The following is a 60,948-nucleotide window of genomic DNA, read 5'->3' on the forward strand; positions in this document are numbered from 1 at the left end:
TGGTGGAAATAATGGGAGGGTTATTTCCTGGTTTCAGAAAAAGACCGCAGAGCTACCAATTACAAAGCCAACCGCCGTTCCAGCAACCTCAAAAGCAAGTAAATGCTTGGCCTGTGCAAGAAAGCTTTGTGATCCCAGAAGAAGATGAGCCCCCTTCTATTGACCCGAGAACCCCAACACCCCGGAAAACATATGCTTTCATGTCCAAGGATGCCGAAAAAATGCAACAACTATTGCAAAGTAGAGCATTCTATAGCGGATGGGAAGGAGATCTTCAGCAACAACAGCAACTAAAGCATCAGCACCAGCAACAGCAACAACAACAACTTAAGCATCATAATCGTCATCAATATCATTCATCAATCCCTCACACTTACCTTGAGCAAAGCCACGAGGAAACCAATGAGATACTATTTGGAGCAGTTCAAGAGCAGGATGGGAAGCAGGAAACTGTGGTTATCAAGCCTGTGGAATATGGTCAATCTCTCTATGATCATCACTGCATTCGACCTCGAATCAGTTCTATGGGTTATACCAACAGGCACTAAGTATATAAAACCACAAAGATTAGGAGTAAAGTACTGAATCCCCAATCCAGCTTTAATTAGAGAGGGGAGAGTGATATCAAGTACAGGATGTATAATTAATGATTTCTTTTAAACAGTGTGATCCTTGTAAGGAGAAGCTGGTGGTCATCAGAATATTAAATGTTTAATCAGTTTTGCCAATTTGAGGGTAAGATCAAGAAATTTTGGCATGCTATTTCTTGATTTTCTTCCCTGATGATGATGTTCTCTGCCATAAAATATAAGATATATTATATACTATACATATACTTCTCCCCTTTTGTCTTTGTTCCACGGAAAAGTTCTGACACCTTCAGGAGTTTTTCTTCTGTACTTTGTACGTATTATGTGGGTGTCATGCAAACATCTCATGCTTCTGATGATTGTAAACAAGGAAAAACCTTTTCCTAGTGGAGCATGTCAGAACTTGCGTTTGATGAGTGTTTCAATTACCATTTTTGCAGTTCTTTCCAACACAGACAATTCAACTCGTTCATATTCCATCCTGAACATGTGAATGCAAGTTAAGATTATTCTGAAGGTGATAGAAGATGTTAATAGTAGTGACAAAGGAATGCCAGAGAATTGAAGGTTGTAATAATGGAGAGTAATAATAGTGGAAGGAAGAACATGATAATTCGAGTGACCACCGGAGTGTGTCGACTCTAACTAGATTTCATTACAAGTGGATGACATGACATGTTGGGCCCCCCACTAGCCACTGCATGTGAGTGACATTATGACATTTTACATTATTAAATTATTAAGGATTTTAGTAAAAGGAATGTTAAATAAAAAAATAATAATACTCCAGGATTCTATTGGATCTAAAGTCAAAAAACATACTTCCCATATAGAATTGTTTTGGTATTTGTCTTTTCCTTTATATTTAAAATGAGTTGTCAAATGTTAATTATATATTAAATTATTTTTATATTTATACTTAGAGTATGTGCTAAGTAATAAATTAATTTAGGATTTACAGTTTAAGGTTTATTTGGAAAGAGATTTAGCATTTTAGGAGTTTCTAAGTTGAATTTTAGTTTATAAGTTAAAAGTCACAAGTTGATTTTAGCATTCTTTTACCTTATTTTCTTTATTTCTTTTATTTTTAATAATTTTAATAGATAAAAATTGAAATTTTAAAACAACTTTATTAATATTCAATAGATGAATTAGTTTAAATAAAACGACTTACTTCAAAAAATATATATGAAATTTTAAAAAATAAATAGAAACAATATACAGTTTAATAAAAAATTAGTTACTTTTAAAATTATGAAATTATAATTACGTAATAATATATTTTTATCTAAATAATACAATTTTTATTTCATACAATAAAATTTATACATTTATGAGTTAGCTTTATCAAATCCTTAGCTATTTTAAGAAACAAATTTTTAATATATTTTAAGTATTTATTATAGAATCACTAGTAGGTGGTAGTACCTCACACTTGGTTATAGCAGGTTTAGGTATGATTGCAATGTGGTTGCGTTGGACATTGAATATTAATATTTATAGTTTACTTTTCTGGTTTTTTTATATCTATAAATTAGTATATGAAGTAAATGTGTCTTTTATTTTTCCATTTCGATGTGGTAGGATTATTTCTATTTTATCTTTTTATATGTGTTCTTGAATCGAGTTGGAATTAAGAGAACGATTCAAACATTTTTTAGTCGATCAGTCAATTCTTTCTCTCTTTCTTTTGAAACAAATTCCTCACTCTCCTTTTGCTTTCTACACATTGTCTCCATGAACTCCAGGTTCGGATGGTACCTACAAAAGACACTCTGATGCTCAAGTGAGAATTCGGTATTCGGCACTCGGTGCTATTAATATTCTATGATGACGTACCTGTTTCTTGGAATCTATGCCTATTTATATGATTAACATGGGCCCTTTATTATTGGTCTAGATTAGGGAGTTGGGTCATGCTTAGGAGTGCATTACCTAGTGCTTGATCGTTGATTAGTCTTGTTAACCATGTTTAAGTGTAATGGTTTTGGTTGTGTCGGTCGGCTTGGGTCGGATGTCGAGTCAAAGTGTCGATCGCGCGGACCTTATCGGTACACTTGCCACACAGGCTCGAGGATGGTTAATCCAAAAAGTCTTTATCCGAGGTCGTAGTGATGGTTAGGCTTCCCGAGGTTGGACGTGATGTTGGCGACACCGAACGTGTGATGTGACGCACATCAATGACATGATTTTTTGGGAGCCATTTGATGAGAACCGTTGGATTGAGGGAGATCCAACGGTTGAGATGGGAGTGACGCTCAATCTTCCTCTCTCCTCGAGGGGTATAAATAATGGTCCCCACATTGTTCCAAGTCACTACTTCCCTGCTCTGACACCCGAAACCTACTTGTCCTGGCACACTGCTTTCCTTACTTGGAAGGTTAGTCATGTCTTCCTTGCCTTTTTCTTCGTCCTCCTCTTCTCCTTCGTACTCGTCTTCTTCTTCTTCTGGCTCCTCCACAATCGAGCCCCTGTTGGTCAGGGCAATTAAGACATTGTCGTCTGTGAAGGATGTTGTAAGGGCAGATGACCCAAAAGGTGTTGCCGACAGGTCAGATCCCTTTGAACAATCATCCCACCTCTTGGGGCTTGACTGGTATACCCTAAGGTAACTGTGTTTACCCCTGTCTTCCTGGATGGGCCCTCCATCTCTTCTTTTATAGGAAAACACACCATTTTGAAGCCAAATGCCAACAATGGTATTTTGGCTACTGATTATTGTCGACTGACCGATATCACATGTTGGGTCAGTCTCCCTAGAGGGTCCCTTCTTCTTCGTCTATTCTTGTCTTTTTTCCAACCTACACGTCGCCCTCCCTTTTTATGATTTCACTATGGGTGTCCTTCAGACGCTCAATGTGGCCCCCTTTCAACTCCACCCAAACACTCGGGCTTCGCTCAAAACCTTCTACCTCATATGCAACATGTTTCGCCTCTCCTCGACTCCTTCCACCTTCTTGAGCTATTATACCTCTCATCCGATCGATCTCGTTAGCTAGTTGACCCTTATCAATCGGGCGGGTAACATTTTGTTCAGCCCCTACAATACCTCATACAAAAATTTCAAAGGGAAGTTCTTCAAATTTTTTGTTGAGCTCTAGTATGGGGCTTTACTTTGATGAAGCCGCTAACTCCAAGTTTCCCTTGTATTAGACTAGGAACCCTACCCGATTTAAGGAGTGGCCTCGTTCGGCTCCGAGTGCCGAGGAGCAAGAGATTTGTTCTCCTTTTGATGATCTCCCTTGAAGGCTCCCTACACGAAAATGGTTAACATAGTACAAGTCGTCTCAACGGTGGACGAACTTTCATGATATGTTTACATTGTTCTCTGTATCTGTCGGTCAAAGGTTCTTAACTTATGTATGTTTTCTTGATGCAAATATTATAACTAAAGAGTCTCTCTGGTCGGACAGTACAATGGTTGCCTTTCATGCCAAAGCCCTCGAGAGAGGCAAAGGCAAAGGTAGTCTTGGAATGGTTGCGGCCAGCAATCCCTCTGCTTTCGGGGCTGGTCCTTCAACTGCTGTCGATGGAGGTAGGAAAAGAAAAAGTGTTGAATTGCTGCAACTTTTGTTTGATCTACATGCACCCCTTTATGACTTACCACAAACCCTAGGAAGTCTATAAGATCTAATGCAAAGAAACATTTAGCATGATTAGCATATAACTTCTCCCTCCTAAGAGTTTCTAAGACTTGTCTAACATGTGACTCATGATCTTCTAAAGACAAGCTATATATAAGAATATCATTAAAGTAAACCACAACAAACTTGCCAAGGAATGCTCTTAATACATGATGCATAAGTCGCATGAAGGTACTAGGAGCATTAGTCAAGCCAAAAGGCATGATTAACCACTCATATAAACCAAATTTGGTCTTAAAAGCGGTTTTCCATTCATCACCATGTTTAATTCGAATTTGATTGTAACCACTCTTAAGATCAATTTTGGAAAATATTTTAGACCCATGTAATTCATCTAACAAGTCATCTAACCTAGGAATGAGATGCCTATATTTGATGGTAATGTTATTTATAGCGCGATAATCCGTACACATCCTCCATGTCCCATCTTTTTTTAGGACAAGTATGACAGGCATAACACATGGGCTCATGCTATCTTGTACTCACCCCTTAGCTAATAAATCCTCAACTTGTTGTTGAATCTCTTTGGCCTCTTGGGGATTGGTCCTATATGCAGGGCGATTTGGTAAAGAAACCTCGGGCATGAAGTCTATTTGGTGTTCAATCCCTCTTAGAGGTGGTAAGCCTTTAGGAGGATCTTGAAACACATCTTCATATTCCCTTACCAAATTGTCCAAACATGTGGGACTATCCTTAGCCAACTCACATTCAATAGTTCTAGGAATAGCTAAAAAAATAGGCTTTTGAGTAACTATTACCTTTTTAACTTGTTGTGTGGATATGAGAAGGCTTCTCTTGGAACTCTTTTTATCATTTTCTTTCTCTCTCTTTTCTCTCATTTTGACTTGGTCCTCATGTACTTCCTTTGGAGAGAGAGACTTAAGAATGACTTTGTGCCCATGGAAGTTAAAAGAAATTTTGTTGGTAAAGCCATCATGAAATTTTTTTCTATCAAATTGCCATGGCCTACCTAAAAGAATATGAGTGGCTTCCATTGGGACAACATCACACAAGACCTCATCTTTATATTTACCAATAGAAAATGTAATGAGGACTTACTTGTTAACAACTATCTCACCTACCTCACTTAACCATTGTAACTTGTAGGGCTTGGCATGAGAGATGGTAGGTAATCCAAGTTTGTCTACCACTCTTGTGCTTGCCACATTAGCACAACTCCCCCCATCCACAATCAAAGAGCATACCCTATCATTAATAAGACACCTTGAATGAAAAATATTTTCTCTTTGAGTTTCATCGAAAGGTTTTAAAACTTGTCCAAGCATGCGTCTTATTACTAATAGGTCACCTTCATGTGGGCTTTCACTCTCACTCTCACTTGGGGATCTAGAAGGTGAGGAATGTCTAGAAGACTCGGACTCATGCTCACTACCCTCTACCCCATCATGCATATACATATTTCGCTTAGAAGGGCAATTAGAAGCAATATGTCCATAGCTTAAGCATTTAAAACACTTCTTACTAGACGATTTAGTTGGTGATTTAGGCCTAGAAGTGGAAGTGGAAGGCTTAGAATCTCTAGGTTTGAAAATAGAGTCCTTAGAAGGGATATTTGAAAAAGAGCTATTTTTATTTTTCCAAGAAGAGTGGTAGTAGCTATCCTTAGAAGAATTTTTGAAAGCATTTTTCCTTGCAAGTTGATTTTCAATTTTACTAGCAAGGTGAACCACATTTTCCAAAGAAGAATATTCTTGTAACTCTACCACGTCTTGAATGTCCCTTCGAAGGCCACTCACAAACCTAGCTATCTTAGCTTCCTCACTCTCATCCATATGAATTCAAATTAAAAGCGTGTCTAGTTGTTTAAAGTAATCATCCACACTTAGCGTGCCTTGATGAAACCGTTGGAGTTTCAACAATAGGTCTTTCCTAAAGTGTGGAGGTACGAATCTAGCGCGTAAACAAGCTTTTAAATCGTCCCACGGGCGGTCTCTTGTGTAGGTCAATGTCCATGAGATATTGATGCCACCATTGCATGGCATAGTCTAAGAATTCTAAGGATGCTAATCTAACCCTATGCTCATCAATAACCCCATTTACATCAAATATTTGTTCAACCTTAGCCTCCCACCCTAAGTACACATTAGGATCACTTTCACCACTAAAGCTAGGAAGTTTTACATTAGGTGAATAAGGGCCAGCCACATGTTGGCGCCTCTCTTCATGGTGATGGTGCCTTGGTCGTGCATTGTCTTCATAATATCCATGAGAAGAATGAGAATTCCTTGAAGAATGCCGAAGAGGAGGATGATGTCTTCTCTCCCGGTTTTGATGGATTTCTTCACGGCTTAACTCCAAGCTTTGGAGCCTTGCCTCCATTTGTCTTATCACATCAAGATATTGAGCATTTGATTGTCTAGCATTCTTTAAATCTTCAAAGAGAGCTGCCTTTTGAGGTGAGCAAGGTTTGGAGGATTCTCCACTAGAAAAATTAGCCATGCTCAAAAAGTACAAAAACAGAAACAAACAATTAAAGAAACTTGTTAGCAAAATAAAGTAAGATGTAGGTTGCTGGAAAAGGCCAAAAGAATGTGCTCAAACCACTCCAAGAAAAGTGTTCTTTCCTTAACCAAGCCTCTCTTGTGGATTGGATGAGCTTCAAATGAAAAATGTCAAAGCAAACCACACTCACTTAAGAACAAGTCACCACAAAAGTTAAAGGAAACAAGAAGACAAACAAGAAAAGGTATAAACAAGAAAAGGCTACACAAAAGGAATACAAGAATTATGACAAACACAAAGAATAGTGAAGAAAGACAAGCAAAAAAAATAAGGTACTCAATGAAAAGAGAGCATACAAAGGAGTCCTAAAGAATAGTACTAGAATAGATGAAGAAAACAAAAACAATGCTACTGGAATATTTTTGTTAAAACTGTGCGTGACTTTAAAGATTTAACTGTAACTGTAGGAAGCGAACTGGAATGTGAAATTTTAACCACTTGGAATTCAAGATGTTCTCTAAAAATTGGCACTGGAATCACTCAAAAACAGTAAGCCAATTAATTGTGATAAATTTCCGAAAATTACTGCCGAATCACCGTTTTCCAGCGTCAGAATTTTACACATTGTACGTATTTCATTTATCATCTTTTTTGTATATTGAATTTTGATGTACTTCTTTTTTTACTCTTTTGTAACACTTCAAACTACTTAAATCCAGAAATTCAGAATTTTCCAGTAATCACAAAAATTTTGATAAACCAAACAGTCAGCACGTTTTTATGAAAAACAGAGGAACCTATACTAGAATGAAAAACAGAATTAAAGAAACTACAAAGACACAATAGAAATGATGAATAAGAACTTGTATAGATCCAATACACAAGCATGAACTCAAAACTAAAAAGAAAATGCACCAAAGGATCAAGAAAAAACAGAAACCAAAATTTGTACTCAAATAAAAGCAATCAACCAAAGATAGCAAGAAAAGTACTACTAGGAATTGATGACATTATAGGAAAAAAAACATGACTAGACAAAACAAGTATGGATTCAAAAATTAAAATGACTCAAGCACAATGAATTGTACCAATTAAAACAGCAAGAAATACTCAAAAAACACAAAAAGAAGAATCACTAACACAAAACAGAATCAAAGTGTCCAGCAACTCAAATTTTTTTTTGCACATAACCATAGCTCTAGATACCACATGATATGAGTTGAATTGAACATAGACACTTTAAAAACTTTTGAATACAACATTATATGAGAAAATTAACAACAGTTAAGGATCAAGGAGTGCTTTAAACAAAGGAAACGAAATTAAAACCACAAGACAACAAGCTGAAAACAGAAATGGAAACAAGGAAGCTTAAGGAGTCATCAATGGAGTCATAGCCTTCCAAAATGATGATCCAAACTCAATAAGAGTGCTATTTCCTTGTACACTTCCATGGAATAAGATAAAAACGCAATTGAAAATAGAAACACAAGAATCGAACAGAAATTGAAGAACAAGCTAAGAAATACAAAACCAAATGGTGAAAAGGATGATGGATCTCTAAAACAAACCAAACTACCGATTGAAATTGCAAAAGATGAAAGAATGAACACTTATTGGATGAAGCTTGCTGGATTTGAGAATTTGGAACTGCATCACGCCACTTGGAGTCTTGTTCCAAGATAAGTGAAAGGTTGCCACCATTTGAAGCTCTCCATTGGCACACAAGATAAGGCAAAGGAAGAAGGAGACAACAAAACTCACAATTTCTCTCTAAACTTGAGTATAGTTTCTCTACATCTAATTTCCAAATCTGAAATTTACAAAGGCAAGCACCTTATTTATAGTCTAAGAGGTGCTGAAATGAGAAGCTAAATCAAATGCAAATTCCCTCATAAATGACACTAAAATGGCGCCAACTAGAGCATGAGGAAGGTGTGACTTCCTTCCTAGTTTTGGCACCTCCTATAAGACACCTACATCCCCTACTAAGTCACATGGACAAAGTGACTCTCTCTAATACATTCACACCTATTTATTTAATATCTGCACCCCTACTCTATACAATAGAAATAAGAAGAGTCATCTTGTGATACTCGTGTCCCAAAGCTCTTGCCATGCTCCTAGTGATTCTTTGGGCTTGGGCGTCATGGGTTTGGGCGTCCTCTACTTGGTTACCATCAGAAGGAGACCTCTAACACTACTAGGATCACTTGATCTCCGGGTGGCACCTCAAGACATCCTCCACCTCCTTCCACTATTCGCTTGGGGTCCACCTCACCGGTCGATGTTGTCGGTCTTGCTGTTGTTGTCGCCCCTACCATCGAAGCTCCCATGGACCCCTTGGCTCTTCTTGGGGGTTATCTTCAATTCACAAGCGGTGTCTAGGTCAGTCTGTCGCCGACCGCTGAAAACTTTCTCTTTATTGTCCCCGAGGAGGACTTGCTCTTGGTTGGAATTGAGATGCAATGACAGGGTCTCGTCATGACCCGACAGACCGACCGTAGGGTCGAAGAGATCTTGCGGTTGTAACATGAGTTGTCTAAGACCTCCAGTTCGCTGAAGTCATCCTTGGAGGCAGTCTCAGCCTTCGAGTCCAGGATGACCAAAGCTGGAACCGACCTCGAATTGGGCGAGAGGAGGTGCGCCGAGCTGGAGAGAAAGTGTGAGAAAGGAAAGTTATTCTCTCGTTCATGGTTGCGGGAAGAAGAATGAGAGAAGGTAGAAGAAGAAGGAGGGTACAAAACACGTAAGAGAATAAAACTTATTTCATTATTGATTCTAAAATTAAATTCCTCTACAAAGATGGGAAATATATATATATATATATATGTGTGTGTGTGTGTGTGTGTGTGTGTGCAAATATTTTGCCTAAAATAGAAAACAGAAAACTGATGAAGATCAATTATCTTAACATCCTCCCCTCATGTTGGATGATGTATAATCATCATTCCCAACTTGCTAACAAAGGATTGAGAATTAATCTGATTTAGGGTTTTCGTGAAAACATCGACCAACTAATTGGAAGATCATATGGGTAATAAACGAAGGAAATTACTCTGAATTTTCTCACAAAACCACGTGGCAGTCTATGTCGATGTACTTTGTTTGTTCATGGAAAGTCGATTTGGGAGAAATATGGTGTGTTGATGCATTATCACAATAGAGGATAGTAGGGGAAAAAATTTGTATATGTTGGTCACGAAGAATATAGTTAATCACTGTAACTCACAAGTTGTAGTCGTTAGGGCTTTGTACTCAACTGCAGAGGATGATCGAGAAACAATGTTATGTTTCTTTAACTTCCATGATATTAGAGAGGAGCCTAGGAAAATGCAAAAGCTTGTTGTGTTGAAGATGGATGCTGCCCCTTCAAGACAAAGTGTTTGATGAAGTTAAATGTGTAATTTTCCTTAGTGTTTGTATTTTTCTTTAAGGATATCTTAGGTATAGATTAGAGGTTGGTTAAGGTAGGCTTTTAGCTGGGTAACACACCTCTTAACCCCTGACCATGTGATAAGAGCAAGCACAAGTTTTATGAAAATGTTTTTTCACATGTTTTGCAAAAATATCCTCTACTGCATAGAAAATGAATATGTTCTTCTCTAAATGAATAGATTCTTTTCTTAACTGATGCTTTGATTAAGTGTTTTTGAAAATCATGTTTTATGCATCAAGTATCTTAACTAAGTTTTCATTTCATCAAAACGACTGTGTTTCACTTGATAAAAAGTTCTTGTTATCGTTTTGAAAATGAATATGTTCTTCTGTAAATGAATAGATTCTTTTTAGTCTGGTGCCATGTTTCTCTTAAACGGTTTTTCACAGTTTTATCCTTGCACCAGAGTGTTTGACTAAGTCTCCTACATATAACAAAATCTTTCACTGCCTTTGAAAATAAATTTGTTCATTTTATTTTCAATCTGTTCTTTTTGTAACACCTTTAACTATTTTTTGAAAGTTTGTTATAAAACGTTTCCTATAGAAAGAGAGTTTGTTCTGGCTTTAAAAATTTGTTCATATAATTGAGAAAACTAGTTTTACAACTGAGACATAGATTTCAGAGGATTAGCACGGGTTCTTGAAAGATTTTTCAAATCAAAGTGTGTTTGTTCTTGTTTGGCTCTATGGCTTTGTTAGAGGTGTTGTCACTATGTGAGCAATTTGTTCTACTGGTCTAAGGCAGATTTCTGCATTCTCTATCAGGTGTATTCGTTTCATATTTCAATTTCCTGTAAAGTGTGGTTGTAAACTTTTCTTGATAGGGTTTCTTGAAGAGTTGTGTGTGTTGGAATAGTGTTTTTCAGCAAGGTGTGCCATGTTCTTGTAGGGTTCAAGAATAGTGGTTTTTGTAATTATTTTGAATTGTGGTTTAGTGTATTTCATCTTGGATTAGGTGAAGACTGAATGTAGCTCATTTGAGTGAACCAGTATAATTGTTTTGTGTTCATTCTCTCTTAATCCCTGCACTCAATAATCGTTGATCAAACTAATCTGTCAAGAAATAAATCTATTCAATTGTGTTTGAATCTGTTCTTTCTGGGTACGTGTATACTGTTCTTGATTTTCTAGAAAACCTTATGAAGAACTTCTGTGTAAATCTATATGTGTTGTGAAACATAATTGGAATTCATATTCTGTGAAAGTTAATTCAATCTGTTAATTGGTTTAAAAACAAGAATTGATTTTGTATTCAAGGGTTGTGATTAACTGTTGTAGCTCTCTGATTTTATCCTGGAAAATCAATTTGAACTTTGACTGCAGATCATCTAATTCAACCTTAAAATAAAAAATCATTCAACTGAGATAAATGTCTTAAAGTACATAAGCAGTATAAAATAAATATGTTCATTGTTAAATAAATCGATTTATTTTCTTTGTACTGATAAAAATTGAATCTATGCGAAAGTTTTAAAAGCTCAATTCACCCCCCCCCCCCTCTTGAACTTTGACACTATTGAACCCAACATGTTGTAGAACGTCTTGTGTTAGGATAAGATGCCTAATCAGAGTTACTAAAGGCCTTGATGTGAATCTCATAATTAGCATCAAAGAACAACCCTTGTGCAGGGTTAGCCTTAATGTAACAAATAATGTGTTGAATAGCCTGTTGATGATGAGTTGTGGTTTCTTGTAAGAATTGGCTAAGAAGATGAACAACAAAGCTTAAGGTTGGCCTAGTGTTGGTGAGATATAAGAGTTCCCAATGATTCCCCTAAAAGAATCAGGATTACATAGTTTGTCCAAACTTCAAAAAGAATTTTGTTAGTGGACATGAGAGGTGTGTGAAAAAGCTTATAAGCATTCCAGTTTCTTTTAAGATGTCTAAGGACATGAGAGGTGTTGTCAATGTAACTAATGTTATCTAAGGGCTCAAAAATAGAATCAAGATGATAAGCAAAATATTGCACATGATTATTATCATAATCTAAAGCCTTTTTTTGTCGTAAAAGATAACATTTCTTCTAATAGGAATTTCTATATTTTTAGTGTCTAACAAAGCATAACCTTTAATTCCATATTTATATCCAATAAAAGCACATTTTCTATATCTTGGTTCAAGGTTGGTCTGATTGTTTTCAAGGCTAAAAGCAAAACATAGAGATCCAAAAAATTTAAAATCAAGATAGGTGGGTAGTTTATATAGTAGTTCATAAGGAGATATATTTTTCAGAATAACAGAAGGTAATCTATTTATCAAATAAATCGTTTGAGCAACAACATATGACCAATAAGCCTTAGGAAATCTGAATTAAAATAACAAACTGTAAGTAACATTAAGAATGTGTTGATGTTTTTTCTCAACAACAACATTCTATTGAGGAGTTTCAATACAAGATGTTTGATGAACAATACTAAGTGTTTTATACAATTCATTAAATGTAAATTATTTTCCACTGTCAGGCCTAATAATCTGAATATCATCTTTAAACTGATTTCTAACATATAAAACAAAATTGTATAGAAAAGATCTAGTTTCAGATTTGGTTTTCATAAGGTATATCCAAGTATGTCTAGAATGTGTTGAACCAAGTGGTGTTCAAGCTTTGAAGAATCCAAACCCTTTGAAGGATGATGAAGGCTGGTTGTGCTTGCTGTTACTGAGCTTTCTTAGATATGATATGGGGTAGATTTAATATGTAATCCACTCTTGACTGAATCCAAAGCATAAACACTCTCAATCCTTTTAAAAGAAAAGTGTTTTTCAAGCTAAGTGAAAAACAACTTGTTGTTTTGTCGAAACAACCGATTGTTTTATACTTAGGTGTTTCTAGAAAAGGTTGAAAATTGTTTTTCAAATGGTTGAGTTGTCAAAACCAAAACAACCGATTGATTCGTGGAAACAACCGATTGTTTGCTTTGGTACCATAACAAAAAACTGGTTTGTGCTTTGACTGAGCATTAAATGATTTTCCAACTGTTTACGCTCCAGTTTTTAATGCTTTGACCAATCTTTAAATGCAATTAATAGTTTGTTAAGATTTGATAACAAACAACAACTTTGATTATATACAGAAAAACAAATTTGAGTTTATCACTGATTTTGCTTAAGAGAAAAAGTTGAGATTGCTTAGAGATTGAGATTGATCAAAGAGTGTGAGCTAGGATTTTTTGCTTGTATTGATTTTATATTAGTTCTGTAACAAGTGTAATCCTTGTATCTGTTGAAAGAAACCTTGTGTGTTTGCTGAGAAGTGTTGTGTGTTCTTGAGGGGATCAAGATCAGCATTCTTAGTGTTGGTGTGTTGACCAAGAGAAGTGTGTGTCTTAAGGGGATCAATGTCACTTCTTTGGTTGTGTTGTAAGTGATCTAGGTTTGATTGCTTAGTGGAATTCCTCAGTGGTTTCTGAGAAGACTGGATGTAGCTCTGGGTTTATAGTGAACCAATATAAATCTCTGTGTGCATTTTCTCTATCCCTTAACTCTTTAAATTCAATTTTTATATTCGTAAACTGGTATAAACAACCGATTGTTTTTCCGGTGCTGTGCTTTTTACTTTGTGTTTTGAAAACTGATTTCTTAATCAAGATATTCTCGAATTAATTTCATTCAAGGCTTAAAAGTTTTCGAAAACCCTTTTTAAACCATTCACCCCCCTCCCCTCTAGTTTAAAGCCATACATTCTAACATAATGATCATCAAATATAGTTATAAAATATTTGTGTCCATGAACAAAGAGAATGCTAACAAGACCCCGTATATCAAGATGAATTAGATTGAAAACATTTAAAGAATATTACTTTGTTGAAAATGAAGTTTATGTTGTTTTGCAAAATGATAAATATCACAAGCAGTTTTAGAAACAAAATTTACATAGGAAGTTTTTTTGCAAATTAATCAATGGGTTTTCTGTGAGGATGTCTTAATCTGTAATGCCAAAGATCCACATTATATTCTTTATAGTTAATTAAAAATATGTTATTCTTGAGATTAGGTTTAAAATAACGAAGTCTAGGCCCTAGCAAAGATCAACTTGTCCAATCATCTTGCATGAACTATTGTTCTGAATTTGATATGTCTTAAGAGAAAAAGTTAGTTTGTAGTTTAAATCTTCAATTAACCTTTGTACATAAATGATATTAAAAGAAAATTCATGTATATATATATATAATGACAAAATTTTTGGAAAACTGTATAGTTCTAGGCATGATAAGCAATGATGAAAGAACCATTAGACAATTTTATATTGATGGGTTTAATTTTATAGAATGTCACAAAGTGTTCTTTAATGCAAGTAACATGTTGAGTGGCACCAATGTAACAGATGCAAGAGACCTTACCTTTTGTCTGTGTTTATGGTGCAATAAAATCAGCATTGTACCTTTGAATTTGATTGATGTGGATGATTCTAAGAGTTGTAAGAGATTTTGCATTTGCTCTGTTGTGAAGGGATTACTTTCTTGCTTTTCTTCTAGATTGAAACTCTATTGTAAAGACTCATTCTTTACATTGAGATTACAAGTACTTTCTTGATTGGTAGGAATTTTTTCAATCTTTGGTTTATACTGTGGAGGATATCCATGTTTAAAGTAACATTCATCCATCGTATGACTCAATTTACAATAATAGGAACATTATTTATCTTGGTTATTAGATTTTCCTCTACCTTTGCCTTGACGACGATAACCATTTTCTCTTCCTTGTGATATCCAAAAACTCTGATTTTGATTGTTTTAATGTTGTGATTGCCAATAACCATGTTCTTGTTGTTTTTATTTCTTAGCAATATTGAGAATAACCTTTATTTCAGTAGAACCAATGAGTTGCCTCTCTTGTTGAATCACCAAAACAAAAAACTTTGTTTATGTTGAGAAAAGGTTCCATAAGAAGAATTTGGGTTTTTCTAAGTATTATAAATTTTACTAAGACCTTTTAGAAAATTCATAACATTCAGATTCTCTATAATGAGAAGTAATCTTGAATAAGTCACAACTGTAGGGGATGCCACAAATGCAACTAGGTATAAGCCATATAAATTCAAGCTCTTCCCAAAAGGCCTTTAGATCTGTAAAAATTGAGTGACATTTCTTTCACCTTGTTTAATATAGTGAACTTCTTAAAGCAAATATGAGATCCAAAAGTGATCTCCTTTAGAAATCCTTTCCTTCAAATCTTCCAGAGATTTTTAACAACATTAATGTAAACAACACTCTTAACAAATTGAGGAGTTAGAGTTCTTTTAATCCAAGATAGAACCATGACATTACACCTTTCTCACACATCAACATTAAGATCGTTATTAATGGGTTTAAAAAATACTCCCATCAACAAACTTCAATTTGTCTTAGAAAGAAGAGCTCTTTTCATATTTATGCTCCATGTATGATAATTCATTTCATTAAGTGGGGGAGAAACAAGAATCAATCTGGAGCAGATAATAAGGGCTGATGGGGTTCAAATACTGATTAACACTAGAAAAAAAATTCTAACATAGGTGATTCCATTCTTGTTTCTTGATAAAGAAAATAAAAAAAAAATAACATATAACAAAAGAAAAGATTGCAGCAGAAGCAAAGCATGCATTAACCTGCTCTGATACCATAAAAAATATGGTAATACACGTGTGAGGGCAAAAATGTAAACACAATAAGCAAGGACAAAATTGTAAAAATACAACAAGCTAATATCCTTGAGAAAAAGCATAAGAACACTCTCAAATACAGTAGATAGTGTGACAAATGAAAGTTGTTCTCTTATTCATGGTTGCGGGAAGAAGAAGTAGAAAAGGGAGAAAAGGAAAAGGGAGAAGAAGAATGAGGGTAAGAGAACAAAACTTGTTTCATTATTGATTCTAAAAATGTATTTTACTACAAAGATGAAAAATACATATAGGCAAATATTTTTCCTAAAACAGAAAACTAACAATCCTAACAAAAAACAGATGAAGACAATTATCTTAACAGATAATGTCCTCGCTCTGAAAGATTTTTCATGAGTGTTTTGAAGGTATTGACAAATGATGAGTCCATCTCAAGATTGAAGGAAGTCAAAATGATAGTTCGACTTCTAGTAAAAACTAAAAAACTTTGTGGTATGGAAAATTTTTACCCAACCCAAGATAAGGGCCAAATGTTCTTACTAGAAAAGAGTATGATTCTCTCTAAATGTAAAGAGTTATTGTACCGTCCTGTCCCCGGGCGTCGACCAGAGTCAAAGTCAAAGTCAACGTCAGGGCCAAGGTCAACATATGGTGGGACCACACGAAGGGCCCAAAGAAGGAAGTCAACAGAGCAACTACATAAGGCGTCGCCGAGACAAGGCGTCGTCGAGACAAGGCGTCGCCAAGATAAGGGCGTCGCCAAGGTAAGGCGTCGCCAAGCAAGTCATCAGCAGTGTTACTCCCCGATACCCATGGGTAGGAAAGACCATGGAGGGAGTGACACTACGGGAGGCTTCGGGCCCGCCTAGTTCAGAACAGTAATAAAGAGAAGGGAAAGGTGGCTTCAAGGCCATAGTACTAGCGCCAGTAGCGAGTAGCCTGACTCGTGAAGTACCCAGGTCACCTCAGGGAGACCCTTGGGATAGATACGACTCAAGAGAAGGTCATGCCCAGGGGAAACCAGGTGCAGGGTGCGAGAGGAAGGTGGATACACTCCCAGGGCGAGTGACTAGAGGTTGGGTCGCATGAGTTGGCACCCAAAAAGTCACCCCTTTGCGCCAGATGCACTCAAGGAATGAGGACTCACACGATGAAATATCCCTCAATTGGGTTACAGTGCTGTGAGGCCCTCCACGTAGAATAACGGTCAAGTCAGGAGGACACGTGGCGGGAAGAACAGAAACATCAACGCTTTCCGGATAGTTTGTCAGGTATGAGGTAATCAAGATTATGTAATTAAGTTTACGTTTCGAACGCTTTAAGGTACTTTAAATGCTTTAAGTGTTTTGAACGTCTTAAAGGCGCCAAACGTTTTTACACCTTAAATGCGCTTTAAAGACGCTTTAAATGCTAGAGACGTTTAACTGGAGCTTTATACGTTGGAATCGGGGATCGGACCTTTGGCAAAATTTTCCCAGAACACACTCTAGTTGCTTGCTCCAGCCCTCAGGCTACGCACAAGGGACTAGAGAAGGATTGTTTGCTAGGACCAGAAAACAGCACACAATATACAAATCTTTACCACCTTCAGAGCGCCTTTCACGGTGCTCCGATACGAAGGTGCAGAGTTTTGGTGTTTCTTGTTAACTGACTTGAGCGTCGGAGTGCAAACGGCCGCTAGGGCGCCCATTTGTTCTCTTCTTTGCAGGTGTTCACAGATTACCAGAAAAGGGTGTCACTAGCAGACGGGCAAGGTTGCACAGAAAGACGTACCCAGGTCAACCGACAGGAACATTTGGCGCCCACCGTGGGGCCGATTTAAAACATCAGTCCCATCACAAGTTTCAGTTCGACAATTCCAGAGAGTTTATCAGAGCTACCATAACAACAGGAGAAATTAAGAGAAAACGTTGAAGAATGAGGGCCATGAGACAAGGTCCAGCGCGCGCTACGAGCGAGGAAATGACCATGCAGCAGGGCATGGCCATGGTGCAGGGGCTGCAGGATGAGATGGCAGAATCAAGGGCGGAGCAAGAACGCATGCAGGCGGATCTTGCGGCCTCTCAGGCGAGAAATGAAGAGCTCCATCGCACAAACGAGGAATTGGGTCGCGGTTTGCGCAACAACCAAGGGCAACGCGACCCAGATGAGACTGAACGTCTCACCCCCCCAAGGGAGTTTTCCACACCATTCTCGCTGGAGATCCTGGAGGCGTTGATCCCCAACACGTTCACAGGGCCCAAGGTGACTTTCACAGGGATGGAGGATCCCGAAGCACATCTCACCGCGTTCCACACGCAGATGGTGCTAGTAGGCGGCTCCGACGCCGTAAGATGCAAGCTTTTCATGAGCACCTTGACGAGAATGGCCATGGATTGGTTCATTAGCCTTCCAGATGGCCATATCACCTCCTTCGCGCAGTTGTCGCAGTTATTTAGGGAGCAATACCTAGCGAACAGGGCCCCACCCCCGTCTCGTATGATCTGTTTTACGTGAAACAATATCAGGGTGAGACTTTGAAGGAGTACATCAATCGTTTCGATGCTCAAGTAGTGAAGGTTGGTACTAAGGAAGAACCCATGATCATGTACGCGTTCAGGAAAGGCGTATGCCCTGGCCCCTTTTGCGAGTCCATCATTCGCAATTGCCCCAGGACCTTTGCTGAAATAAGGCGTCGCGCGGTGGAGCATATTGCCTCTGAGGGAGAGGTGTGTGAGAAGCGCTCGAGTGTCGCACCCACACGCCCGAGGGCATAGACATGGGCTCAACCCGTCAGGGTCAACGAGACCACGACGTGAAGGAAGAATCAGGAAGGGAGACGCCCTTACGAGGCGAGAAAACCCCAACCCAGGGGTCAAGCGGGAGGAAATCGTCCGGCCAAGGAAAGGGCCAGACCAACAAGGTACGACTTCGTGGTGGAGTTGAAGGACCTGATCGCCGTAGCTAATATAGCCGAAAGATTGAGGCGACCAGCGAAGTCTGACAAGGTGTTGGGGCCTCGCAAGGACTCTTGGTGTGAGTTCCACGAAGCTTTCGGTCACCATATCAACAACTGCCTATCGCTGGGGTACCAGTAAGACGAGTTAGTAAAAAGCGGGTTCTTGAAGGATTATCTCACTGAACCTGCCACGACCGTAGCACTGCCAGAACCAGCGGAGGATCAAGCGCATGAGATGCTGGTCCACGGCGAAGTTCACACCATTTCTGGTGGTTTTTCGGGAGGGGGACTCACTGCATCCCAACGCAAGAAATATGCGAGGGGAGTAAATTCGGTTGATGAAAAAATCTCAGGCGACCCGTGGGAGTCAGACCTCGTGTTCACTAGGGTGGACCTACAAGATGTCGTCCCGCACGACAATGATCCCGTGGTCATTTCGGTTGTCACGGCTGGAAGGAAGGTGAACAGGGTTCTAGTCGACCAGGGAAGCTCGGTAGACGTTATGTTTTGGTCGAAATTCAACAAGCTACGGTTGTCCCCCGACCTTTTGTGACCCTACATCGGATGCTTGTATGGGTTTTTCGACAACCAGGTGGAAGTGCGTGGCTACTTGAAGTTGAGGACGACATTCACAGATGGAGCGGCCTCACGTACTGAAAGCATTCGGTACTTAGTTGTGAACGCCAATTCGGCTTAAAACATCATGTTGGGAAAACCGGCGTTAAATAGGCTGAGAGCAGTATCCTCCACGCGCCACATGAAGATGAAGCTGCCGGATCTCAGTGGCAAGGTGATCGTCATCAAGTCAGATCAAGAAGAAGCGCGAAAATGCTATGAAAACAGTTTAAAGACAAAGAGAGGTGTGTTCATGGTATTCTAACGTCCATCGAGTTCAGACACAGCGATGGAAGTAGAACCCTCGAATGAGGCGACACCTACGAAGTCAATGCTTGGCGAGGCCGCACCCATAGGGACGACGCCTAAAGCAGACGCGCACACAGAGGAGAGGCATGACGACGCTTCGTCCGTAGAGGAGGCGTCGCCTAGAGAGCACTACGAGGCGACGCCCCCAAAAGAAGATAGCAGAGACCAACCGGCAGCCAATGTGGTGGAGAGACAGATCGGCGGCAAAACGTTCAAGCTGGGGCGTTTGTTGAGCCAAGAGGAACAGGACGAAGTGGCGGAGGTGATTTCACGCCACTTAAATGCTTTTGCGTGGTCCGCCTCAGACATGTCGGGCATCGACCCTGACTTTTTATGCCACCACCTTAGCATGGACGCCACGGTTCGCCCTGTGCGACAGAGGAGGAGAAAGTTTAACAAAGAAAGGCGCCTCGTGGTGAAGGAAGAGACACAAAAGTTGTTGAGTGCTGGACACATCCGGGAAATCCAATACCCTGAGTGGCTGGCCAACGTCGTTCTGGTGAAGAAAGCAAACGGGAAGTGGAGGATGTGTGTGTGGACTTCACAGACTTGAACAAGGCGTGCCTCAAGGATTCATATCCACTACCCAGCATTGACGCCCTGGTAGATAGTGCCTCGGGTTGCGAGATGCTTAGCTTTTTGGACGCTTTTTCAGGGTACAATCAGATCAAGATGCACCCGAGGGACGAGGGTAAAACAGTATTCATGATAGAGACATGTAGCTACTGCTACAAAGTGATGCCGTTTGGGTTAAAGAATGCAGGCGCCACCTACCAGAGGTTAATGGACAAGGTCCTGGTGCCTATGTTAGGGAGGAACGTACAAGCCTACGTGGATGACATGGTGGTAGCTTCGCACGATAGGAGGCAATATACAACAGATCTGGAAGAGTTGTTCGCCACCATCTCAAAGTATCGCCTCAAGCTGAACCCTGAGAAGTGTGTTTTTGGGGTTGAGGTGGGAAAGTTTTTAGGCTTCATGCTTACGGAGAGGGGAATTGAGGCAAACCCTGATAAGTGCACCGCCATCATCGCTATGAGGAGCCCGACATCAGTGAAGGAAGTGCAACAGCTGACAGGGCAAATGGCAGCATTATCAAGGTTCGTTTCTGCAGGAGGAGAGAAAGGACACCCCTATTTCCCGTGCCTCAAGAGAAATAGCCGCTTTGCGTGGACCGACGAGTGTGAAGCAGCATTCCTCAAGTTGAAAGAGTACTTGGCAACGCCACCAGTGCTTTGCAAACCAGTGGCAGGCATGCCCCTCTGACTATACTTTGCGGTAACAGAGCGGGCCATCAGTTCTGTGCTAGTCCAGGAGCAGGACCAAGTATAGAGGCCCATTTATTTTGTGAGTAAAGCCTTGCAAGGCCCGGAGACGAGGTATCAGTCGCTGGAGAAGGCAGCATTGGCCGTGGTATTCTCGGCCAGGAGGCTCCGCCACTACTTTCACAGTTTTACAGTAGTGGTGATGACGAACTTTCCCATCCAGAAGGTACTACAGAAACCTGACGTTGCGGGAAGGATGGTTCGCTGGGCAGTGGAGCTGTCGGAGTTTGACATCCGGTACGAGCCCAGAGGATCTATAAAAGGTCAAGTATATGCGGACTTTGTTGTAGAGCTATCACCCGGAGGCGACCAAGAGGCGGACCCAGGATCGAAGTGGTCGCTCTCGGTCGATGGTTCGTCCAACCAACAAGGAAGTGGAGCATGAATAGTCTTGGAAGGACCTAATGGCTTGCTGATCGAGCAAGCTTTACGCTTCGCTTTTAAAGAGAGCATAACCAAGCTGAGTACGAGGCACTGATAGCAAGGATGCTCCTGGCCAAAGAAATGGGTGCACAGAACCTCTTGGTAAAGAGTGATTCACAGCTAATCACAGGGCAAGTCTCGAGAGAATTTTAGGCTAAGGACCCACAAATGGCGGTGTACCTGAGGTATGTCCAGCTGCTAAGGGGAGCATTAAGCGCTCTTGAACTAGTACATGTCCCAAGGGAGCAGAATGCGAGAGCTGACCTGCTTGCCAAGCTGGCCAGCTCAGGCAAGGGGGGCAGACAGAGGACAGTGATCCAAGAGACACTCAAAGCTCCGCGAAAATTCGTGGAAGATAACAGGGTGGACGTCCTCCATATTGGTACAGCAAGAGGAAGGTCGAGGAGTCATCGTTCTTTGACTCAAGATACGATGAAGAGACCTCGCATCAGCACATACGCGGAAGCACCCGGGGAAGGAAAGCATACGCAGGTATATACTTTGGCCAAGGGAGACACTTGGATGACGCCATACAGGTGATACCTGGCGGATGGGATTCTCCCGGCGGAACCAAAAGAAAGCAAGAAGATTAAGAGGAACACTGCAAGATATACCCTGGTAGACGGGATATTGTTCAGACACGGGTTCACACACCCCATCCTGACATGCGTAAGCGGCAACGAGTGCATCAGGATAATGGCTGAACTCCACGAAGGTATTTGCGGGAGCCACATGGGGGGAAGGTCTTTAGCTTCTAAAGTGGTACGTGCCGGCTTCTACTGGCCAACGGTGAAAGAGGATTGCGTGCGACACGCCCAGCGTGTCAAGCAGTGTCAAAGGCACACTGATTGGCACAAGGCGCCGCCAGAGGAGTTGAGATCCATATATAGTCCATGGCCCTTTCATACGTGGGGAATCGACATCCTAGGCCCGTTCCCAGTGGCGATAAGACAGATGAAGTACCTGATCGTCGCCATTGAATACTTCACCAAGTGGATAGAGACGGAGCCTGTGGCCCAGATTACTGCGCACAAGGTGCAGCATTTTGTTTGGAAGAACATCGTGTGTCGCTTCGGTGTGCCTAGGTGGCCGATGTCCGACAATGGCACCCAGTTTGCAAGCCAACAACTGAGAAACCTGTGCGCAGAGGTAGGCATCAAGCAGGTGTTCGCATCAGTCGAACACCCCCAGACGAATGGACAAGTAGAGTCAGCAGATAGAGTTTTGCTGAGAGGGCTGAAGAGAAGATTAGAGAAAGTTAAAGGGGTGTGGGCAGAAGAAGTGTCGAGGATTGTATGGGCGTACCACACCACACCCCTATCTGCCACCATGGAAACGCCTTTTACTCTAGTATATTGGTCAGACACGATGATTCCAGTCGAGATCCACGAGAGCTCGCCACGTTACCAGAATTTTGTGGCTGAAGAGTCCAATGAAGAAAGGCGAGTGAACCTAGACTTACTAGACGAAGCCAGGGAGGAAGCAAGAATAAAGGCCGAGGCAGTGAAGAGAAGAGTGGAGCGACAATATAACTCTAAGGTGAAGCCGCGGCAATTCCAGGTTGGTGACTTAGTCATGAGGAAGGCTCACCCATATGAGCTAGAAAATAAGTTATCTCCCAAATGGACCGGACCCTTCAGAGTCACCAAAGCCAAGAGGAATGGTTCATACAATCTAGAGACTTTGGAAGGAGGTCCCATTCCACGCAGCTGGAACGCGGCCAATTTGAAATTTTATTTCAGTTAAGTTATGTCAATTAAGAATAACGAAATACAAGTTGTAAAGGGGACACTCTTTTTCCCTCTCGGGGTTTTTTAATGAGGTCACCCAAGTAAAAAAGAAGTTCAAGAAAACTTTGTCTCAGTCTTTTCTCCTCCCACTCAAAGTGTAAGACCAAAGGTTAAAGAAATAAAAGACAAAGACTCAAGGCAGCGTCAGGCGTCGCCAAGATGAGGCATCGCCAAGATGGAGGCGTCGCTAAAATGAGATGTCGCCAAGGTGGAACATCGCCAAGATAAAGAGTCGCCAAGGTGAGGCGTCGCCAAACGTAGGCATCGCCAAATAGGGAGCATACATCAGAATTCGAAGCAAGCAGTAAGAACACATGCATGCGCCTAGAGCTCAAGATGACAGGTATGTCCAACACAAGGTGCAACCCGAGAGCTTAGTCCCTGGGCAGGGGTTAAGGGATTCCTTCGGGACACCCCCTCCTCAGGTATGAATAGCTAGCCCCGGTATCAGATGTGCGATAAGGTAAAACCCGGGAGTTTTAGTCCTTGAGCAGGGGTTAGGGGATTCCTTTGGGACACCTCCTCCTCAAGTATGAATAACTAGCCCCGGTATCAGATGGGAACACTTTGCCTTGGTGTTTTTAGACACCCTGAGGACGATACGGCGCTGCTGTAGTAGGCCTCTCCTCAGGCGTGGGCACCAAGCACCAAAAGATAAGGGACAAGTTGCCTTGGTGTTTGAGACACTCCATGGACGATACATCGCTGTTATACAGGCCTCTCCATGGGCGTGGGCACCAAAGTGCGACTTTGTCCCAAGTGTTAGACACGTTGAGGACACCCAGATCAGGTCTCTCCTCGAGCATGGACACTCAGTACATATGAGATAAGCCCTCCTAAACACAATGGGAAGGTGCTGGAGGTAACGCACGCAACACGACAGAGGAAGCAGAAGTAGACGCAAGTATGCAAAGACAAAGTGGGTAGCGTTTAAACATAATCGAAGTATGAATCAAAAGTTACAGTTACAGACAAAGTTCCAGATAATTGCAGGCTGGACAAAAGGTAATCATGTACACGTTCAATGTTTATACGAAAAGAAAAACCAGGCCGCTCTTCAGTGGACCTCGGAGTTTGAGCAAGGTAACAATGAAGCCCCGTCCTCGGACCTCAACGCCTGGGCCAACAGCGACCTTTGTTGTCGGTTTATCTTCGAACCTGCACCAAAAGAGACAAGCATGGTGAAAGACGGGCACAAACTAAGGCACCACAAGATAAATCATGCAAGAACCCAGCAAAGGCGAAGAATGGGAGGTTATAAGGAAATCTCTCGTACATATGTATTTCTCCAAGGCCTCAGCGTTGTACTCCAGACTTATCAAGGCGGCAACGTCAAAACCCCCCGCCCTAGCCAAGATCTGACAAGCTTCCTGATCGTTCAAAGGCAACCTCTTAAGAGGCTTGGACTTCAGGGCTCTTGTCTTCTTTACCCAGTACAGTGGAAAGCCGTCAAGGGCGGAGGGCACGAGGTCGGAACAGCAAATCTTAAAGAACTTGCCTTTCCACCCTATGAAGGAGTGCTGGAAGGGGGTTAGGAGGACCCTGCCGGGAACATTGCTGAGGGTCACCCAAATGTTGTTTCTTTGCCTCTTCACCTCAAAGAAGTGAAGAAAGATGTCCACAGAAGGTGCACGCCCCAGGAAACCAAACAGTATCTCGAAGGCTTTGACGAAAGCCCAGCTGTTAGGGTACAGTTGGGCTGGGGCAGCATTGATTTCCGTTAACAGTTCCCTCTCGAACCTAGAGAAGGGCAGGCGCACACCGACGCTCTTAAAGACTACCTAATAAAAGTAGAAAAAAGGGACCCCGTTGTTGGCCCGCTTGTCCCCACACACCGGCTCCCCTAAGGTGCAAGGACGCACGACGATATCGTCATCATGCCTCTTCGCGAAGGCACGGTGGTCATAGGTACTCGGGTCCCCCACATGTTCCCTCCAGGCCCTAACTGAAAGTAAGCTCGAGCACTCGTTAAGAAGTTCGCGCGAAGCCCACGCGTAAAGTTCTTTATGGTTAACTCTAGGGGAAGAAGGGTTGGCAAACATGTTAGCACGAGCTGTCAATGAAGGAACTAAAAGACCAAAGAAGAAAGTTTTAGCGGTAGTGCAGAAGGAAAAAGTCAACGAGGAAAGAATGCAGCGAGGGTTCTTTGGAAAGAAGATGAACAATATGAAAGGGATGCGAAAAGGTGGAAACAAGGGGTTGAAGCACGGGATTTCAAAGACTCAAGCGTTGCAACTAAAGCGCCAAAGAATGCTAACTGGGCACCGTGCGATTGAGCCACGTATGAGGAGATTGGAGGACGACCCTTAGCGTCCCTTTTTCTCATTCAGAGAGTGTCATATCGACAGAGTCCCCGAGGGTACAACGCGCCGGCAAAGAAGAGAATATCGTGTCAAAGGCTCAGAAAGTGTCAAGATCAAATCGAGCAGGGGAACGTCCCATCAGTAGTATGGAAAATACCACATGAATAATGAGCGAGACCTCAGCCTTTTCGCTGAGACAAGTGTCAGCTGAAGACTGGGGAGCTTGTGTACCGTCCCGGCCCCGGGCGTTGACCAGAGTCAAAGTCAAAGTCAACGTTAAGGGCAAAGTCAACAGATTGATTGCACCAGGCGTCGTCAAGGTAGGGCGTCGGCAAGACAGGGCGTCGTCAAGCAAGTCATCAGCAGTGTTACTCCCCGATACCCATGGGAAGGAAAGACCATGGAGGGAGTGACCCCACGGGAGGCTTCAGGCCCGCCTAGTGCTTGGCGTTTTTAGACACCCGGAGAACGATACAGCGTTGTTGTAATAGGCCTCTCCTCAGGCGTGGGCACCAAGCACCAAGAGATGAGGGACAAGTTGCCTTGGTGTTTGAGACACTCCATGGACGATACGACACTGTTATACATGCCTCTCCATGGACGTGGGCACCAAAGTGCAACTTTGTCCCAAGTGTTTAGACACGCTAAGGGCACCTAGAGCAGGTCCCTCCTCGAGCGTGGACACTCAGTACAGATGAGATAAGCTCTCCTCGCCCTTGAGCGACGTCAAGGCCAAAGAAGAAACGAGATCCCTCCCCCTTTTTCCCATCTTGAAGTGATGGAAGAACCAACTGTGCCTCTAGCAGTAAGTGTCTGAGAGCTCGAAACAAGCAAGTAGAAAGCCAATTGAAAGCCAATTAAGGGCTTTCATGAGCCTAGAAGGCCGGGGAGACTCGAAGAATAAGAAGAAGAAGAAGCGTGAAAGCGTGAGATGCCAAAGGCAAGAAAAATACGAGAGCCTAGTGAGGCTCTAAGAGTAGAGATAGCAGTCCAATGGCGTTCGGTTTCTCAGGAATGAGCAAGCAATAAAACGGAGATTAATAGTGAAAGTAAAGCATAGATTGCGTTCCCAGTAAATGTATAGAAGGGTCAAGTGCTATAAACGTTGAGATATTTACAAGTCACAAAAGCAAAGGAAAAGACAAAAAGTAAAAATGGAGGCTGAGGGCCTGCAGTTCAATCATCCAGATCAAGAGGCACCACCTTTCCATCAACGATGTGGCTGGTAGGGTCGCAGTTCGAGACGTTAATCACTGGGTTCTCACAAGATGCTTGAGCTAGGGCCTCCTTGAAGCCTTCATCGAATACGCCCGCCATCTCGTTGGTGAGCTCCTGGTTTGCCCTCTCCAGCTCGTCAATCCTGGAATCCTTGGACGCCAGCTGCTTGTCCAAGAACTCCTTCCCCACCTGGAACTTGTTGGCTTCAGTGTGGAGTCTCTTACACTCAGCTTGGAGAAGGTCGAGGGCCTCGACCTTTGCCGCCAGGGCACCCTCAGCCTCAGTCAGCTTCTGTCCCCGAGCAGCATACAGTTCTTCAAGTTTTTTCTACTGCACTTCGGAGGCACGAACCACCTCTTGGAGACCAATGTTCTGGATTTGGTGGAAGGTGAGGTGGGCCAGCAGGTCTGCATACGCTTGTTTGACCTCATGCGCGTATGCTTCGGCCCCCTCTTTGGCCTCTTGGGTCATCTTCAGTGAAGCTTGGTGGGCTTCCTCCCTAAGCCCCCAAGCCTGTTTCTCCTCCTTCAGTGCCCCCACCTCCTGTTTCAGCCTCTGGAGGGCCTGCCTCCCCGTTACAACGCTCTGGGCCTGGGAGCGCCAGTCGAGTGCTATCGCCAGGAAGGCCCCCATGTAGAAGGGCATGCCTTCTCCCCTGTTGGGGTTCCCTGGCGACATCCCCTCGGTGAATCCCCGCGTCAACTGCCTGAAGAGGGGGCGGGGGATCAGAATTTTGGGGGGAGATGGAACAGGAGCAGGCGCGGGAGGGGCTGAACCTGAAGCTACAACTGCTACAGGCAGTGGTAGTGGCGGAGGAACAGACTCAGCCCCTTCATCTCGTTCTTCTTGGACTGTTTGAGGTGGAGACGACGTGGCACTTAGAGGGTTGTCCCTTAGAGAATCCACGCCACCTGGAGACGCGGTTAGTAGGGTAGGGACCCTAGTAGCCCTCCTCTTTTAGAAGACCAAGCCGCCATCTGAGTCTTCGCTATCAAAGGTTATCTCCAGCACCCTTTTCCCTTTATCTGGGGGTGCTGGAGCACATGTTGACGTTGCGGCCAGTGGGACCGCATCAATGGGAGAGGGGGAGGTAGGAGTTTGGTATGTTTGGGGAGAGGATGGTGGAGATGGTAGGGAAGTGACGGGCGCGGGGGAAGTAGTGGGAGGCACGTTGAGGGCGAGGGAGTCCCCACCTCCCTTGGCGGGTTTTATTTGCTTTAAGGCCTTGGCGAGTGTGCGGCGCCTTGAAAAGTCCATTATCGAACCTGCATCAGTCAGAATAACCAAGCAAAGATGAATTCGGGTGAGGAAGAATGAAAGCACATGCAGGCAAACCACTGAAGTTCAAGCAATTCAAGTAAGTTCACATAACCTCAACGATTCGAACAATCTAAGTATATTCAAACAAGACCAAGTAAGTGCAAGCAAGTTCAAGCAGATGTAATCAAAAGCAAATACCGAAGTAGGTGGAGAGGCCGTGAGCCTTGAACTCGTTGGCAATGAGCTTGGCGGTGTCGAAGACTACCCCGAGCCCAGCCAAGGCCTTGCATACCTCCCTGTCAGCGGAGGCAAGTTCATCCAAGGCCTTGGGCTTGGTCGATAGGGGCTTCTCCGACCAGTACAGGGGAAAGCCCTCCAGTGCAGTGGGATCGAATTTAGTGGCGCACCTTGAAGAACTTTCCCCTCCACCCCTTGAACGAGTTTTGGAAGAGGGTGAGGATGATGCGGCCGGCGACGCTGGAGAAGCTCATCCAGAGACTCTTGCCCTGCTTCTTCACCTCGAAGAAGTGAAGAAAGACGTCCACGGAGGGGGGGATGCCCAAGTACCCGCAGAGAATTTGGAAACCCCTTACGAACGCCCAGCTGTTGGGGTGAAGCTGGGCAGGGGCAGTGTTAATCTCGGTGAGTAACTCCCTTTCGAAAGGAGTAAGGGGAAGGCGCAAACCCACTCGCTTAAACACCATTTGGTAGATGAAGAAGAAAGGGCTTCCCCCAATGGCCCTTTCGTCTACGCAAACGGGTTCCCCTGGCTTTGCACGGCACACAAAGATGTGGGAGTCGTGGGTCTTATGGAACGCGTTGAAGTTGTAGAGTGTGGGGTCCCCCTGTGGGCTTCAACATCTTCGACAGAGGTCAAGGTGGAGCACTCCGCAAGAAGTTCATCGGAGGCCCAGCGGTATTCCTCTTTGTAGCTGGACCTGGGGGGCGAAGGATTGGCGGTACTCTTGTCTCGTGCCATCCAATCAAGAGCTGAAGAACGAAGGAGAAAAGAAAGGGTTTAGTGAAAGGGGGAATCGAAGAGGAGAAAGGGGGAAAAGAGAAAGCCCTAGACCAACCCTACCCACGCGAGAAAGAGAACGACAATGGGGGAACAAGGAAACGCAAGAACAGTACAACAGTGCAAGAAGATAAACAGTCCCAGGCAGTTCATTAACACACAGGGCAATGCAGTGAAGAGGAAGAGTCATGGAGGGGGAAAAATCATACCTTTGAGTATTGGAGTGGTTGGAGATGGAGAGTGTGCAGGAAGAACGAAGATCGCAGAGAGTCTCGAGCGTTCAGAGAAAGAAGATGAACAGTGGAGTGCGAAAGAGAGTGAATGGAACAGTGGCTTCGAGCGCGGGCTCTGGGGTAACTTAAACGTTACGAAGGAAGCCCAAAGGATATTAAATCAGGACCGTTCGATGAGTCCACGTGTCGCAGGATCATGCGCTCCCTGGGAGCGCAAAAGGCTTTGGATGGTGACCGCGTGATGGGCCACGTGGCGAGCGATTAAGCGTGACCCAAAGCATCACTTATCCCGATTCAGAGGATGTCCCGTCAGCCATTAAAAAGATGTCATGTCAACTGCTCAGGGAATGTCACGTCAACTGTTCGGGGAATGTCACGTCAGCAAGAATGACATGTCACCAGAGTGCCACGTGGATGGCGTGGGCGAGGCCTTAGTCTTTTCGCTGAAGACAAGTCACCAGCTCAAGACTGGGGGCTTGTGTACCGTCTCGTCCCCGGGCGTCAACCAGAGTCAAAGTCAAAGTCAACGTCAAGGCCAAGGTCAACATATGGTGGGACCACACAAAAGGCCCAAAGAAGGAAGTCAACAGAGCGACTACATAAGGCGTCGTCGAGACAAGGCGTCGCCAAGCAAGTCATCAGCAGTGTTACTCCCCGATACCCATGGGTAGGAAAGACCATGGAGGGAGTGACACCATGGGAGGCTTTGGGCTCGCCTAGTTCAAAACAGTAATAAAGAGAAGGGAAAGGTGGCTTCAAGGTCATAGTACTAGCGCCAATAGGGAGTAGCCTGACTCGTGAAGTACCCAGGCCACCTCAGGGAGACCCTTGGGATAGATACGACTCAAGAGAAGGTCATGCCCAGGGGAAACCAGGTGCAGGGTGCGAGAGGAAGGTGGATACACTCCCAGGGCGAGTGACTAGAGGTTGGGTCGCATGAGTTGGCACCCAAAAAGTCACCCCTTTGCGCTAGATGCACTCAAGGAATGAGGACTCACACGATGAAATATCCCTCAATTGGGTTACAGTGTTGTGAGGCCCTCCACGTAGAATAACGGTCAAGTCAGGAGGACACGTGGCGGGAAGAACAGAAACATCAACGCTTTCCGGATAGTTTGTCAGGTATGAGGTAATCAAGATTATGTAATTAAGTTTACATTTCGAACGCTTTAAGGTACTTTAAATGCTTTAAGTGTTTTGAACGTCTTAAAGGCGCCGAACGTTTTTACACCTTAAATGCGCTTTAAGACGCTTTAAATGCTAGAGACGTTTAAAGGGAGCTTTAGACGTTGGAATCGGGGATCGGACCTTTGACAAAATTTTCCCAGAACACACTCTAGTTGCTTGCTCGAGCCCTCATGCTACGCACAAGGGACTAGAAAAGGATTGTTTGCTAGGACCAGAAAACAGCACACAATATACAGTTCTTTACCACCTTCAGAGCGCCTTTCACGGTGCTCCGATACGAAGGTGCAGAGTTTTGGTGTTTCTTGTTAACTGACTTGAGCGTCCGAGTGCAAACGGCCGCTAAGGCGCCCATTTGTTCACTTCTTTGCAGGTGTTCACAGATTACCAGAAAAGGGTGTCACTAGCAGACGGGCAAGGTTGCACAGAAAGACGTACCTAGGTCAACCGGCAGGAACAGTTATATTCATAGGAAGAATTTATATTTCTGAGAGTTGGTCGTCAAATTGTTGAAAACGATAAAAGAACGGAAGAAAATAAAAATATACAAGTGAATATGAAAATTGAGTGAAAATTTTCTATGAGATTGATTTTTTTCCCAACCTTTTTGGACATGATTGAAGTATTCAAAATATATTTTTATTTGTCATTTAACTAATTATTAAATTTTTACTATCATATTTTATTTTTAAAATTAAATTTAAGGATATTTAAATTGGAGTGGATTTAAAAAACAATTAAGAGATTGTTTATTTGTTAGTATAACAATATTTTTTAATATTATTTAGTTATTGACTAAGGTAGAGAATAAAGTAGAAGATTTGGATATTGACAAAAATGATGCTTTATGAAATTAAACACAAAAATTAAATACAAATCGGGTTTAGAAAAAAGTATTCGAGTTAGTAGAATTTAAATGTTACATATAAATTAGAATTAAGAAGATCTTTCATATTTCTTTAATTAATCGTTAATTGGTAAATTATTTGTATACCTTATATTTAAAATAAGAATATAAATGCTCAATTTTCTTCTGCAAACTAACACACTATACATTTTTAATACTTTTCTCAAAAATAAAGATTTGAACTTTTAAATGTTATTATTTTTTTAAAAAAATTTATCCTATGAATTACCCTCATATAATATTTTTTAACGAAACACTCAATAACTGCTTAAAATCACTCTTAAATTGTGTATTTTTTTTTATTTTGAAAATTCACCATTAACTTTAAAACCGTTTTTAAACGGTCCATTTTATACATTTTAATTTTTTTTCCAATTAGTTAATTAAAATTTATTTTGCATATAGTAAAGATTCTATCTAATTAAAAAATATTTTTTCATTCATATTTCTAAGCCTAAATTTAATAATTATTTGGAATATCCAAAATATTTTTTATTGACAATTTTTTGTTATTTGTAATCTAAATACACGAAGTTAAATTTTATTTACAAACCATAACCGTATGTAATATAATTACTCCATTTGTGTTATTTTCAACGATTTCTTAAGAACATACTTTTTTTTTACATACTTTATGTCCTTTTTTCTTATCAAACCTATTAATTTGTAATCTAAAAACTATTAATATTTAACCCAACATGAAACAGTATGTTGCAATAAAAGTGTTAGTGACAAATAGTTGTAGTTAGACAAAACAGTATTTTTCCTATATTTTAAAAATGAAGATGTGTTTTATCATTTTATTTTAATATAAAATATAACAATGCAATAAAAACGCGACCAAGTACATAAGACATGTTTTTGATAGAATTAATAAAAAAATTAATTTTTAAACTGATCAAATTTAAATAATAAACACTTTTAATGTTTCATTCCCAATTACAAATGAACAAAATCTCTTAAGTAACGTTAATGCATCCGATGACTCAAACAAATGCTGCTGACTCTTTTCTAACACTTTTTTTCCAGATATTTTTAACACTTTGTTTTTTAAACTATTTTCTTACACTTTGTTTATAAATTGATGAAAATTAAAAAATATAAATTAATTAAGCTTTCGTGACTCGAACAAAGTCTTCATCACAATTAAATTAATACTCAAGTAACATCTTTCTTTCTCAGGCTGAGGACTGAGGAACATTTTTTTAAAAAATTTTACTAAAAGGGATTTAAATTTACGAAACTGTCCCTAATTAATTATCATTTTTAATTGTTCGGAATTTGTAATTTTAACCCATTTTTCATTTTTTCCTTCTCAGAGATTTGAGACAGAAACGTTAAAATTGTAAAATCGTTGCAAAAGTGGAAGAGAGAAAAGGTGCGGTGGTGTTGAGGTGTTTGTTTCCTCTGAAAATTCACAGAACTCGCACACACACAACACACAACGCAAACAGTCGCTTCGTATCAGATCCGAATCTCTCTTCGTTTCGCCGATTCGGATCTCCGATTGATCTTCTTTTCCGATTCCTCCTCGTCGCAATTGGATCCGATTTGAGCTTCTCGCCGTACATAATCACCGTCAATCATGAACCCGTTCTCTTCAGGAACGCGTTTGAGGTAAGCAATTAAATTCTTCTCTTCTTCGCTTGGTCGCTTGAATTTGATCAACGCCGACTGCACGCACGCACACGCTAACACGCACGACCACACTCTCACATCATGTACAATGCGTTGGAATGTTCGTTCTTCTTTGTGCTGGTTTTGTAGCTGAGTAGGGCTTTGCGTTTGGAAGAATCTTAAATTATCTCCGCATTTTTATTTTATTGGCATTTACTGCTTTTTTTAGTTGCGTGGTCGCGATTTTGTGTTTTTCTTTCAGCTGAAATTAGTGATATACATGTTAACAATTTATTTGGTGGCTGGTTTTGTTGTGCTTAGCTCGTCGAGGTTTTCTCTCAGTGTCCGAATCGGATGCTGATATTGAACTCTAGGTTCTAGCGCCGAACTTGAATAAACATTTCAGAGTTTCATTCGTGTAATTATAGAAGCGTTGGAACATTGAACAATATGTATTCTATATATTGTTAGGATGAAGTCTTAAGCGTAGAGATATGTAGTTGCAACATTGTAAGCTACTGAGTGATAGATCTTTATTAGTTTATTTGTCTCCCTCGTCCACAGAATGTCACTGATGCTGTCCCTATTAAGTACTGTGACCTACCTGATTGATAATGGATTTGAATATGACGCCAATAGTCATGAGGTTTTTCATGCCGATTGTATTTTATATATTTCATAATTCCCCATTGTGAAGCAATGAATTTGTAAATTAGCATCCTATGGTTTTTGTTACTATATGTGGCCGGTCTCGAGTCTTCCAATGAATGTAAAGCATTATTTTTACTCACTCGGCTGGTTTGGAAGGGGGCAATATGCTATTCGTTAAGCACTATTGTATTGATTCTTTAATAGTTAGAGTATCTCTCGTCCTCTGCTTCTGTACTGACTCATTGAGATAAAACATTGTGTAAAATAATTGGAATTACAATTCTACTATGCTGTCACTTACATTAAGCAAGATTTTGTTTTCTTTTGTGCTCTTGCAGTTACGTATGTGTTTTCTTTTGTGTATTTGTGATTGAATTTTTATTTCAAAATTCCACTGGTTTAAACGATCAAATGCACTTAATTTTCCAGGTTTCTTGTTAGTTGTAAAGAGGAGACATGTTTAATTTCTAGTTTCTGTTTGACTTTAATTTTGATCAATATCTTTTTCTCATCGGGTTCATATTTCTCAATATCCCAACTTGTAGGGACATGATCCGGTCCATCCGTGCTTGCAAGACTGCAGCAGAAGAACGGGCTGTTGTAAGAAAAGAGTGTGCTGCCATTCGTGCAGCAATAAATGAAAATGATAATGACTATCGCCATCGAAATCTGGCTAAGCTAATGTTCATCCACATGCTTGGTTACCCCACACATTTTGGTCAAATGGAATGTCTCAAGTTGATAGCATCTCCTGGATTTCCTGAGAAGAGAATAGGTTATCTTGGCCTCATGTTGCTTCTTGATGAAAGACAAGAAGTTCTAATGTTGGTCACCAATTCTTTGAAACAGTATCCTGTTGTTGGTTAAATTTATGATTTATTTTTATATATATTCCCTGATTTTTACATTGCACTTTACAAATGTGTTATTTTGATCTTCTACCTACCGAAACAAAATGAGAGAAGGGAAGAATATTAATAATGGGTTATAGATGAGCCTTAACTGAATCACAGAGATCTTAATCACACAAATCAGTATATAGTCGGACTTGCTCTTTGTGCTTTGGGAAACATCTGTTCAGCAGAAATGGCACGTGATCTTGCACCAGAGGTTGAGAGATTGTTGCAATTTCGAGATCCAAATATTAGGAAGAAGGTAATTTCCATTGTACTTCATGTATTGTATCAGTGATTTTTGTCATATATTGGGGGAGAAAATGTCATGAATGATTTTATGGTTTCATAGTGACACAGTATCTTCTACGTAGTGACAGTAACATATTGCCTTTCACATATAATGGTTAGTGCTGTAACTTTCTCTACAATTCTACAATAGGTTGCTTATTTGTCATAGTTATTTCTTTTTGTAGTTTCTTGTAATAAAGGTTTGAGTAATGGATTGTAAAGAATTCTCTTACACACATCTATAAATTATTTTCAACCATCTGATGATTATGCCTTTGTTCTATAAACTTTTTAATTGTATTTGAATCAAGGAAGTAATTCTGATGCACAAATACAATGATGCTTTGTGTTTGATGCCCATTTGAAGAATCTGCATTTTCATCATGTAATATTAATAATAATAATCCTTACCTTAGGGTGGTCTGTTCAGCGTGCTACATCTATTTGACATCACAGTAAATTTTGGTATGTATAATCATGCCTCATATAACAAAAAATGTTGAGTTATGAGAACGGATGTGAAGCATTGAGTGGTTGTAAAGTATCAACTTTCTCATTGATTACCAGGAAAATATTGTTTGCCACCAGTACCTTTTTCTTTCATTTTCATTTTTTTGAGTGAAAGTTCTATCAAACTTTCTCCTAAGTACTTAGCATGCAACAATTGGTTTTATAGTCTTGTCTATATTATCACATGTACTAGAGATCTCCCTATTCTCATTTTCTAGATATTTATAACCTTTTAATGTAATTTAATGTTTGAGTTATTAATAGAACCCTTCCCATTTAACTGCTTGAATGATGACTAATCATTAATTATTCAGAAAAATTCATTCACAGAAGTTAACCGTGTTCACTGTTGTAGGCAGCATTATGCTCTATAAGGATCATAAAGAAAGTTCCTGATTTGGCAGAAAATTTTATCAATCCTGCTACTGCCTTACTTAGGGAGAAGCATCATGGGGTTTTGATCACTGGGGTTCAGCTTTGTACAGATCTGTGTAAAATTAGCACTGAAGCTCTTGAACATATTAGAAAGGTAGTTTTTCATCTCCTTTTTAAATGATTTTCTGTAACACAGTGTACTTTCCTATAACTCACTTTGCATATTAATTGAAGATTTGAGGTAAACTTAAATACTATAGCCTTAGCATGACAAATATTTTCTTATGCAAATCGAAATTATCTATATATACGAGCATTCTTCTTGGTATTTGGGAGTTAATAGCGTCCATGAATTCTTGACAGTGTTATAACCTAAAAGAAATTTAATGAAGTTATAATCTAGAATATGGGATTTGTTGGGTAGTGAATTTGAAATTTCCTTGCAATACTGCAAGGGCTTTTTTCGTGAGATTGCATTATGGTGTTTGTAAACTCGATGGTTCAAAAAATAACATACTGTTTCTAAGCTCATAGCACCATGTGTTAGTTTCTGCAAGCTAGTCTGTTGGTCATAAATAATAGTATACACTTATTTGAACTGTAAATGCACATTAAGTTTCATACATGTAACTTTATGGTCACAGTTAACTTCTAATTGCATTATTATATGAAGAACTCCAGAAAATTGAGCTACGATTTGGAAAGCTTTTATCGTAACAACATTTTGTGACTAATTATTACAGAAATGCACAGATGGTTTAGTCAGAACACTTAAGGATCTAGCGAATAGTCCATATTCACCAGAGTATGATATTGCTGGTATCACAGACCCATTTCTCCACATCAGATTGCTTAAACTTTTGCGAGTGCTGGGTGAAGGTGATGCTGATGCTAGTGACAGCATGAATGACATACTTGCTCAGGTCAGCTGTGTGTTTATGGTGAATTTTATGATATTATATTATTATAGAGCTCATTAGTCATGCTGCGATGCTTCGTTATTTGACCATGCCTTTATCAATTCTCACCTTATAAGCCTATTTTGAAGGGCTTAGTTATTAATTAGGCCTAAATCCACTTTTTAATATGGTATGAGGCGTATCTTAGATTCATTAAAAGGGTCACTCACCATGTTATTCATGTACCATGCCCCATAATGTTGGACATGAGGGAGTGTATTAGGAAAAAATGGAAGTGCATATTGACTAGATAGAGATAATACTAAAATGCAGCATATAAGTGGGGGTAGTCCTTATTTTATAAACCAGTTTGGTAGGGTTGAGTTATATCTAAACTCACTTTCTAAGAGTACATAACCCTATTAACACAAACATTTAAAGGAGTTAATGGTACAAAACTTCTGCTCCAGCTAAATGCATTAAAGGGCTATCTATTGTGGTTTTGGATGTTGGTGTGTTTGGGTGGCACTGGTCAGAGGAAGATGTTTTTATAGGTTTATGTATTGTATGTTTGGTTTTGCCTTAATGTAAGGTTACTTTTTAGAATATGCATAAAGTTGAAGATTTGTTTTAAAATCTTTTATTTATTTATTTTTTCTTGTGTGCATGTGAATGTATGGCAGTATTTGTAAGGGGGAGATGGTCTCACATTATAAATAGCTGTTGATATGGAAGCCCATTGAGAAGCTGGATTTTCTTCTATCTTCAAATTTCGCTGTATATTTCTGTCTAATTCTTTGAAGGATTATAAATTGGGTGAAAGAGAAAGGAGGGAATTTTATAATTGTATACTATATAAATTTTTTGTTCAGGAACTAGTATTTATGTGTGATTTAGTTACTGTTAGAATTCTTCAGTTAACTGGCCAAACTAAGTTTTTTAATCAATTGTGTTAACCACTTGTTGTAGTAATCAAGAGTTAGGTCATTTGTTTTATTATTCTTAGGTTTTCTTCTCTGTAGGCCAAATCAATGTTTATGGGTAAATTAGTTTTAATCTACTTGTCTTTCTTATTGTTGGTGGCCATCTCTTCTGAATTTAAAGGTTGATAATTTGACACTTACTGCCTGTTTTAGGTGGCTACGAAGACCGAGTCAAATAAAGTTGCAGGGAATGCCATTTTATATGAATGTGTTCAAACAATAATGAGCATTGAAGATAATGGTGGCTTACGTGTATTAGCCATTAATATTCTGGGAAGATTCTTGTCAAACCGTGACAACAATATCAGGTTTATTTCTGGTCATTACTTCTCCTTCGTAACTAACTGGAAATTTTAATCAAAACCTACTAACACTAGTGGATTGAGTGTTCAAATTGCAAGTTTCACTATAATACTTAAAAGAAACACAAAAGAAACACTAGTGGATGGTGCTTCTTGGGTTGAGCTATAGTAAACTGGACTCAGCAAGTCATTTGAGCAATCAAATTATTGTCTTACCAATTTAACACATTTAAAAAATTAAGGAATGGCCTGTTTGTTTAAGATAGAATGCGATTTTAGTATGGAATAGTTTAGTGGTTGTTTTCTTGAGATTTTTAAAGAAGTAGTAGTTAATTCAGGTTTGTCTACAATCAGAAAATCACCATTTTTGAAGTAATTAATTTTACAAGAAGCTATTCTAAAATGTAATTTTATTTGTGATGGGACAAAATCCAATTATACCACCATGTGTCAAAGGATCCTAACCATTTGTGATTATTTATAGTTTCTGATTATCTTTAAAATCTGTAACAAAGAAAAGGATTATTTTTTGAAAAAAGAAGTAATTGTTTGATGAAAAAATTTCTAAGCAAATGGACCCTGAAAAAGAATAGAATCCCAAATATAGTGACACCATTTGCTTGATTATAACTCTTAAAAAGTATATTTAAGCCTAAGTCAACCTTACAAAACTGTCTTGTAAGGCGGGGATAAAATTCAAGTAGCTGATGTCTACAGTTATGCATTAGGCTGTATTGTGAAATTTATGTAGTTTGAATTTATTTTGCTCAAAATCTTGGTTGTAATATTATCTATGTTGCTTATAATAATATATGCTATGCTGTGGCTAAATTTGTTCTTTGGCTGTTGACAGAAAAAGGCCTATATAACTTCTATATTACTATAAAATAAATCGTGTGCCCATTCAATTTCTTTAATACTTCATAAAGCTTATAATTAATATTGCGTCTAGTGTTCTTCAAGCTCATTCATTCCATCCTTCTGTTTTTGTTTTTGTTTTAAATTTAATTATTGAAGTGAATCTTACTCTTTTACCCTCTTCCTTTAGATATGTGGCATTAAACATGCTAATGAGGGCTGTAACAGCTGATGCTCAGGCAGTACAGAGGCACCGTGCAACAATTTTGGAGTGTGTGAAGGTATTAAATTTGTCTTCTTCCTTGCTTACTTAGTGACAAAAAAGAGCTTTGTTTTAGAATTGTAGGAGTTGATCACTTGACTCTTCCCTTCAGGATTCAGATGCTTCAATTCGGAAAAGAGCGCTTGAGCTTGTTTATGTTTTGGTCAATGATACTAATGTGAAGCCCTTGGCAAAAGAGCTTATAGATTATCTGGAAGTCAGTGATCAGGATTTCAGAGCTGATCTCACTGCCAAAATTTGCTCCATTGTAGCAAAGTGAGTCATAAGATGCTGAATGCCATTCCTTTTTCAGTATACCTCATTTGTTTTTATTATTTTCTTTTTACTTCTTGGCAAGGAGAGAAGAGGAGGATGCCAACTGTGTGAACTATAATTCTTCTTTTTTCAGTATCAATAATTTCTGGATCACTTATTCCATCATCAAAGGACATTTGATTTGTCAGAGGAACATGCTTTACTGGCATTAGTTCTTTTAGAAGATATAACTGTTTCTCATGTTGGTAGTTGTGAACATGTTTCCTGTTGGCCTTGCAGTCTTTACATTTTTGAATTTTCTGTTCTTTCTTCTACCTCTCCTCTTTGGTAAAATAAAAAATGAAGCCATTTCCCATTTTTGCATTGGTCCTTATTTTGTTACCCCCTTTCAATTTAGAACTAATTAGAGATTTTCTTAAATTGCATGCACACACATATTTAGTTGACTAGCATTTATTTATTTTCAGGTTTTCCCCAGAGAAGATCTGGTACATTGATCAGATGCTCAAGGTTCTGTCTGAGGTAATAAATATAAGAAACAAGCTTTTGTAGTGAATTAAAATTTTAAAGGTGAAAATTTCAAAGCATGCTAGCTTTTTAGGCTATCCATGATGGCCAGTGATGCGTGCTTACATGTAGACGTAATTCCTTTCCTTTAAAGTGAAAATGATTCACTGGAGGGAAAAGTGAGACATGTCAACCATAAATGCTAAAATTAAGGGAGTAGATTTTAACAAATCCATGATTATACATGTGCATGTAATATCAATCGTTTTCATCTATGCTTTTAAATTCCTTGCCTTTTCTTCTAAAGTGAACTTTGCTCTTTAGAGGAGCTAAATTCTTGTATGTTAATATGATAGTTCATTTGCTTCCCATTTGGTATGGAATATTCTATGAAATCATTTGCGTGCTTAAGATCTGTCCTAAGGATAATGTCAACATTTCCCAACTTGTTATCATTTTATGATTGGTGGTGGGTGGTTCAGGTATCAATTTTAAAAGTCTGCCATGTGTATGGCATCAATTTGTTAGAGTCAGAATTGTGTTGTGGGCCATGTGTTGGTCACAAAATGTCTACCTAATAAATTTGATGGTGTATTGAGATTGTTATTTGGAAGGTGTGGTTAAGTTGTACCTTCTCAGGCCCCCTGAATGGTGGAAACTTTATGTATTGGGCTGTCCTTTTATTTTGGTTGTTGTTTTGGTGCTAGCTGTCTCCACATTGAGCCATTCAATTTAGTTTTTATATTGGGTGCATGTTCTGATCTCTATTAGGCTGGAAATTTTGTAAAAGATGAAGTGTGGTATGCCTTAATTGTTGTCATAACCAATGCTTCTGAGCTTCATGGATATACAGTAAGAGCATTGTATAGAGCATTTCAAACGTCAGCTGAACAGGTGCTCACTTCTGTTTTGACAAAATCTAGGCACTGTTATTTTTTTTTTTATGCCATTCACATAATATTACCTAATACTTTTCATCAGGAGACTCTAGTTCGAATTACAGTGTGGTGCATTGGGGAGTATGGTGACATGTTAGTCCATAATGTTGGAATGCTTGACATAGAAGATCCAATAACAGTGAGTGCTACTGCTTGAGAAGTTTATACATTTATCTAACTGTTGCTTCAGGTTGCATGAATATGATATATCTCTTGACCACAAGCAATAATTTAACAAGTTGATAAATGTATTGGCCTGGACCTTCCAGTAAACGATGTTCTAACAATGCCCTGGTCTTTGTACTACTTACTCACTGTCACTTTCATAGTTTTTATAATTCTCCCTAATTGAAGGGGGGAGTGAGGGGTGGGATTTGGTTAACATTTTTTTTAACATGCTCTGTGGCAGAAACTGCTCCAGGTTACCTGCTATTTCAATGAAAACTGGGCATGATATGTTGGTCCTAAAACCATAAATGTTAGCATTATGACTTACCTTTTTCATTTTAATTCTTATTGCATAGTTGGATTTTTTTATAGAGAGGAATGAGTTTATGTTCCGGACCTGTGTTTTTTTGTGAGAGTTGCAGCTTTATTTAACAGGATTGAACTTCTAACAATTGTTGCCTAAATCTGCTCATATATTAGTAACACATAGGAAAATCTAAAAAAATTCTTTCTTTGAATCTAATTTTTAAAAATTATTAGCCTTCACTTTTTATGCTTGCAGGTGACTGAGTCTGATGCAGTTGACATTGTAGAGATTGCCATAAACCGTCATGCATCAGATCTTACCACAAAAGCAATGGCTTTGGTTGCATTACTAAAACTCTCTTCACGCTTCCCTTCATGTTCAGAGTATGATCTGTTTTTCAAGTTGTTATTATCTACTACTGCTTACCTTAAACTGGAGTTTGCCAAGAACCAATTCACCCAAAAACATAAGTTGTTAGGTGAAACCTTATGGATGGTTTTGTGTCTAACAGGCTCCGTCACACTAGAGCCTTTGGGCTCTAAGTGTAGCACCTTACATTGTGCTGAAATCCAACATTTATTTAGAATAATGGAGGTGGAAAGGATTGAACCCATGGCCAATTGATCATAGAGGCTTTAACACTATTAAAAAGTGAACTTTAAGCTTAACTCAATCTTATAAAATCGGTTTATAAGGTGAGGTTTGCACCCACTTGTGAGACTGTATATTATGGGTGGTCCAATAATGGTCCAATAGCGGGTGACCTGATAAGTCCAACAAATTCTTGTTAGAATAGGTTCTAAATGACTCTGATACCATATTATGAAGTGGACTTTAAGTTGGTTTTATAAGATTGAGTTAGGCCTAAAGTTCACTTAATAAACACCAATATCAAGAACCAACTCTTCCAAAAGTTTAAACTATTAGGTGAAGATTCATGAATGGTTTTATATCTAAGAGCGTTGTTTCTTCTTTTCTTCCCTTTTTATTTTAGAGGAATTAGGAATATTATATTCTAGTAGAAATTCACCATACTAGGTTCAAGATAGTTTTAAAATCATATGCTTGCAATTTGATATCTAAGAGGAATCGGGGGAACTTTTTTCTTCCATGGTTGTACTACCTTCTTACTCCCATGCCCAAGACTCATGCGCCCACTGCATGTTTATTTCCTCTTATATTTTTTATTTTTAACATGGAAATTTTATTCTCTTTTGAATATGGATATAGGAGGATCAGAGAAATTATTGTTGAGTTCAAGGGAAGCTTTGTGCTAGAATTGCAGCAGAGAGCTATTGAATTCAATGCGATCATTGCAAAGCATCAAAATATTAGGTAAGGTTAATTAAGCTGTTTATTATATATCAATAGTATGGAATTCTACCACACACTCATAAGAACATGTCATTGTGCAGGTCTACTCTTGTAGAAAGGATGCCAGTTTTGGATGAAGCAACATTCATTGGTAGGAGGGCTGGGTCTTTGCCAGGCGCAGCGTCAACTCAAACTGTACCTTCAGTTAGTCTACCAAATGGTGTTGCCAAACCTGTGGCTCCTCTTGTAGATCTACTCGATCTAGGTTCAGATGATGCTCCTGCACCTAGCTCTTCTGGTGGAGATTTTCTACATGACCTTTTGGGTGTTGATCTTTCTCCAGCATCACAACAATCTGGTTAGTATTGTTGTACCTCTTGTAAATTATTATGATGGCTGAAAACAATATTTTGTGTATTTAGTAATTATCATATTTATTTATGCATCTTTGCTTTTCACCCATCCAACATAATTGTCGTTGTTTTATGAGGCATTCTCTAGTTTTCAAACCACTTGGTCCATAATAAAAACCATTATGAAGAACCTTTCTCTTATGGATTTATTGAAAATTTAGTTTTTGGTAAAACCTAATGACATTGTTTGATCCATGTAACCTACCCTACCTAAAGGGATAAGGCTTTGGTGGTGGTGGTGATTGTTGTTGTGATTTGGATTATGTTAAGAAACATGCAAACTTATTCATTTAACTTTTTATGAATACTGAATAAGTCTATCAAACATATTTGTAACATGTCTGACTTTTATTTACCTTTTTAGAAGCTGGCCAAGCTTCAAAAAGTGGCAATGATGTTCTTTTGGATCTTTTGTCTATTGGATCACCTTCTGCCCAAACCAGCTCCTCTACAGTAGACATCTTATCCTCCAATTCTAGTAACAAAGCACAAGTTTCACCATTGGATGATCTCTCATCTGTTTCACTTTCTTCAAAATCAACTTCGAATGCTGCTCCTGTGATGGATTTATTGGATGGTTTTGCCCCCAGCGCACCAAAAGGTTAACTGTGTTTAGCATTTGGGTAATATCATTGCATGATATTTAGTCAAAGTGCTGACTCCTTGTTCTTTCTTATTTTGAATAGAAAACAATGGACCAGTTTATCCATCATTAACTGCATTTGAGAGCAACTCCTTGAGATTGACATTCGATTTCTCAAAACAACCAGAAAACCCACAAACAACAGTTATCCAGGCTACATTTACGAATTTGACCTCTAATACATATACAGATTTTGTTTTCCAGGCAGCTGTTCCCAAGGTATGCCAATCAATATGCTATTGAGCTTTCTACATAAAGTGCTAAGATCTTCATCATCATTTTAATTATAAAGATATAATTTTAATTTACTGCTTTTAATATTGTGAGAAAATGATAAATGTAATTTTCTGAACGTGCCTGAGTATCTTTTCCTCGCAGCAGCTTGATTTATTTATAACACAAAGGATTACAAAAATAATAAATAACTACTATTTTCAAGAGAACAATTTAATGTCATAACTTTCTAAGGAACATTGAACTATGCTAAACACTAACTGAACTACTTGGAACGATAATAAACATTAAATGCTTCTATTCCCAACACTCCCTCAAGCTTGAGAATAAATGCTTCCATAGCATTTATTCTTTCGAAACTTCACAATCCTTAACTGAGAATATATGAAAGTTAACCTAGTGAAGGTGCCTATGGAGTACAAATCAAACCATTGTCCAGCTTAACTTTGATAAAATGGCTATCAATTTTAATGTGTTTTGTTTAATCATGTTGAACATGACTATGAGCTTATGCTAATTGTTGACTTGTTATCGCAATAGAGCTTTCATAGGTCCATCACATTTAATCTTCAAGTCTTCTAAGATCATTTCAGCCAAAGCAATTCACAAATACCTTGTGTCATAGCTAAGAATTCAGCTTCAGCAATAGATCAAGCTACAAGATTTTTGTTTTTTACTTCTTCCAAGAAAGTTGCAATATCCATTAGTGGATCTCCTATCAATTATTGACCCTACATAGTAAGTGCCAAAATAGGTTTAAAGAATTGTATTTCCATTTCTTTTATATAAAATACATTTTCTTGGTGTCACCTTAAGGCATTATAAACATAGGTATGTGGTCTGCTAGTGGACCTCTCTTGGACAGTGCATAGATTGGCTAACCAAATTAACAACAAATGCAATATTTGGCCTTGTGTGAGACAAGTAAATTAATTTTTAATCTAGACGTTTATGCATCTCTATATCAAGTGCTACACTATCATTTGCATTACCCAATTTAAAGCTCTAACCCATGGGAATACCTTAAGCAAATCAGTGACTTATTTTGGTGAGATATGAAAATACCCTTTTTTGGAGTGGGCCACTTCAATCCCCACAAGTATTTCAACCTCCCAAGAGTTCTTATCTCAAACTCCTTTGCTAGATGTTGATTTAGAAGTTGTTGTTCCTTCCAATCATTGAGAATATTGTCATCTACACATACTAACAAGACAATCACTCCCATTGAGTACGAGTGTTTGATGAATAAAGTGTGATCTCCTTGACTTTGTATCCTAAAGTTGTCATGAGTCATGACCATAGTAAATCTCCCAACCCGTGTTTGAGTGGATTTTTTTAACCCATCTTGAGTATTTTTAACTTCCAAAAAGATGGGAAACAATTTCATATCTTGATGGGACCTCCATATAGATTTATTAAACAAGCTCCCATGCAGGAAAACATATCTTTCACATCAAATTGTTGTAATTCTTGGACATAATTTGTCTAAGAGATAATATTACCCTAAATGTATTCTTTTTTTCAATCACAACAAAGGTCTTTCAGTAATTTATCCCATAGGTTTGAGTGAAACCCTTAGCAACCAATCTCACCTTGTAGCTCTCAATTGACCCATTTCCCTTATACTTTACCCCACTTCCAACCATTTCCTCATGACGGATAAACCATCTCCTGGTTTGGTCAACACCTTCAAAAGATCTTCCTGGATAGTAGCTAGAGGTTGAGAATAGCAATAACAATTCTAGAGGTATTCAGTGAAATCATGGAACACATAATCTATCGGTCCCCTTGGCCTTGGTACATCTTGTTTAGTAACGAAAGAAAAAGTAAAAGCTACCCTGTTTAAGCCAAAAGCAAAGTGTAGAAAACTTCTTGGATTTGTTCTCCAATTCTTTCATTTTCGTATCCATAGATAGCTTCCAATTTTTATCAGATGATGCCTCAAGAGACATTAGTATGAATTGAGAGAGTTTAGGTTTGCAAGAAATATTTTATGGGTGAGGGACAAATTTTAAGACATCATTTGAGAGAGAATAGAGTGGCTTTTCAATGCATTTTCTAGTTCCTTTTTTGAAGGTGATTGGAAGATATAGATCAATGTTAATTGATTGGGTTTCAGTGTCACTTGGATTGTTGTCATAGAATTAAGAATATTGTAATTATCAAAATACGAAGTTCTGAATTTGTTACGTGATATGAAGGAATTGGATTGAGCTCTTGAACATGTGTCGATCTAAAAGTGATCTTTTAGTTTTCTTTCGTCGACTTTAGGATCATTTTTATTTAGTTGATGAGGAAGGAATAAATACAATTTTTTTACTCGATCACTAGAATGGAAATCTCTAGGCTAGGAAGAATTTAAGTTTCAAATTAAGTTTCCTTATCCTCTTGCAAATTCTCCACCTGAATATAAGGTGTTTAGGAAAACAATTGATCTTTATGAAAGGAGATACAATTTTTTAGGAGGAAGATGGTAACACTTAGATATCTCTTTTAGTGAAGGAGTAGACAACAAAAACACATTTTAGGATATAGGATCAAGTATTTCCCTACCCTGACTATGAACATGAACAAATGAGACACTCGAAAATGATTGGTGTAAAGATTATTAGTAGTGAAAAAATTAGGATAGAAAGAAAAAAGAATATCCATAGGACTCTTGAATCCCAATTTTCTAGAGGGTAACCTACTTGCCCAAAATTTTTGAAACAATAGTGTTAGTTTGGGAGATGCCCATTTTTTTCTTTATGTAATCTTATTTTGCATTTTGACAAGAAGATTTATGAATTATGCCCTCTTAATGAAAAATGGTGTTATTAGGACGTGAGTTAAGTCATCCTCACAAAACCGTTTTGTAAGGTGAGGATTGCCCCACTTTGTATAATGTAAATTGGTCTTATCTCTATCTAATCGATGTGGGACCTCTAACCCACACCTCTCACGCTAAGGCATGGACATCTTATGTGTAAGACTAGATATTTGTTAGTGGTCCAATAACGAATAGTAGGTGGCACAATAAGTTCAACAAACCTTGCTAAGATAGACTTTGATATCGTATTAAGACGTGAGTTTAAAACTAACTCATCCTCACAAAACCGACAGGTGAAGACTACTCCCACTTATATATTGTAAATTGACCTTGGGATCTTCATAGGCGGCGTAATGACTTAATCGAAACATTCTTAAAGAAGTTGACATAAGTGAAATCAATAGCAACGAAGGGAGCATGGGAAACATTTATATCCTTTTCTAAGACTAAGGGTGACCTAAAAAGACACGAATGAGACCTAGTTGAAAATTTATCAAAGCAAGGACTGTGATTGTGAACAAAACAGTTGGACCCGAAGACACGAGGACTTAATGGTTGGGGAAACTAAAATAGAGTGAGGTATTTGCTTGTTGAGAATAGTGAATGACACATGATTGATGAGATAACATGTCGTTAGAAAGTAGTATTATCCCAAAATTGTTAAGGAACACAACCATGAAGTAAAAGAGTTTGAGTTGTTGCAATAATGAGTCTATTCTTGTGCTCTCCCACCCCATTTTGTTGAGGGGTATATGTACTTAAGTTTAATGAAGGATACCATGGGAAGCCACGATGAAAAGAATGATAGATATTCAAAAGCATTATCATTATATAAAGTTCAAATAGAAATACTAACTAATTTTTAACTTCATTATAAAAGGATTGAAATATGGAAAACAACTCAACTTCATTAAGAACAACCAAGTACATTAAGAATAGTCATCAATGAAAGTTACATAATATTGAAATCTTGAAGTGCACGTAACATGACTCGGGTCCCACATATTTGAGTGGACTGACATTCCTAGAAAAAAAAACTATGACTATGTGTTCCTAATTGACACGACTCGCATGATAAGATGAACAACTTAGATAGAAGTAGGACATGTTGCAACTTGCAAGGCTAAGATGACCTAATTGAGCATGGATGAAAGAAGGGTGCCACTCCAAGCCAACATGAACAAATGTCTGAAGTTCATAGACACATTGGGATTTAAATCCTATGCCAATCATCAGTCCCAGTCCTGCAAGAAAGCATAGTGTGGTGATAAGATCTAGTGCAAAAGTAGAGTACAAAGCAATGACTTCTACCTCTTGTGAGCTTATTTTCCTCCAACAGTTGTTTAAGGAACTAAGATTTGGCAAGGTATACAAATGACTCTCATTTGTGATAACCAACCTGATGCGGCGGTAGCAACAAAGAGGAGAGTGAAAACTAGTTGGAAAAAAGTGCATGGCGAAAATAGGGGTAGCTGAAAATTAGAGTGACACATTTTTTGGAAAAATTAAATAGCACGGATGAACAATGAGTCCACTAGGGAGGCATGGATTCAAATTAGGATCGGATTCCATCTTAGAAAGTGGAATTAGATTCTGACTCAACCTTACAAAATTGGCTTGCAAGGTGAGTTTTGTACACTTATGTACTATAATTTGACCATATATCTAATCAATGTGGAATCTCCAATAAATCCCTTCACATCGAGGATTGGACATCTCAAGCTTGAGATTAGATATTTGTGGATAGTCCAATAAAGTCTGATAGTGAATGATGGCACAATAGACTTACCAAACTTTATTAGGATAGACTCTAATACCATGTAGAGAGAAGCGATATGCATTCATGTGATAGAATCCTCTAGTTTGTCTGAGCACAACCGAGGAATATGTATACATATATCATACAAGGTGTTAAACATATATCAGAAAGGAAATTTTGTGAATGCCTTGAGTATCTCTTCCACTCAGTAAATTGATTTATTTTGTAACAAAAATTATTACAAAGATAATAAATAGCAAAAACTATTTCCAATAGAACAAATAAAACATTCACAACTTTAAGGACCATTGAACTATGCTAAACACTAATTGATGTACTTTTGGAAATATAATAAACATTCAATGCTCCAATTTCCAACAAGCAATACCATGATCTTTATTGTTTTAATGGAGATATTTGAAGTTCCATGCTGGTTGTTTGTTTCTCTCAATAGATTTTGATTATAAAACTGTTTGCAGCTGTCAATAGCTCGATAATTTCTTTCTATTAGTTATCTGAGCTATTGAGTGGTAAGTTATTTCATTTATTCTTTAATATCTGATAACGGTGTGCAGTTCTACTGGTTGCTCAACCGAATTTCAAAATGCTTTTCACTGCTTGGTTACCTTCCATCATCTAGTACTTACGTGTTTTATCGTTGACTTCCAGTTTCTTCAATTGCACTTAGATCCAGCCAGCAGTAACACTCTTCCCGCAGATGGAAATGGGTCCATAACCCAAAGTTTGAAAATCACTAACAGCCAACATGGGAAGGTAGATGGTCTTTTTTCTTTTGTTATTGCTTTACTGTAATTATCTGTGCCCTTGTATGGTTTAAATTCTAAAAGAAATGTTGATCACTGACATGTTGCTATAAAACGGCTAGTTTATGCTTTATTTTAATATTTGATATTACATGCTGCAAAACTGCTAATGATTTGAGCGTGTGGGTTTCGATTGATCACTACTTTTTGGATTGTTCATCAAAGCCAACCAGGATAGTATGTAGGATTGAAGTCCAATATATTTAGTTAACTGCACATTGCACAAGCACTGGAACTTTCATTTGGCATTATACAGTAAATCACATTTTCTTTGTTATTTTAATGTATCATAGCGGCTATCCCGCTATTTTCTATCTGCCATACCATTTTTGGGGTTGGCCACTCCATCACCTTATCTGAGATTGGCAACAACGGTTTAGACTCCCCCATCCCCTCCTTTTCTCTGTTTGTGCTTTGTGAATATAATTATGGTGTACACTTGCTGCGATTATTTTCCCAAAATATTTATACATATAAGTGCTTCTTAGAGAAGACTTGATTGCTGGCAATTTTTTTTCAGAAATCGCTTGTCATGCGTACAAGGATAGCGTACAAGATAAATGGCAAGGATACACTAGAGGAAGGACAAGTCAATAATTTTCCTCGTGATTTATGAAGCTCAATGATCAGGGGTCATTAAGGTGATGCACAAAACCGTTCGTTTTCCCCAGCTCTCCATAATTACTGGTGCAGTTTTAACGTTTCATTCCTTCGAATGAGGAAGGTATGGTCGGAGCATCTGGACCACTTTTTTGGCTTGAGTTTGAAGTCGATTCAGTGGCTTCACTTCTTTCTTTTACCTTTTTTTTACCTAGGTGGTTTATGTACATTAGTACAAAATATTCCTGTATGAATGTCAAAGTCAAATTTTGTCTCTCAAGGCGGTGAGAGTTGTGTCATGTTGGGTACTTGAGGTGCTTTCTTGCTATTTTTTCGGAGGTAGTCGCTCGGTCTTGCTGTCTAAAGTTATAGTGTTGTTGAATGCAATTTGGTATCCTTTAGACGATTGATATATTTGATTTTATGTAACTTTTTACCCCTAAAGATTAATGAAATGTAATCTCAAAATTATGTCAGTTCTCTTGCTCGGCGTTTGACTGTTTCATTGAAATTTGTAAGTGAGAATTATCCATTGTGAAACATTATGTTTATAAAGTTCATTTCAGTGTATGAAATTATAAGTTCTTACTAATACTGTATGCTAAAATCTATTTAAGCGCTTCAGTTGTAGGTCAATTGAAGAAATTGTCATGGTTCGAAACTCTACGCAACTCTGAACGTACAAAATTATGTTGAACAGTATAAATATACCCTAGTCAATGCGTAATGTTTGGTAAGTTTAAACAATTCCAGCTGAAGAAATTTCGAAAGGTGGGCTAAGATGGCTTCAGTGGGTGATCTGGCACAAGATGGTAATTTCTTCTGCACGTTAGCCCTTTCAGTTTGAATTGGTTCATCGAAAATCCAACTTCAAGCTGTTAAACTTATTTAAGAATTCCGTGGATTCGAAGTTCTTAATTATTATTTTGTAAATATCTTTCAACCCCTCGACCCTAAACATTTTAGTTTCACGGATCCAAGGTGAATAATTAAGAGTCATTCATTGCATGAAACAGTCATGCACCACCCTCAAATGTATATTTTTTTAAGTGTAAGATCCCAAGGTTATTTGTTTTTGTACTGTATTAGTTCATTGATACGATGAAATAAATGTACACTTTTTAATATTCATAAGAGAGTGGAAAACATTTAATTATGTTGAAAACAGAAAAGTGCTCAAGAGCAGTTTAAAAGATGGTCAAACCCGTGTGACTTTTGGGAAAGATTGCCTAGAACGTTTCTTTTCGCACCCCCATAACTTCCATTACACCCCCATAGGGGTGAGTAAAATACCAAATTGCCTTTACTCCTACTATTTATTCTTCATATGTTCTTCTTCTCTCTTAGTCCCTACACCCGCTCTCTCTCTCTCTTTTCCTTGCATTTTGTGTTCTCTAGGAATTTCCTGGGTTTATAATTTAGAATAACATTCATATTACACAATTAAAAAATCAAAATTAACTTAAAATATTATGTCATGGACTTTCTAATTTGAAAATTAATTTTAACTTTTGAAATATACAATTCAAAAGTTAATTTTTTTTAATTATATATTTTGAAAGTTAAAATTGATTTTTAAAATATATAATTCATAAATAAAAACTGACTTAACAAAATGTGTACAACAATCTAAACAATTTTAACTTCTAGATTATACACTTTAGATATTACAATAACAAGTCTATGTTTAAACAAAAACGTTTTGTTAACACCCTCTGCACTATGACACACATTTGACGTTGTCAATGTGACAAAAAATGATGACGTGGTAAGGGTAATTTTGTGATTTCAGAAGCATGTCGGACACTGCTCATCTGAACTCTTGTCCACCACCACCGAGGACTTCTCTGGTGACGCTCATCTCCATATCCTGGTTTTGCCGCCTCCTCGACAAGTTCTTCTGCTGCGAGGCCGAGTTGAAAGTTGTTGTTTTCATAAGTCACGACTCCTCCCAGATCGCCAAACGAGATCGTCATTGTCGTGCTCGACGTGACGACGCACCGGGAACAACTCTGTCGCTAACAACAAGGACCGTGTGCGGTCGCTGTCGTAGACGATGGCGCGAAATTGGTTAGCGTCGAAAAAGATCCACACGACTCTCAGAACACTGTCATTTGATGATTTGACTGTCAGAATGCCCTTCGCCGCGAAGATCGAAGACGAAACTCTAAATTTGGGTCATATATTACATTGGTTATTACTAAGAACCGATGTATATTACACCGGTTTTTACTAAGAACCGATGTAATATGTATATATTACACCAGTTGTTACTAAGAATCGATGTAATATAGCTTGCGCTACTCATTCGCGCACAATCTTATTCCACTACGTCATTGTTACGTCTGCTGCGTCAAATGTGTGTTACTTTCAGAGAGTGTCAATATATCAGTACTCATATTTAAATGATATTCGGAAGATTTATAATAAATAAACAATGATAGATAATAAGTTAATATAATCAACAGATTAAACAACGAACACAAAATAATGTTTTAAATGTTTAAGGCTGGTATGTCTTTATTTAACGAATGGAATTATTGTACTTTATTTTAATATAACAATCCATTGTTTCATATATTTACTTATTGATTTTGGCAGTAATCCCTTTTATTTCAAGACGTGAAAAACACAAATGTATAATGAAATACAGAATTTAAAAATAAAAATAAGGTACTAAAACATTAAAAAAAAAACAAGTTTTATAGGCTAAACTTTTCGCATATTTGCTAAGTTAACATGTATAATTGATTATATTAAACATAATCGATCGATTATGTATTATTAAATATAATTGATCGTGTTATAATCTTTTCTTAATATTTAGGAAATTATTAACTGTGTTTAATAAATATAATTGAGTATATATTTTATTAATTTTTTAATATACTTAATATTTTTTATTATATAAAAAGAACAGTTAAAATAAAAATATTAAAATAAATAAATAAATTTAAATTTTCGTGTTTTATAAAGTAGTTTATTTTAATTAATTGTTTTATATAATTTTTGTATCTTTTAAAATTCTATAATACTCTTTATTTTAAGTTAAATTCTAATTGATATTTTAAATATACTAATTTACAAATAAATTATTTTATTATTCAGAAATTTTTTATTTATTTATTTTCAATTTCCCCAATTTAAACATGTTCATTTTCTTTTTCTTTTTTTCACTCCTTTGTTTTCTAATCTTTAATATTCTCCTTTGGTTTTGTTAATTTTTCATCTAGGTATCTAAAAGTCTAAAGATTGTCTTGGAATTGAGTTTGAAAAACATAACACCAAGATTAAAGTTTAAACGCCAAGATTAAAGTTTAAACAATGCAACACAAGTTTCAAATGGCATATAAGGGAGTTATAAATCTTTTTAATCTTTAATTAAAAAATTCTACTAATTATTTCCATAAATTATTTTTTTTAAATCTCATGCAAGTATTAATTAGATAAATGATGGATATTTAGCTATAGTCAACTGTAAAATATATTTTTTTTTAACAATATCTTTGAAAACTATCATGCACACACTTCATACTTACCAATTACACATTTCATACTTACCAATTCCTTGAACTTTAAAGTTATTATAAGAAAAGTTTAGAAAAATAAATATTCAGTTTAAAAAAATAAATATTCAACGTTCATGTTATGTAATAGAACATCATAATCAGTGGCTTAACTACCTCCTTTGACAACATGTTAAGTGTTAACTCGTACCTAATATAATATCTCTTAATAAAAAACAACTACATATACATGTGAATAGTTGGTATGGTTTTATAAGAGATGCACCCAACCACCTATACTAAACTATGTTTTCTTTACCATAACAATAAAAAAAAATTAAAGTCAAATATATATTTAAAAAGTTATTAAATAAAAACTAATTTTAAATTAAAAAATAATTAATGACTATGTTAAATAAATTAAATATTATTTTAAAGACTAAACAAATTATTGATACTTTTTAATAATAGAAATTACTTTAAATATTAATAAGTTTTTTAGTTTCTGAAATAATATCTAATTTAGTGGATATAATGATTAATTATTTTTTGTTTTTAAAATTAATCTCCATTAATGATTTATTTTAGTTATTTTTTTATCAAAACACCAAGAAAAATATCAAAATTTAATTTCTTAAAGTGTAATTCATAAATTATTACTAGTAGGTTTTGCTGAATAATGGAGCACATATTTTTTTATATGTAATAGATTTGTTAAGAATTTAAGTATAAGTTTAAATTTTTACATTAAATAAAACTAAAAAATATATTATTTTAAATTAAAAACAATGTCATAACATCTTATATAATTTATTTATATTTTATTAATATGGAATCTTTCAGTATATCTTTCTATGAAATCTTTTCAGTATATTTTCTAAAATTTAGGATGGACTTTGATGAGCAAATATAGTAACAAATAGGTTATGTGAGATTTTCTTAATGATATTTTTTAAAGAATGAGCAAATTGCTAACAATATTCCAAGTCAAATGGTTATTCTTGAGAGAGTGAGTTGGATAAAGGAAGTTTTCATTTTTAAAATAAGGTTATACAATAAAAGTAACCTATATATCTTCAATAAAAAAAATTACAAAACTGATTTATATTATTGTATATACTTATAGATCTGAAGTAAATCTAAGACTTTTCAAAAGTTAAGACAAAATATATTCAAGTTTAGTTTTTATGCCCTTATTATGACACAATAAATTAATTGTTATGTTTAATCATAGTTAGTGTAAATTTTAAGAGAATTATTATGTTTAATTATACATTTTACTATCCAATTACTATTATTCTTTTTATAAGTTTTACCATATTATTAATTTGTTTTTCGAGCATTATATAAGCAAGGTTTTAACTTTCTACTGCTAGAATTAGTTTCCTGGATATTTTACTATTATATTATTCTTTAGTTTTTATGCAATTTTAACATCATGTTAATAATAAAAATATGACATTTCTAAAAGTCAATGATAAAACAATTTCGATAATTTGTTACACATTCGATAATATGTGTAAAATAATAATAATAATAATAATAATAATTCATTGATAAAATATACAAAAGTCAACAAATTGACCGTGTAATTTTAACAAGTAAATAGGTTTGAGTTTTTTTAAAGGATTTTAATTGTTTTTTAAATAAAAAAAGGTTGTTTGCAATTTCAATTGTATTTTTAAAAAAATAGTATGATTATAAACTGATTTATGAATTTGAACATTTATATTTAGATTTTTTTAACTATTTTTCACTCAATGTACAAATATTCCTTTTTTTTGTAAAATATTAATATGATTAAAGTAGTTTATTTTAAGGGTTATATAGTTTTTTATGCTTCCAAAGTTGTTCGGTATTAAAATCGATACTTCTTAATCTTGTTTAGTATTAGTATTAGTATCCTAATATTTATTAAGTATGTTAATTTAAAACTAAGAATTACTATATTATTTTTGAATTAATGTTATTGATTTGATAGTGTCACATGTCTGTGTATAAACATACTAAAATAATTAGTTGCACTAATTTAAAACTAGCAAAGTTACAAATTCATTAAATGCTAGGATAAAAGATACAGATATTTTTTTACAAATATCAATTTCAATATGAACAAAAGTCAAAATAAAATTCTTTAACTCTTATTTTAAGATTTATTTATCAATTAGATATAATTTTACCCATTATAGTTAAAATTTTTAAAAAATATTAAAATGGATAAACTATGTTAAAATATTACGACTTATTTATTGTATTGAAATATGAAATCATATGAATATGACATAATTTATCTATTTTAAAAAAATATTTATTTTAATAATTAACGTGTGAAATTACAATTGTTTAAAAAAAAGAAAAATCTTTATTTCTTATCGATTATCGAATAATTTAAAAAATGATTTTTCTTTCATAAATGATTGAATTTTCACATTTGCCGCATTCGCACCAACTACTCATAACATCAACCAAGTTTTCGATGAAAAATGTTAGGATGTGTTTGGCATTTTTTTTACTTTTATATATTTTTAGTACTAATCAAACAACACATTTTGCTTGTTTTTATTTCAAGGATTCATGAAAAAAGAGGTTAAAACAGGTAAACAATTGGTTTTCTTAGTTTTCATCCTAAAAATTTGCAAACAAATAAAAAAGATCTTTTCGATTGAGACCTAGCAGCACAACCCCACCAGCAACCACTGAAGAGTCCACACATTTCAGTTTTCCCCATTTGGTTTGGTGTGCTATGCCAAACCATCCAAAATCATAACTTCAATAGATGGTGTCTTACACAAGAATGACCAAACACAAGAAGGAATAGAATCCTCCCTTTCTAACTTTCACTTCTTTTTAACCCAAGAAAAAGCGAAAAAGCAAGCCTCCACAGAAAACCACAGCATCCAAAAAGCAACCCCAATTTCACTTCACTTCACTTCATCTCCCTCCTCCTTCAAACAACTTGCTAATCAAAACCACTTTTCACACTTAAACGAATAATCACATCACATGGCATTAGGGGCCCACCTTCAAATACTATCTCACTTTACTCTTTTTCCTTACACTCTCTACTACCTTGTAGCTTTCTCATTAACTCTCTGAGCAAACCAGGTTGATTGCTTCTGCTCATATTGGTAACATAACATGTATATTGTATATTACAAACAAAAAATGGTTTTTCATACAGTTTAATTTCTGTGCATAACACTGTCATAGAATAATAACGTTGTCAGTGACAATAGGTAAATCTGATATATTTATTATATATGATGACTGTGATTGGATAATAATATAAAAATTCTTTGTACTGATTTAACATACACTATTTACTTGAGTTTTTGTGTCCTATAGGGAATAGTGTAGGTTTAGTTTTCCCTCCGTCCTTTTACCATAAAAGTTAGTGTAAGGTTCTGTGTGATAAAATAAGGGTAAAAAAATGTTTATTGACATTCAAAATGAAAAATAAGTACATATGTATCATAGGATAAATACATAATACAACACACATGATCGATTTAAGAGTTATATTCCTTCCGCAGACCAAAGATTAATTCTTGTTCAAAGAGCATTGCCTGATTATGTTTATGGCACAATTTACAAGTTCTGTAACTACACATATAAAAAAAGTAAAATCAAAGTGTGAGATGAAGCAGAAGCTCAAGAAAAGGATTCCTTCAGTGAAAATATGAATTAGTTAAAATACAAAATACAAACTAGTTTCATGCATCAAGTACCTCTGGCTTTATTCATCCATGGCAAAGTTGCAGTGACAGTAGAATTATGAAAATGAGCTTCAGATGAACCGGATAATTTATCTTTCCTAGACCATTGCCAGATCTTGGAAACAGAAAAGCTTTCACCTTTTCTTGCAAGGTTGATTTTCTTGCCCTCAATATCGGCATCAATGAAAGAACTTCCATTTGGGGCTGCTCTTCCGTTCAGTTGTCTCATGCTGCAACTGCTCCCTCCATCACCTCTAGGAGGGCCTAAAGCCACTCTCAGATCTGAATCAGCCACCACATACTGAAAAGACCCCATTGAATAGCATCTCCTCACATCCAAATTTCCTCTACTGCTCTCACTTTCACTTCTCTCCACCCCATCTCCATTATTAGAGCTTCTAAATTTTCCAAGCCTAACAGAAAACACCCTTTTCCCATTCAGTATGTGACTTTCTACAGTTTTGTGAAAAGAACCAACCCCAACCCCAACTCCACCACTGCCTGACACCCCATCTTCCTCAAGTTGACTTTCAAAGTCAAAAGCTGAGTTCTCAAAGGCAAAGCCTGGTGAATACAGAGTCCCTCTACAGAGAGGGCACGTTGAGTTGGACAACAACCATGTATCTATGCATTCAATGTGAAAAGCATGGTTACACGTGGGCAACAATCTCAATTTGTCTTGTTCCAAGAACTCACAGAGGCAAACAGCACAATCAAAAGGCTCTTTCAAGCCTATAATCTCTTTGTAAAAGAAGACAGGGAGGGCATCTATGAAAGCCTGATCCAGGCCTGAATCATGAAGATGGAAGAGCTGTTGTAACTGTCTCTGGTAAGCATCTGATTCGGACATGTCAGGGTATCTGTTTGATTGGGAAATTGATGAATTAGAAGACCTGTGCTTTATGAGAAATCTAACAAGCAAGTGAAGGAGACCCAAGATGAAAAACACCACAGCTAAAATGACTATGATGAAAAGAATTGCTGGGCTTATTTTGCTCCCCGATGAAGAAGCTGGGGATGGAGCTGATTGTTTCTGGTAGTTGGAAACATAAGGCACCGAGGGGGAAGAAGAAGATGAAGAATATGGAGAAAGAATAGGGGGGTTGGTGAAAACACCATTGCTGAGAAGGATTTGAGAGTGAACCCTATACATTTTGAGAATAGGATATGCAAAATTCAAATTAGACCTTGTTTAGACTTTGAGGTTGGAATGTGTGCGTGAGAGAGAGAAAGAGAGAGAGTGGCACCACTACCACCCATGTGGTGGTTTTGAAGAAAGTTATTATCTTTGCTTGTTTTGGGATTAAATCCAACTCATACATTGAGGAAAACTAGCAATGATAGGCAAAAGAAAGCATTTAAAGAAACATGCCTGAGAAAATGTCAACGTTGCAGTAGCAGTTGACCAACCACATAGTTGTTGAAAATTTGAAATCTTAGCAGACACCTGACATGGGTTTCTCTTCTGGGGGAAAAAGAAACCCTAATGATGATAAAAATAAGGAAGTGATGATGAAGAGTGCATCTAATTCTGCTGCACCAAATCTAATGCCATTAGTGGCCATGTGAAAACGAAGTCACTTCCAAAACCCAAGGTTTTTGGGTCCCCTACAACTGCACACTATAGTACACACCATAGGCCTCACCTGACCAAAAAAACCAATATGTTAGGCAAAATTGTCATTTTTGTTCTTTCACAAGTTGAGGAACTGTTGCTTCATACACATGTCCCACATTTTCTTCTCACTAGATTGCCTTTACAAATCACGGAATTTCTTTCTCCACCTCCGTAGTTTCTTCTACATTTTCATAAATTTTCTAATTCCAAAATCACCCTTTGCAAAACATGTAGGTTTTTATTTTCATTTCCAAATTCTATAATTTGTATACTTTCTGAAATCTTTAGAGTTCCAAATATATTTTCGAATCAAAAAATATATTCTGAAATTTAAAATTTGAAATACGATGTAATTTTTAAATTCTATAATTCATAATATAATTTTGTATTCTAAGTTTACAAATTTAAAATATATTTTCAGAAAATACTTTTTGAATTCTACAGTTTAGAATTTTCGAATCTAGAAGAAGGAGAAGAAGGGTGTCAATGAAGAAGATGAAGAAAAAGACAAAGTTGTCATTCACTTCTTATTTGGAGGTGTAGGAAGAAAGAATGGAGGTGAAAGAAGAAATCACCTAAATATTATTGGTCAAAATTTGTGCTTTATTATCTAAAAGAAGCAAGTTCTTCCTGCACCATATTAATTCTAACATGCACCTATTATTTTTGGAAATTTTCAAAATTACTTTCTATTCCGGATTTGAAAATCTGTAATTTACAAATTCTATTCAAAAGTTTCAGAAAAAAAAAATGCAAAATGCAAAAAATACATTATGAAAAAAAAAATCAAAACACAATCTAAAAATGCATTCTAAAAAAAATCGAAATTCAAAAATATGTTCTAGGAATCTAATCCCATAACACAAAATCTAAAAATACATTATGAAAAAGAATATCCAAAATTAAAAAATGTGTTCCAGAAATTCAAATCTATAACAAAATCTGAAAATGCATTTTAGATAATAATTTCCAGAATTCGAAAATATATTCCAAAAATTCAAATTTGGAAATGTATTCCAAAAACAAAAGTTTCGGAATTATTTTTTATTCACACCCTTATTTTATGTAAGGTTATTTTTATTATTTTGCAAGGACATTTCGTCATTTTTGTCATCTTAATTACAGATTAGTACAAGCTGGAGTTGATATGGTGCAGGAGAATTTGACTCCAAAAGAGGCAATTGCTTCCTGCACCCGATCAATTGTGACTGGCACCCGACGTTTTTTTAAAAATCCTATTATGCCCTTGTCTTCTTCACTTTTGAAAATATTTAATGGTAAATGTGCTACGGATGAAAATATCCGGAATGCATGAAATGTGTTACGGATAAAAATATCCGGAAGACATGGAATGTGTTATGGATAAAAATATCCGGAATGCATGGAATTGTCTTCTTCAATTTTGAAAACATTGAATGGTGAGGTGCAGAGTAACTTCATTGCAGAAGAAGTGTTTTTAGTGTGGTTGTGGTCGGACATTATGCAACCCCTTTGGTAGCCTACACAGTCCAAAACCCAAAAACATTATCCCCGTGTTCCTTAAAACTATGCACTGCATTGACACTATTGGCCAGTTCCTTATGTTTCTATATTCTTCAGATCACTCCAAACTTTATGCAACCCCTTTGTTTTCGTTCAAACTGATGCGGTCCTAGATATCATCGTCCAAAAGTTTGGACTTTGTATTATGGATGAAGGCATCCGAAACTATTGTATTTACTACGGACAAAACCATCCGCAGGTTTCCATTTGTCCCAACTTTCGGACAAAACTATCTGCAGGTCAAACAATGTATTATGGATAAAAATATCCGTAGCTCAAACCATCAATTCTGGATAAATATATCCGGTATACAAAGTTGAATTTCGAATAAATATATCCGGTAGGCACACATGAGTTCCGAATGAATATATCCGCAGGCATACATGAATTCTGAATAAATTGATCCGCAACATTTATTTTGTCTTCTCCGACGATGCTTCCTTCTCCGACGTTCGCTCCTAGGTTTCGCTGCCTCAGAGGTCCTGCTCTGCGACGGTGGTGTTCCCTCGACGGTGCTGCCTGCGACGGTGGCTGTGACAGACGAAAATAAGTGTTGCGTCGTAAGGTTCACTGCGGAAATGAAGAAGAGAAAAAAATTTGGGTGCAGATCTCTCACTAACCAAATGTCAATGTTAATTAAGGGCAGTTTAGTCTTTTCTTGTTTACAATTGGGTGCCAGTCACAAATGATTGGGTGCAGGGAGAATCAGCCCCAAAAGATTACATAAAGCCTAACACGAAGTTGATCCATTCAGCCCAATTAGTCAAAGCCCATTACTGTTCAATGTAGTAGACTTATTAAAATTTTTGGAAATTATAATGTTAGGAATTATTCGAACATGATTGTTTTTCTAAGAATAAAATTTTGTGAT

The 60,948-nt window shown here is 37.6% G+C and overlaps 3 protein-coding genes across 5 annotated transcripts in view; 2 read left to right on the forward strand and 1 right to left on the reverse strand.

Annotated features, from left to right (window-relative positions):
• LOC137810637 (NHL domain-containing protein) overlaps nucleotides 1-762 on the forward strand; it is a 3,533-nt gene extending 2,771 nt beyond the window's left edge. The window contains exon 7 of the mRNA XM_068612020.2: nucleotides 1-762. This exon is cut by the window's left edge and continues 160 nt beyond it. Within this exon, the coding sequence (XP_068468121.1) occupies nucleotides 1-548 (548 nt within the window). The 3' untranslated portion in view covers nucleotides 549-762.
• Nucleotides 763-32,438: 31,676 nt separating this feature from the next.
• LOC137810638 (AP-1 complex subunit gamma-2) lies at nucleotides 32,439-50,171 on the forward strand. Its single transcript, XM_068612021.1, has 18 exons — nucleotides 32,439-32,879; nucleotides 34,076-34,378; nucleotides 34,544-34,685; nucleotides 35,580-35,753; nucleotides 36,343-36,522; nucleotides 37,635-37,789; nucleotides 38,832-38,922; nucleotides 39,016-39,179; nucleotides 39,647-39,701; nucleotides 40,458-40,580; nucleotides 40,668-40,763; nucleotides 41,355-41,482; nucleotides 42,330-42,434; nucleotides 42,515-42,771; nucleotides 43,191-43,427; nucleotides 43,513-43,688; nucleotides 48,941-49,045; nucleotides 49,616-50,171. The coding sequence occupies exons 1-18, from the start codon at nucleotides 32,848-32,850 to the stop codon at nucleotides 49,709-49,711; spliced, it is 2,619 nt and encodes an 872-aa protein (XP_068468122.1). The 5' UTR covers nucleotides 32,439-32,847; the 3' UTR covers nucleotides 49,712-50,171.
• Nucleotides 50,172-56,619: 6,448 nt separating this feature from the next.
• On the reverse strand, nucleotides 56,620-58,556 carry LOC137810639 (RING/U-box superfamily protein). 3 transcript variants are annotated; one of them, XM_090298265.1, is made up of 3 exons: nucleotides 58,290-58,556; nucleotides 56,930-57,777; nucleotides 56,620-56,804 (listed from the first exon to the last, which is right to left on the reverse strand). In XM_090298265.1, the coding sequence occupies exons 2-3, from the start codon at nucleotides 57,765-57,767 to the stop codon at nucleotides 56,743-56,745; spliced, it is 900 nt and encodes a 299-aa protein (XP_090154391.1). In that variant the 5' UTR covers nucleotides 57,768-57,777; nucleotides 58,290-58,556; the 3' UTR covers nucleotides 56,620-56,742. The 3 variants fall into 3 exon arrangements, with proteins under 3 accessions (XP_090154391.1, XP_068468123.1, XP_090154390.1); XM_068612022.2 differs by having other exon boundaries at nucleotides 56,930-58,555; XM_090298264.1 differs by lacking the exon at nucleotides 56,620-56,804 and having other exon boundaries at nucleotides 56,850-58,554.
• Between the last annotated feature and the right edge of the window lie 2,392 nt (nucleotides 58,557-60,948).

Source organism: Phaseolus vulgaris, chromosome 2 (assembly GCF_051622355.1).
Source record: "Phaseolus vulgaris cultivar YP4 chromosome 2, ASM5162235v1, whole genome shotgun sequence".
NCBI classification, from domain to species: domain Eukaryota; kingdom Viridiplantae; phylum Streptophyta; class Magnoliopsida; order Fabales; family Fabaceae; genus Phaseolus; species Phaseolus vulgaris.

Excerpts from the sequence above, each read along its gene's own strand:
- LOC137810638 (XM_068612021.1), top strand. The coding sequence starts at position 32,848 with ATGAACCCGTTCTCTTCAGGAACGCGTTTGAG. Across the intron at positions 35,754-36,342 it reads CTCTTGAACATATTAGAAAG|AAATGCACAGATGGTTTAGT; the intron begins GTAGTTTTTCAT and ends TAATTATTACAG. Across the intron at positions 43,428-43,512 it reads TGCCCCCAGCGCACCAAAAG|AAAACAATGGACCAGTTTAT; the intron begins GTTAACTGTGTT and ends TATTTTGAATAG.
- LOC137810639 (XM_068612022.2), bottom strand. The coding sequence starts at position 58,070 with ATGTATAGGGTTCACTCTCAAATCCTTCTCAGCAATGGTGTTTTCACC. Across the intron at positions 56,805-56,929 it reads ATGGATGAATAAAGCCAGAG|TTACAGAACTTGTAAATTGT; the intron begins GTACTTGATGCA and ends TTATATGTGTAG.